This window comes from Phocoena phocoena, chromosome 2 (assembly GCF_963924675.1).
Source record: "Phocoena phocoena chromosome 2, mPhoPho1.1, whole genome shotgun sequence".
NCBI classification, from domain to species: domain Eukaryota; kingdom Metazoa; phylum Chordata; class Mammalia; order Artiodactyla; family Phocoenidae; genus Phocoena; species Phocoena phocoena.
Genome location: NC_089220.1, coordinates 169,118,668 through 169,171,961, shown reverse-complemented (window position 1 = coordinate 169,171,961; position 53,294 = coordinate 169,118,668). Strand labels below are relative to the sequence as shown.

Genomic DNA, 53,294 nt, shown 5'->3' with positions numbered 1-53,294 from the left:
TATTTTCATATCTTTCTCCTTAAGTGGATCACAGGCCTCTTAGGCAGAGGGACAGAATCTTTCTTACTTGACTTTTTAATCCCAATGCTTAGCATATATTCTGGCCATGATAGGAGAGCAAAGATGCTGAATGGACTTGCAGGTTAATTAATGTGAAATTAAGTTGGATTATTCCCTCATAGAATTCATTTCTATCATCAAATTCCTAGCTTCTAAGAGGACCAGCATGCTTGGATACACCATTCATTTTGCACCTGGAGCTAAATGGCTTCACCTTTTGGGGGTCTGTCCTCTCACTCACAAAACGAGGCAGTTGGATGGGACACTCCCCCAGGTCCCTCAGGTTTTAAAGTCTGTGTCAGGAGTGAACCATTTCAGTGAAGCCCCACTCTTAGCCCCTCACAAACAGCCCCTTTTGCACCTGATTAAGTTTCTCAGGCAGAATGATTAGTGTCCCCTTAAATGTGTGCGGCTGCCCCTATTCTTGGGGGCAACTCTCACCTCTTCCCCTCCCCCAGCGGAGAACAGGCAGAAGCTGCAGGCGGATGAGCTATGGAGAGAACATTACGAGGAACAAAGGAACGAGTTTGAGAACTTCGTGGAAGAGCAAAACGATGGTAAGAGCTCGTCAGCCAGTGGCTTTGGGGAAGTGGAGTTTGCAGGAGAACCATGTGATTTGCCTGTACTTATCCCTAAATTTTAACTAGAGGAGGGAGGTAAGAGGAGATCTACTTTCAATTCATATCTATGGGAGTCTCGGAAAAACAGGGAGAAAGTCACAAAAGTGGCTACAGAACTTGAGAAGAAATGGAAGAGGACAGAACACCACTGGCTTGGAGACTGTGAGGCTGGGGGAGTTTTTGGTTGATTGTATTTTCTCCTCCTACTTGTGTGTGTTCTGACTTAGCACCCGTGCTCCTGGCTTACTTCCCGTTAGAGCTGAGTTGGGAGGATTTCAAACTCACTTTCAAGGGCCTTGGATTTCCATCAGTGTCATGGCTTTAGGAACTGCCCATCCTGGAAAACCTAGGCCTTCTTACCTAGTTATTATCATCAGCATCGGGTGACCAGTGGAAGCAAACCAGGACAAGTGAACTCAGAAGGCTCTGGTCACGGGGCCCTGCTCTGTACCCTCCCCACCTCCAGCGTCAACATCTACAGCCCACGGGGCGGCTCCCCTCACCCAGAGCAAGTTTTTATGGGGTTTGCGTGTTCCCTCACCCAGGCCCCCCTCCCCCCCCCAGCGCCTTGTTTGCAAAGCCTTGACCTTTGCCTCTGTGTCTCTCACCAGACAGTCAGCACACCTCATCCCCACCCTCTGGCCTTGGGAGACAGGGCTCCAGCCTCCTCCCAGGAATGCTGGTTTCAACCAGGCCTCTGGGTGTGGGGGAGGGTGGAGGGGGAGGGAGGCTCTGCCTTTGAATCCCAGCCTCCCATGGGGGATGGGATTTGACTTGGTGTCTATTAAGTGCCCTCAAGGGTCACCTATAGCAAAAAATCCATAGAACAAGGTAATAGGGATCAGACCAGGCAGGCCAATGTGTGTTTTTATTCCTTTTCCGGTCTCTTCCAAAACTTCAAGATTTAAATGCCTCCAAGTAAGTTCCTGGATGCAGGTGAGCTTGGACGTCAGACCCCAGTTAAGGTGACCTTTGTTAGAGAAAGTCTGCAATTTCAGTTCCCAAGTTGTCAACCCCTCGCTTGCCTGCTCTGGTGGATTTGGGAGGTAATATGCCCTTAGGGCACCTCTTAGTGGAAAGGACACCATCACCAGGTATCAGGGGGCTGCAGGCCATGCCCATGGCCTTGCGCGTGGCACCTGGCTGAGCCCTGCAGACAGGTGTTGGGCAGGATCCCAGCAAATCAAACATCCTGGGGGAAGCTCAGACTGTAGTAATTCAGAGGCAAATACTCCCGTTAAAGATTTGTTTACCTTGGTGGACAGCTTGGGGAGAAGCATTTAGAAAATGAGAATGTGGTCTCTCAAATTCCTTCAGTGGTTTTTTTTTTTAACTCACAGTATTTTTTTTTTTCCCCCCCGCGGTACGCGGACCTCTCACTGTTGTGGCCTCTCCCGTTGCGGAGCACAGGCTCCGGACGCGCAGGCTCAGCGGCCATGGCTCACGGGCCCAGCCGCTCCGCGGCATGTGGGATCCTCCCGGACCAGGGCACGAACCCGTGTCCCCTGCATCAGCAGGCGGACTCTCAACCACTGCGCCACCAGGGAAGCCCCTAACTCATAGTATTAATAGCAGCATTTTATTTTGTGCATTTTTAAATGTTTCAGGTCCAAACCCCTAGCATCTGGATGAAAACCATTCCCTGTTTTCCCTCCCACGATGGATTAGGATGAGGGGTTAGGCACCTGAGGGATGCCAGGTCCTCCACCAAAGCCAGAGGAGACTAAGGTCAGGGGCCTCAGGCCTTGCCCATAGAGGAAGAGGCTGCAGGGCAGAACACAGGCCTTCGGGGACTGTAGTGACAGCAGCCGTTGTCACTGGTTGAGCACTTGCCCTGCCAGACACTTTACTGAACCACATAATCCTTACGACCAGCATCTCAGGTCTTACAATTTCCACTTTACAGTTTTAAAAACTCAGGCTTAGAAAGGATACATGAATAACCAAGGTGACATAGGTAGTGAAGGATTTAAATGAAGGCGAGTTTGCCAGCAAAGCCCATGTTTTGGTACCGAAGGAAGACCAAATGCGTAGAGGTCTTGGAGAGGTTCTTCAATCCAAGGACTGGCCCACGAGGATGGAGGGAGGGAGGGAGGGAGGGGGTAATGCAGAGCAGCTCAGCGGGGGTCGCCCCCCCTCACGAGCTTGATGAAAGAAGGAGAGGCAAAGAGGTGCAGGGGGCCCAGCCCGGCCGAGGGTAAACGCTGACAAAGGTGAAACTCACTTCAGCTTCCCCCCTTCCCTTGCCTCTGCCCCGGAACAGACCATGCACAGAGGCCAGGTTGCCGGAAGCCTCCACCGTGAGCAGCGCTCAGAGCCCTTCTCTGAGGCGCCCACATTCCCTGTCGGTCAGGACCCCGGGTTCGGTTAGCTCTCTTGATTGACAACGTCACCCATTCTCAGAATACTGGAGAGCAGCGGATGATCGCTCTCTCCCCGAGGTACTTGCTGCATAAAAGCGAATGCTGAGAGATACCACGGGTGATGGGAAGGACTCGGGTTTCCAGTGGAGGAATTTTAGGCAGGTGGTCTGAAGGGAGATTTCTGGACACCACTGACCTTGCTGAGGGCCTGAGAACCCCACCTTAGTCAAAGGCCCCTCTACCAACCCACCCAGGACACTGGCCCTTGTCTGGGGAAGTGGGAGGGGGGTGGTTAGAGTCTCACTCGGCTCTGTCATGGCTCCAGCTTGTAACTCTACTCAAAACCACCAACTTCAAGGCAAAAATAGCTGAGTTCTGCCTCCAAAAGCTCCGGATAAACAGTGTTGGACTCCCACTTCTAAGGCCTACGTGGTAGCAGCCCAGGTCTGCTTCCACCTTCAAAACCAGAAGCCTGGGTCAGGCCATCCCAGGCTGGCTGCACGACGCCTGGCCACAAGTGGTCCCTACACGAAGGCTACAGTGTCCAGGCCTTGGGTCTTTACCAGCGAGACCTTCCCTTTGTCTAAATGAAATGGTCTAAGAAGAGTTCAGCATGATCTGGGAAGAAAAAAATCAACTTTTATGTCAGAATCATGCTCTCAAGATTGGCCAAGGGTAGCTGCTCTACGTGGCCTGAGAAAGGTCTGAATGGCCCAAGGCTAACAGCCTGGGCTGACTCTGAGCTCCAGGTTTCCTCTAAGAACCAAGTCCCTAAGAGGATTCTCAGCACCCAGGGTAGCGCCGACCCCAAGCTCACATAGAAGGAAACATACCCAGCAGACATGGCTCCTGCACACCCCGTGATCACAAGGGCCCTTCCTGTTGCAGGCACGTGGCTCTCACAGGTGCTGAGGACCATGGGGACACCCACTTTCTCCACATCCTGAAGCCACCAGGCTGTCCTGTTTGCCCAATGCCATAGAGGATGCGTGTCACTAGCACCAAGGCAGGGTCACAGGCTTTTTGGTGAAGCCCACATTGGAGAAAACAGGCAAGGAAGACATTGTGAGTTTTGAATCCTTGCTATTACCTTCTATTAACTTTCTATCCTCTCAACGTTTTCTCCAAATACTCAAAAAAAAAATTGTGGTAAAATATCTAGAACACAAAACTTGCAACCTTACCTATTTTTAAGTGTACAATTCAGCGGCATTTAGTACATCCACAACCATCACCATTATTTATTTCCAAACCCCTTTAATCACCTCAAACTAACTTTGTATCCATTATGCATTAACTCCCCTCTCCCCACAGCCCTGGAAACCTCTAATATATTCTCTATTCGTACGAATTTGCCTATACTACATATTTCATAGAAGAGAAATCACATAATATTTGTCCTTTTGTGTCTGGTGTATTTCACTTGGCATGTTTCAAGGCTCATTCATGTTATAGCACATATCAGAATTTCATTCCTTTTTATGGCTGAATAATACATACAGACATATCTATACGTTCCTGTCTGTCTGTCTATCTATCTATCTATCATCTCACATTTTATGGATTCATCTATTCTTGTTTTAAGAACGGCTGGGTTAATGGTAATTCTGTTTAACTTTCTAAGGGTGCTTTTTAAACACCAACAGCCTTGGGATATCTGCTCGCGCTTTAACGCCACAATGAGTGTACCTAACAGTGAGTGACAGGCAGTCCTGAATTGGCAACAGGAGCCTAATTTTATAGCTTCACAAAGGCGTTATTCAGAAACATATCTTATCAAAGACAGAAAAATCAGGACTTTCTTACTCATTAAAAACTCCCTTCTGCTCTTTTTAGCCTTTACTATGAAACATTTCAAACACATGGAAAAGTATATAGTGTAACAAACTCTCATATAACCATCACCCAGAATCAGGGATTATCAAGATCTTCCTGCACTTGCTTCACCCACCCCTTTCCCCAGTTAGCTTTAAAAACATAACTTTATTTTTAAAGCTAAGAAACAGTAAGAAGGAACCCCTTGCTCATAATCCCATCACTCGGAATTGACAGTCATTTCCATGAGTTTTTCAACAGTATGGTTTGCAGTCTATTTTTCTGCTGCTGTGATTTTGGATCCTGTCTTACTTGGTGTGTCTTTGGGCCAGTTTCTGCACGCAGCTCTTCGCCCTTCGCTGGCTGTACAGGGAAGGAACACTGAACTGAAGGCAGGGCCCTGGTCTCCGCTCTCTTGGCAATCAGCTCTGTGACGCTCACCTATCTGGGCCCGATCTGTATTAAAACGAGGCCTTTAGATTCGGCATCCTCTCAGGCCCTTCCAGCTGGGATTCTGTCTGTCATCCATGCATGCAGGCACAGTGGTTCATGTCACGTGTCACAGGCGGCTGGAGGGGGGGGCTTTGGGTGGACTCGGTGGCTGCCCCCAGATCAGAGCCCTCCATCCTCACACGACGACTTCATCTCTCGTCCCCAGAACAGGAAGAGAGAAGCCGGGAGGCCATCGAGCAGTGGCGCCAGTGGCACAGTGACGGCCTGTACCCACCCTATCTCTACAACCGCCACCATATCTGACCTCAGCCCGATGCACCCAGAAGATGGCACTTGACAAACCCGCCCACCCTCGGTATTCAGGCACCTCTTTTGCATACAAACAGGCCCCTTCCCAGGGCCTCAGCCTGGGGCCTTCTGTTCTCGTGGATGGAAACGCCCTGGCTTGCGCTTCTGGGCAGGTGAATTTCTGAGGTGAGCCAAGGCCTGTGGGGCATCACCCGTATGGTGGTTTCCCACTGCTGCGCCATGGTTCCCACAGTGAGACTCCTGGCCCATAGAACAATGAAAGAATCACAGTAGAGAGAAAAGACCACGTGTCTGCTTATAGTTTATGAATAAAAACGCTGAGTCAACACTCTGTACCATCTTCTTGAATCTCACACTGAGCCGCACCAGCTTGTCCCTCCCAGGTGACACTGGGCCTCTCCCGACTAGGGTGTCGGGAAGCTTGGACTCAGGAGCACTGCTCACTATTTCCGCAGCCTGTCTCAGCAGTCACATGACTGGAAGGGACCTGCTAATGCAACTCTTTGGGAAAAACCATTCTCCAAAGCCCAGGTGCTTCTCATGTCTCTGAAAAAAGTCTTAAGGTTCAATGGTGGTTTCTTAATGGCATCACTCAGAGGCCAGGGTAAGAGCAAGGCCAGCTGTAACCAAAACTAGACAGCAGATAAGGTTTAGTTTTAGTATCACCTCCTTTTTCCTCATAGTATTTATTTGCTAGAGCTGCCATAGCCAAGTGCCAGAACTGGGAGGCTTAAAACAATGAACATTTATTCTCTCACAGTTCTGGAGGTTAGGAGTCTGAAATCAAGGTGTGGGCAGGGCCACACGCCCTCCTAAGGCTCCAGGTGAGGGTCCTCCCTTGCCTCTTCCAGCTTCCGGGGGCTCAGCTGTTCCCTGGCTTGTGGCAGCGTCACTCCAGTCTCTGTCGTCACTGTCACTCGGCCTTTTCTCCCCATGTCTCCACACACTCTCCCCTCTGTGTTTCTGTGTCTCTTCTTATAAGGACAACAGTCATTGAGTTAAGGGCCCACCCTACCAGCCTCACTAACTTGATTATATCTGCAAAGACCCTATTTCTAAAGAAGGTCAACACTCACAGGTCTCAGGGGTTAGACTTCCACATATCTCTGGGGAAACAATTCCGCCCATAGCAGTGCTCTTTCTTCCGTCCGAAGGGCTTGCCTTCCTGCCCCAGACTCTGCACGAGGCTACTTCCAGCCTTGCTCCCAACTGCCTTCAGGAATTCCACACTAAGAACGCAGAAAACTCACGAACAGCCTAAGTGGGCACCCCTGTGGGGTCGGCTCTCGAAGACAAAGCGGACTGTGGGTGAAGAATGAGCACCCACTCCTGGCCACCTCCCTGCCCCGCTCCTGGGCCTTGACTTGGGTCCCAGGCTGGCTGGTCCAGCCTGCTTTGGAGGCTGGGTTTCCAGAACAGTAAAGGGCAACTTTGTTTCGAGGAAAAGCTGCTCAACTGTAGTAAAATCCCCCACCAGAGGTGGAACAATTAACTAGATCTGGACACTGCAATGAATGCAAAGTCATTTTTTAAAAGACTGGGATAAAATCTTTAAAAACATTTAGTGATCAAGCAATTATGCACATTCCAAGCCACCTCATGTAGAGCCAGCACTTTATCTGAAACCAGGTTGTCAGTGAACCCCCCACCTACACAATCTACGTTTTCCCACTGGCCACCACCCCCCCCCCCCCCCCCGCCTTTGGGCCTGTCTTCAACAGACAGGCTCTTCAGGAAGCCCGCTGCCCCCCACGGCTCCCACTACAAGTACCAGGAGCTTCAACTTAGGAGGTGATAGCAGTGAAAGAAACTGGCATGAAATAAAAACTCTGCAGGTGCCTCAATATTTCATTACTGTTTTTTCTTATTACCTGATGAGACTGAAATTATTTGGGAGGAATGAGTATTCCAAAGTTTCGGGGCGTAAAGCTGAACAGACCAAAAGGGAGCTCTGCTATTTGTCCTCCATCTCTGCGATCTCTGGTCTACACTGGAGAAATCAGTCAGCTTGAGGGGAACATAGGTCAGAGATGGTCCTCTCTGAACTACAGGGCAGGAGCCTCACACACGCATCCCACCCGCTTCCTACCGCACCCTTGAAAAGAGCAGGACAGGGAGCCTTAGCAAACGGGCCAGACAGACCCCCTGGTCCAGGGTCTGTGCTCTCGGGGGCGGGGCCCTCATGGTACCTGGCCACACACACAGATGAGAAATTCTTGCTACAGGCATGTAGGAACCACAGTGCCTCTGCTTAGCTCAGTTACTCGGGGAAGCGAGAGACAGGGTTGTCATGGGGCAGGTGCAAGTTCTGCTGACTGCTAGCTCAGGTCCTGAGTCAGGGCTGCCAGATGCTGGGCCAGCGATCCAAGTGGGCCTGTGCTCTACCCGCATGAAATGCCCTCTTGATTGACCAGGAGCCAGATGCCAAGCCAGAAGATCCAGCCCCTGACCCTTTAGGTTGGTAACCCCAACTGACGAGGGTGTGCGTGTGTTTTCACACACCCAGATGTACAACAGAGAAAAGGCAAAGCACTGCTCTCTCACCTCAGCCAGGAAACAAAGGAGCCACAGTCTGGCTCATATGGTGACAATCACACACCCAACGCCTTCTGACCGGAGGGCCAGGAACCAGGTGCTCGGCAGCCGATGGAGTCTGACTCAAGGCCATACTCTGCAGCCACCTGGCTCAAAAAGCCTGCTGCTTACACAGGAGGGAACGCCGGGGCCATACAGATGTCAAATACCAAGAATGGTCTCGGTGAGTGGCCAGTTTAAAAGAAAAGCAGCGGGCTTCCCTGGTGGCGCAGCGGTTGAGAGTCCGCCTGCCGATGCAGGGGACACGGGTTTGTGCCCCGGTCCGGGAGGATCCCACATGCCGCGGAGCGGCTGGGCCCGTGAGCCGTGGCCGCTGAGCCTGCGCGCCCGGAGCCTGTGCTCCGCAACGGGAGAGGCCATAGCACTGAGAGGCCCGCGTATCGCAAAAAAAAAAAAAAAGAAAAGAAAAGCAGCCTTTCCTTGTTTGTTCAAGAGCCAGACTTGGCATGTCAGCTCTAGATAAAGAATTCTGGCAGAAGGAAGGATTCTATTACCTTGTTCTACCCCATCCTTAACAAGGGCCCCATTATACCTCAGGGTTTTAGAATTCCTTCTCTCAGAACCAATTGCAGCCATTTCCTGGGTAGGGAGAAGGATGCCAAAGGAAACATGACCGGAATCGGGGTAGCTGAATTTCATAGGAATTAGTAACGGAGGATCTATATTTTCAGATAGGCTTTGTCAAAAGGGTGGCCTTTGGGACATTCTTCTAACTCTTCTCTGTTCTTTCCTTACCATCCCCAAGTCCTTTAGGGGTTCCAGGTAAGTGGTTGAAAACAAATTTCGTCAAACGATGAATTGGTGAAAACTCATTATTTTTTTCCACTAATTCTGTATGTTGTCATTTTATTTTTTTCTTCACCTTCTCCTTCTTCTTTTATTTTTTTTGAGAGTGTGTGTGCTCCAGGGGAGATTTTGTAACTTATTATCACGTGCCTTTGTTTACTTAGATTTCTGGAAGGAGGTGGTAATTTTCCTAAGACCCAAAATGATTTTAAATTTTTTAAAGAAAAGTGTCATATGCTTTTTAAAAATATTTAGTTGGGAAAATTCATTTCTAATTCCTTTTCAACCATTACGTTCTAATTCTTTGGCAAGTTTTTCATAATTTAAAAGTTCTTAAGGGATTTGTCCAAAAGCAAATTGGTTAAGTATGGATATTCTAGTTCACAATTTTAACTGGTATACTCTGTGATCTTACAGTGTACTACCACTGTAAAAGAACTTTTGTCCACTTTCCACGTTATTTTGATTTTTTTAATTAAAAATATTGTGCATAGGTAATGTATACACATGATTTAAATTTTTCACAGGACAAAAAAGAATTCAATATCCTTTCCCTGTCTCCCAAAGAAAACCATCATCCCCAAGTCTTGAGCATCCTTCAAGTGACCTGTGCACATCTAAGTATCCAGCTATACTTCTTTTCCACTTTTATTCTTAAACTTTAAAATTCATTTTTGACCAGTGATGCCTACTTTACATATTAAACTAATTTTCTACCACTGAAAATCTGTATAGTAATTTATAGCTAAGCAGTTTTCATAAAGCCTTTTAAAGAAAAAGCTTCCTATGGGAATGGCAACATTTGAGGGGACATGACTGAAAAGAACACTGATTTAATACATAAAGCGAAAAGTGAAAAATATTTTTCTAGATAATTTCTCATTAATTTAGACCCTGTAATAATGAGTTTCAAATAACACACTAGTGAGCCTGAACCATTTAGTGTGTAGGCTCCCAAATTAAAAACTTTCTAAATAAAATGACAACGTCATTAATATGAGGCAGTGAGGTCCGGGAGCCTTCGAGTATGATTTTATTAGCTCATGTTTGGTTTGTTTATCATGTACCCAGCACAGAATTGTAGTAGCAAGGTGCAAGCTATTTTCTATTTTGTAAGCGGATTTAGATGATAAAAAACCCAAAAATACCGTTAGATTGGTCCCTTGAAATCACTGCTGAAAAAGAGAGAATAGTACATTCCTTTAGTAAGTCACTGAAGACAGCTTTTCTTGAACCTTTAACTCAAAGTGCACGAATGACACACAACTGGACACTACTTTTGTTTGGGCAAGATTAATAATTATGTAATAAAGTCAGCATCACCACCTGAAAATGTACTTAGCTCAGGACTTGAATCCACTTCCTCCTCTCAAGGTTGAGCCCACTAATGGTCAATTGATAACATCACTCCAGGGAATATAAGAGAAGACAAACAGAAAAACCACACCATTATTTAGAGATCTCATCCAACCTTACTCAAAATACTTCCTTGACACTTAATGGTGAAGGAAAATGCTTTCCTCCTCAGACTGGGAACAAGAAAAAAAAGTCATACAGGAAATGAAATGTTAAAACTTCTCAGGCAACAAGATCCCATATGAAAATCCTAAGGAATGTATAAAAAAGCTGCTATACTAGTAGGTAAGTTTGGCATGGTCCCAGAACACAAGGCCAATAGACAAATATGCACTGTATTTCTGTATACTAGCATGTATGCAGAATAATAATTGGAAATTAAAATGGAAAAAAATACCGTTTATGACACCATCAAAACTATTTAAAAATAAAGACAAAATACATATACAATCTGTACACTGAAACCACTAAACATTGCTGAGAAAATTAAAGAAGACCCAAATAAATGGAGAGGCATATTCATAGATACAAAATCTTAATATTAAAGACTAAACACAATCCTAATAAAAATTTCAGCAGGGTTTTTGGGGTAGAAATTGATAAGCTGATTCAGAAATTTACACTGAAACGCAAAGGATCTAGAATTGCCAAAACAAATTTTAAAAAGAACAAAGCCGGAGAACTAACACTACCTGATTCCAAGACTTATTATATAGCTTCGGTAATTAAGACAATGGTACCGGCATAAGGAATGACATCCAGATTAATTTAACAGTACTAAGTCCAGAAGTAGACCCCCAAAATGTATGGTCAACTGATTTTTGACAAAGAAGTGAAAATAATCCAATGAGGAAATTATAATCTTTTCACTGAGTGGTGCTGTAACAACTAAATGTCCATTTGGAAAACAAGGATCCACAACCCTTACCTCACAGCTTATACAGAAATTAACCTGAAATGGATCATAGACCTAATAGTAAAAGCTAAAACGATATTAAAAAATTCTAGAAGAAAATCTTTGTGATCTTAAGGCAGGTAAAGATTTCTTAGCTAGAATACAAAACACATGAACCATAAAGTGATAAAATGGGCTCCACCAAAATGACAAAAATGCTCTTTGAAAGACACTTAAAAAAATGAAAAGGCAAGCCACAAATTGGGAGAAAATATTCACCATATATATATCCACAAAAAGCACTTGTATCCAGAACACAGAAAGAATTCTTACAACTCAACCCAGTAAATAAGTAAACAGATATGTCACCAAAAGAGATATACAAATGGCCAATTGCACAGGAAAAGATGTCATGAGGGAAATGCAAATTAAAACCACAATGAGATACCACCACACACCCATCAGGAATGGCTAAAACTGAGAAGACTGACAACACCGAGTACTGTTGAGGGTGTGGAGCAAATGGAACTCTGGTGCATCATCAGTGGGCATGTAAAAGGCCACTTCGGAAAACAGTTCAGCAGTTTTTTTTTGTTGGTTTGTTTTGCGGTACACGGGCCTCTCACTGTTGTGGCCTCTCCCGCCGTGGAGCACAGGCTCTGGACGCGCAGGCTCAGCAGCCACGGCTCACGGGCCCAGCCGCTCCGCGGCATGTGGGATCTTCCCAGACCGGGGCACGAACTCATGTCCCCTGCATTGGCAGGCGGACTCTCAACCACTGTGCCACCAGGGAAGCCCCAGCAGTTTCTTATAAAGCTAAACATACTTACCAGGAATCCCACTCCTAGATATTTACCTAAGAGAAACAAAAACATATCCATAGAAAGACTTATACCTGAATATTGCTAATGGCTTTATTCGTAACAGCCCCAAACTGGAAACAAGCCAACCCAAATGTCCATCTACAGGTGAATAAACAGTGACATATCCATACAGTTGAAATACTCAACAATAAAAAATGAACTATGGACACAGGCAATAACATGGATTTATTTCAAAATATGCAGAGTGAAATATAAGAGTACATTCTGTATGATTCCATTTATATGAAACTCTAGGAAAGACAGATCTAAACAGATTGTAAACAGATCAGTGATGGATGGGACCAGGGCATGTGGCCTGACTGGGAAGTGGCAGAGGCAACTTTTTGGGGTGGTGGGAATGTTCTCTATCTTGCTTGTGGTGGTGGTCATGTGGATGTATAAATTCATCAAAATTTACCAAACTGTACACTTAAGATGTGTGCCTTTTGCTGTGTGAAATGTAGCCCTTAATAAAGTTGACTTAAAAAAATACCAATAGAGAGGTCTCTGCTCAAGCAACATTACCACAGACTTGATTGCAATCCTGGTTTCTTCCCATAGTTTCAAATCACGTAATTTTCTAATCTGCAAAATGGGGACACTCCCGATCTGGCCCTGTTTTGGGAAATATTACACAGTTGCTCCTCATTATTTGTGGATTCCATGTTTTTCCAAATTCACCTAATTGCTACAATTTATAAAAGCAATAAATGTGGTGTTTTTGTGGTCACTTACGGACATGCACATGTGCAGACCAACAAGAAATCTAAGTTGTTCTCAGCTGAGGTAGAACAACAATTTTGCTGGTTTCAGCTCTGATGCTGTAAAAAGATGTCCTTTTCATGCCACGTTCATCACATTTTTGTGCTTCTTTGGTGTACTTTTGCTGCTGAAAATGGCCCACAGGCATAGTGCTTAAGTGTTCCTGAGGGCAAGAAGGCTGGGATGCACCCTCTGGAGAAAAAGTGTGTGATGAGATCAGCTTTGTTCCATTAGGAGATACACTGCTGTCGGCTGTGAGTTCCATGTTAATGAATCGACGATACATATTAAATAAGGTGTTTTTAAACAGAAACACACATAATACAAGGTTATGTATTGATCCGGTGAAGAAGACGTGACCAGAGGCTCAAGGGAACCTAAGCCTGTATTTCCTCTAGGAGCAGTGATTGGGTATCTGCTAGTTCAGCTGGTGACTTTATGAGACATAATTACTGTGAATAACAAAAATCTACTCTCTCTATATTTCGAGTTCTTTCTTCCTTTCTTTGGTGAAATGGCTTTGAGTTTTCACCACCGCGATTACTGATGTCCTGCTTTTCTCCAGAATGCAGGTCAGTCTTACTGGATACATGGTCTGACTGTGCAGGACATGGCAGGTCTCTCCCCCATTTTGATCTGGAGAGTTCAGCTGTGTGGCTATGCTGTCTTTCTTTAATTTTCTAAAATTCCACAGCTTTTTCACAAACTGCTGCTGACTTATGCCAACTGATTTCTTCCACCTTTTGTGTCTCTCTGTTATTTTCTTTAGATATATCACCGTTTCTTTCTTCAATATTGGTAAATACATAATCTCATTTTGGGGGTCAGTCATCCTTCTTTTGAGTGGTGCTGTTTGGAAATCTCTCCTCGTGGCACCTGAGATGTCTGTTTTACCTGTAAGAGCAGAGGCTCTGATGGGCTGCTAGCAGTGACAACTCAGGCAAACAGACTTACTCTCCTGATTTTAAAAAATTAATGTTGTCAGACACTTAATCTCTTATAAACATCAAGCTTTACTTCTATCATCAACTTTTACACAAGAACCCAATCGTTCAATCACTGCCTGTCAACTTAGCTATATATCAACTTGAAATGTTTTTAGAAGTTGAAAACTGGAAAAATTTTAAAAGTGGAAACTTTAAATGTTTTAAGTTCCCTTTGGGGACAATTCCACACCAATCATTCAGAAGCTTCTTATTTGCTATTCTGGATCACTGTTACCTACATTAGTTCAGTTTTCCTTTTGTTGTTTGGAAAGGGAAAGTATGGTTTAACAAAACTCAAGAAAAAGATGATTTTCTTTAAAAAGCCACTTAATTCCTCTAAACAGAAAAAAGCATAGGGAATTCCCTGGTGGCCTACTGGTTAGGATTCTGGGCTTTCCGTGCCGTGGCCCAGTTTCGATGGCTGGTCGGGGAACTGAGATCCTGCAAGCCCTGTGGCACGGCCAAATAAATAAATAAATAAATTAAATAAACCAAAAAAGAAAATAAAGGAAAAAGGCATAGAGGAAAAAAATCTGTTGTAAAGATCAGAACATTGTGATCAACCACGACGGACATGGCCAGCTTTTGTGTACTAACTTAGACCACCGTGCGCTTACTCTCTTCTGATGGCCCGTGATTATACAATAATCTCTACGTTGTCAAAGACAGCATAAGAAAAAAACACACATTTTGGATTTATATGAAAGCATTTAATACACATTGATAAAGAAGGTGGCAGGATTAAAGACTTGCCTCACGATGAATCACGTTTTCAATGCAAACAAGTGCGTGGCCCCTCCAGCCCACCCATCCCTTCCCATCCCTGAATATTCTCTCTCTCTCTCTCTCACACACACACACACACACACACACACACACACACACACAAAGGCAACCCAGCGGAAGCCCCGCAACACCTAGAGTAACTGAGAAGTAACTCAATTATATTTTTAATTATTTAAAATGTAAAAATCAAATTTAAAAACAGAGGGCATCTAGGTTCAGCTCACCCATTAACCTTTATAAAGAATGTTACTACATGACTTATACACAATATACAAGTGAATCCGGACTCTGACAACACCCTTGGTTCAAACGAGAACAAGTTGCTTACATAGGAAGGGGCTCCTCAAAGAGCAACCTGGCATTGTGTCCGGGCAGCTGCTCAGTAGTGACCTACTTCAGATCCATAGCTCTCTTTTAGGTTTATGGGACAAACACATCTACTCAAGATGAGCCATCAAAAATATCAGAATTTCAAGTACTTTTGGTTCTTTTTGAAACTTAAACATTTTCTCTGTTAAAAATTAAAGAAAACAACCACACACACATCTCCTGGAAAATGAAATACTCCTAAAGATATAGCTATAAGGATGTGACCTTAGGGGGAACGCAAGCATCAGACACAGCACCTTCTATGCACAGAGCGCAGACTTCGATGAAATCTAAGGCATGTGAAATTTATTTCTGGCTCTCGGAAACCTAAAGCAACCATCTCTCACAACCACCTTATGTCCCTACTATAATACCATCTTGGGGGAAACCTAAATTATTCCTAGCTAGAGTTTAAATCCCAATATAATAATCCTATCAATTGACCCAATCTTTAAGTGGCATTCACTTGGGTCAAACTGTATTTGGAAAATCAGGTCGTCCAGGCAGAGGACTCTCCTAAATGGAATTTTCTGGTAGTAACCTGCGTGAGGTTTGACCTATACTTCTATTTTTTTGTTTGTTTGTTTGAACAATTCAGAAAACATTAAGTTTCTTGTATTCACAGTTTGTAAAATCCCTCCACCCACCCAACATTCACTGAGCACCAGTAGGTCAGCACTATGTTTGGCACCTGGAAATTGAACCACACTCAAATATACAAGCTAGCAGGTGATATGGATAAACAAACCCATTACAATAAGTTCCCTGCCAGAGCGACATTCAAAATACAGCAACAATCTGGAGGAAGGAGCGCCGACTGCTCCCAGGGACACTGGGCAGGCGTCACAGAGAAAGCACGCTCTAGCTGCTTATCTTGTTTTCTTCCTTTTCATCATGACATCTTACAACATAAGTGACAATACAGAGATGAGCAGTAGTCTCCATGTCCCCATGACCCGGCTTTAACAGTTAGTAACTCAGCCACTTGTGGTTCACCGAAAGCCCCGTTGCTGCCTTCCATCCCTTTATTTTGCTTTGAAAGTCAATCCTCGACATTTTTATCATTTCACCCATAAATACTGAGCTGTGTTTGAGGAATGACCTGGAAAGGATCTTCCATGAGTAACATTCATCTCCCCATCTATTCTTCTGCCGGTCACTCTAACAGAGTCATATACCCTGATTCCTGACGGTGACTCCCAAGCCTGGGCTGGTTCAGGGCAAAGACCCAAGACATTATGGGTGCCTCTGAGTCGGCTGAAGGACAAGACGGAGCTGACCCAGTGAAACCCCATCGTGCCTTATCTGGAATGCTGACCGCATTCTTCTGGCCCTTGGTCCTCATAAAATTGCTATTTCTTCAGAAGCATATTGAGCACCTAATGTTTGTACCAAATGGTGGCTACAGTCCACATTCCCAAGTGCCCTTAGCAACCTCTGGGGGAACCTCAGACCGTATGGGTCTTGCCCTGTGGGCCAAGCTGCCCCAGAGTTGCTTCCTGCCACGGCCTTGATCTCCCTTGGGTGGGAAGCCTGGTGCAGCTGAACGTCTGGGCTGTCTGTCTCCCACCTCTTCAGAGTTTCCCCTCAACATCCATGCAGTTAGTTACCTAGCCCGGAACGCTACCCTGGACTCCCTCTCCGGCACAATCTGTCTGTTCCTTTAAGGCCATCCACCACTGTCCACCTCCATCATCACCCTTCCGTTCAGGCTGCCGTTCCTTTCCCTCAGGTGCTGCGATCTGCCAGCATCGTTCTGTCTTTAGCACCCCTGCTCCCGCCTCATTCTCCACGCAGCAGCTGAGTGGTATGAGAGAGCCCCCTGCTGAAATCCCTCTCGTGGGTCCCAGCACACACAGGACCAAGACCCATGTCCTCACCACAGCCAAGGAGGCACTGCAAAGTTCAAGGTCTGCCACCGCCTCCTTCTCCAGCCTCACCTGCGACACCGCCTCCCGACCCGCAACCAAACTCTCCTTTCAGGGCCTGCTTTCTCGGGTCTCTGTGCTTTTACCTGGGAAGCGTAACAAAAGCCGCACCTACCGAGCCCTTGCGCATACGCGCTATCTCACATGAGTCCGCGCCACCAAGACATCATCGCCTTCGTTTTGCAGACAGGGAAAGTGAGGACGGGCACCTCGGCTGAGGTCACAGAACTAGTGAGCGGAAGGGCTGAGACTCGGGCGTAACCACGAGACCCAGGCTGCCCCTCACCTTGCAACATGCAGCAATCCCCGACCTATAATTCTTTACGTGTATGATAAAGCATATCTGCAAATCCCAAACTCCAGAGGATTCTCCTTGTGGACTGTTTCTGTTCTCCAATTGGGCTTCATGGCTTCTCAAATTTTATGTTTGTTTTGGTGAGAGGTTTCACATTCTTTAAGCCATATTTAAATAACGCAACATTTTAAAATGATGAGAGTTTAGGCATTTCCATTACAGAGCTCCACGATAGCGTAACAGCACAGAGACCACATAGATATGAACTGAAATGCCAAGTGGGTCAGTGACTTGATTTCCAAGAACAAAAGAGAGGTAACAGTGGAATCAACAGAAGGAACCCAGCTTTTAATATCAATACAGCAAGACTCTAACAAGGGCGACGGTCATAATTTTCTAGATGGCAAAACGTTATATTATTTTTAGACTTCGAGTGCTCAAAGACACATTTCAAGATCATTTAGTCCAACCTTCCTCATTTTACATGTGAGGGAACTGGAGCCCAGAAGTTAGGCAGGCTACCTGAGCTAAATTCATTCTTCTGTCTCTGGGTGTCCATATAAACACCAGAGCCTTATTGTGATCAAGAAGCAACACTGCATTCTCTACAGCCCAAGAGAGAGAAACACAACTCTCTATCTACCTTCCAGTTTGGGGCATAAAAACTGTGAATTCTGCCATCAGTACTGAGAACAGGGAAGACAATGACACCTTGAGTTTCCACTTAAAGGTCAATGTTAAATTTGATGTTAAACCAACACAACCGAGGAAGGAGGCAAAGCTGTAGGCTTAGCAAGTATTCATCCTGTCAATCAGGAACACGGGCAATTCAGAGCCAATACTCTTGCTTTTCCAGAACCACAAGAAGCAATGTAGGCTGTGGGTACCTGTTCGAAGTCGGGGCTATTTAAGGCTATTCAGGAATTTGGCGTGTTCTTCTCCTCTTGGTAACAGGGTTTCTCCTCCTATCTTTGGACCTGTCTTTTCCTAGAAAAATAAAAATAGTTTAATAAGAAATGGGTCAATATTATTTGCATGGGTCACTAAAACCCACCACCTTGCAGATGACATACCTTTAACATTCCATCCCGTTCCCACTTGAAGAGGCCACAATTACTGAAACAGAAAAGATGGGATTGACTCAGCAGTGAGGTTATGGGCCCACAGACGTGAAGATAACAGTGCTCCCTGCACTTGGGGGAAGATCTCCCCCATTTAAGCAGAAGCTGATCAAGGTGACATTCATATTCCAGGCTATGCTCTATTGCTACTGAAAATACTCCAGTGATTTGAGAAATGGTCTTCAACTCTGCAGTAAGCTAGATACTTCAGAGAAGGAATTTCAAATGGTAGTATAACAGGGCTACACATGCTATAGGTGGTGAGTGCGAGCTTGGTTTCTAGTGCCGGTCACTGGGAAGATCCTTGGATCGAGGAAGCCAGCCTACAGCTACGTGCAGCCTATGGCTTGCCCCTTTTTCTCCTGTTCTGGAACTAAAAGGCTGTGATAAGAAAGGATTACTCTTCCTTCTGGTTTGAACAATCCTCCCCACCTCCCCCTTTTTCAGTAGTAAGAACAGGGAAGACAGTGCTATCTTGATTTTCCACTCAAAGGTCAATGTTAAATTTGGTGTGAAACCAACACAACAGGAAGGAAATCTTTTCATAACCCAGAGATTTTTCACTCTCTTCACTCAAAGGGCCTGGAGACTCTCATTCTCACTTTTTAACATGGTAGGTGAATCCAACTCTGAGGAGGCATTGGGATGCTATGGGGAAAGCTCACTGTCTATGAAGTTTACTCTGGAGAAGAGAGAGAGAAACAGAAAAGAAATATAGTGAAGCCGTGGGACTATGTCTCCCAGCAGCTTTGGATCTGAGAGGGTCCGGGCTGTAGGGGTCACCCCACCAGCCTCAACCTTCCTCCCCATCTGGCTTAGACTCCACTCCCGCCCTGAGCATCAGCTGCCCGAGGACTTAGCCCCGAACCTCTCCACCACCTTCCCCAGCTAGAGACCAGCTGAATGTCTACTGAGAGACTTTCGTGGCCTACGACCAGACCAGTGACGATATTACGCACAGCTTACTGTCGGGTTGGCAATTATAACACAAGGGCCAGATCCACCTGCCACAGTTTCCGTGAGGTTTTGCTGAACACAGCCAAGCCTCCTTGTTTGAGCATCACCTATGGCTGCCACAAGAGCGGTGAAACAAACCACAGTGCCTGCCTAATATATTTACTATCTGCCTTTCACAGAAACAGTTTGCCCATTTCTGCTCGAGATCAAGAATTGACAAGAGAGAGACCAGAGAAAGCAGGTGTTAACAAAAATAACAGTGCCACCTGGAGGCTGAAAGGCGTCGTGTTCTTCCATTTGAGTTGTACTTACTGCTTATCCTCAATGAACACATTTCTCTGATAATCAAATGCTTTACACAAGCTCTTGCTGTTACAATATTTTGCAGAGAAGTCAAATATCAATATACAAATAGCTACTTAGAACAATTCTAACCTAGATTGTAAAAAGATGCACAAACCAGCTCCTGACAAGGTGATGAACCAGCCCCCACCCTCATCCTAAATCAGCTTTGGAGAAACTGGAAATGAGAGTGGAGTTAGGGGTCCAGGAAATAAACAACAACCAAAACGAAATGAGCAAACAAAAAGGTAGTGAGAATATCCTGGTGAAGAGGTGATAGTGAGATTGCCTCAAATTCCAAAGAATCAACATCATACAAATTATGTCCTTCAAGAATAACACAATAAAGTTAGAAATTAATAACAAAAAAGATAAAATCAATCCCATATATATTACTAACTCTTGGGTCAAAAAGGAAATCATCCAAGACATTAAGAAATAATTTTAACTAAGCACCAAACTTTGCAGGTGACTGCTAAAGCAGAACTACTTAGAGGGAAATAGGAGCTTTAAACTGATTTATGAGGGGACTTCCCTGGTGGCACAGTGGTTAAGAATCCACCTGCCAATGCAGAGGACAAGGGTTCGAGCCCTGGTCTGGGAAGATCCCACATGCCGCGGAGCAACTAAGCCCGTGTGCCACAACTACTGAAGCCCGCGCACCTTGAGCCTGTGCTCCGCAACAAGAGAAGCCACCGCAGTGAGAAGCCTGCGCACCTCAACGAAGAGTAGTCCCCACTCACCGCAACTAGAGAAAGCCCACGCACAGCAACAAAGACCCAACATGGCCATAAATAAATAAAACGCTGTTGGAAAAATGGTGCCAATAGACTTGCTCAACTCAGGGTTGCCACAAACCTTCAATTCATTAAAAAAAAAAATTGATTTATGAGGCAACAAGAAAGTTACATACTAATAAGTTGAGTTTAAGCTTTTAACTGAAGAACGTACACAAAACGGTACAAAGCAAACCCAAAGAACAATAAGTACATAAAGATAAGGGTGGAAATCAGGAAAACAGAAAGAAAATCAATAAATGTTTAGAAAACTACAAGATCGTGTTCTGGAAAGGTTAACAGAATGCAGAGACTTCTATCAAGGTTGACTCTGAAAAACAGAAGAACAAAAACAACAGGACAAAATATAGTAAATACCTATTAATAAAATATAGCAAGTAACAGACTGAAAAAAGTACATTAGGGACAACTAAATGTTAATAAGTTTGAAAATCTAAATGAAATGGATTCCTATAAAAATATAAAAAGCTGAAATTGGTAGAAAAGAGACCATGAAATTGAAATGGTAATCAAAGCCACCCCTTTCCTCCAAGAACAGGGCCTAAATAATTTTATAGCTGAGATTTACTAAACTTTTAAGAAATAATTGCTAGTTGATAGGTTATTTCAGGAAGCTGCCCAATTCGTTTTATAAGGCTCACATAGTCTTGGTTTGAAAACAAGATAGGTCTATATAAGAAAAGGAAAAAAAAGGTCTAATTCACTTATGAATAGATATAAAAATCACATATGAAATATTAGCTAAGTGATTATAACAGTGTGCTGAAATAAAAAAGTCATCAAGATAAGTCGTGCTTATCCAAGGAATAAAAAAGGAAAGTTCAACTTCAGAAAAACTTAACAATGTAATGTACCACATTGATAAATCAAAGGAAAATAAGAAAAGATATCTAACAACACTCATATGTGAGTGAAGAAGGGGACAGAGAAATGCATACATTAGGAGAGCACGGAACGCGCCAAGGACAATGTTCTACAAACTGCACCCCGAACTTCACAGGTATCCCTCAGGCTGTTCTACATGAAGCATGCCCCCTGAGTAGTCAAACACAGCAGCTCTGCCTCTGTATCCAAAATTCCCCGCCCAAAGTAAAAGCAAAAGCCCCTTAAAACACACATACTCACATATTATAAAAATTTAAACAAATAACTCTTTACAGCAGAGAAAAAAAATTCCCTATCCAAGCCCCCCACAAACACACGTATTTCACCAACCCACCATACGCAGGCTCCATTTATTTATTCAACAAACATTTCTGATAACCTACTATGCACTGGGCCCTATATTTAGTATTGGGGATACAGCTGTGAAAGGGGCAGGGTCCCTGCCCTCCAGGAGCATTTGGGGATACCCAGGAGCCGTAAGGTGGCACAGAGCAAGGGTGACCCTCCCGGGGTCAAGGACTGTCCACAGTTCCAAGGGAACAGCATCACATGGGAACTAGAAAAAGGTTCAGGAAGCCTGGATGAGACCAAGAACCCCAGCAATTCTCAAACCTGCAGTGCTTTTGGGGGAGCCTGCCGAGGGAGACAGTTCTGTTTCCACAGGGACACTTGAAAAACCTCTTCACACTGTCGTGCCAGTGGTAGTTGTGCTGCTCGCCGACGCAGGTCTCCAGAGGCCTGAAGTGGGTGTAAGCGCACTGCACAGAACAGCAGAAAGGGACGTGTCAGGTCAAGAGCTCCGAAGGAGAAATGAGCCAGCCGCCACAAGGGCAGCCTGTCCTGAGAACTTCTGTTCTTTCGTCGCCACCAGGCAGGTGCCGGCGGAGCTACTATCTTCTGGCTGCAGTGATCATGTGATTTCTTGACTTTCCCCCTACTGATACCACTTCTTCTCACGTTTGCCCCAATGTCAGGTGTAAAATACACAATAATCTTCTGTGACATCAAGACAATAGCTAGGGCGAAGGAAGAAAAGGATTGGAAATCTCTAAGTAGCTTTGATTGGTCTGCCCTGTATTCACTGTAGTCCCTGATTGTAAGGCAACAGATTACACCCATGGGGCCTATTCAGGAAGGATGATGAGCTGCTCTTTCATTTTCTCTTAGAAGGCCACTGAAAAGGATTATAAACTTATTACTACTCCTATTTCATACACAGCAAAACCAAGACAGATATTAAGTAATTTACGTTTAATTTTGATCCTTCAAAGGACTGAAAAGAACAAGAAATGATGGGTGAAGGTTGAAACAGAGCCAGACAGTGTGCAACGTAATTTCGGGTAATCACACTGAGTCCAGATAAATAACTTTTGGCCTTGGCAGCCTCAAAGAGGGTAGAGGAGAGTGGTATGCCAATTGGGGCAGGCAAAAGAATCCCCCCAAGATGTGCATACCCTATTCCCTGGAACTTACAAGCATGTTATGTTACATGGCAAAGGGGAATTCAGGTTACACATGCAATTACAGTTGCTAATCAGTTGATTTGTGACGAGAGGACCCCACCTCCCATTGCTGGTTTCGATGATGGAGGAAGGAGCCACGATCCAAGGGATGCAGGTGAGCTCTAGAAGCCGGGAAAGGCAAGGACATGGACTGTCCCCTAGAGCCTCCAGAAAGGAACGCACCCTATTGACATCTGGATTTTACCCCAGCAAGACCCACTTCTGACATGCAAAACTGTGAGATAATAAATTTGTGTTGTTCTAAACCACCCAGTTGGTGGTCATTTGTTACAGCAGCAACAGGAAATGAATACACCAGCTTTGTCCTAATACAGCCACGCTGTCAGAGGAAAAGCTGTCCTACGAAGTAAAAGCTTTACTGATTCTCCACAGTCTGAACTTTCCCAAGGAAGCTCCACCTTTTGGCCCACCCCCTAAATGTAAAGGAGAATCTAAGGTTTTAAAAAGAATAAAGACAGATAAAATTGCACTGGGTAAACTAAACCTCTTTCTCCTCTTACATGTGTTCACGAAGCGGATTAGCCATGCAGACATATTTCAAAGAAATGGTAATGGAAGGAGTAGTATTCAGCAATAACTTTTTTTTTTGGCCATTTTTGATTAATGTTGAGGAGTAGAGGATTTTGAATTTTCTAATAGACTCAGGGTAAAAATTCCTCAAACAGAGACAATAATACAATTCACACTCTGCCCCGAGATTCAATCTAGTAGGTTAGGACCTGAGCAGAAGCGAACAACAGTAGTTGATCATGACATCTGATGCCAAATCAAGTTGTTCAACCAAGGCCCCAGGGTCTTAGAAACTATGGACTGACGGCATGCTAAAACTTGAGGAGGAGAGATAAGAATACTCAGTCCAGTGGTCAGACAGGAAGAGGCTCTTCCACAGAACCAGGAGCTGTGGCCAAATGAGGAACATCTCAATACAAAGGCTCTACCATCAGAGCTCAGTGGATGGGTCACGGGAAGCCCGGTGCTGGGCTATCGGACGCCATTTGGTTTGCAGCCTAATTAAATGGCCCAGGCAGGACTCTGGTCATAAGACGTGGGCCCACACCCCACAGACTCTCCACATCCTGCTGAGTCACAGCAACCCCAGACAGGTCGTGGGGAGAACTGTCTCCCGCACTCACCGTCCTGCACGTCACGACTCGACATTTCACTTCCCGGGTGTTTCTCATCTTTTCTTCTATTTGTTCTTTTTTCACCAGGGGCTCAAAATAGTGTTCCTGCAGCTCAGCCTCGGCCTGGAATGACAAGACATCCAGAAGACCTTGTACCAAATCTGATATAGACTCAGGCAGCTGCTTAATAGTAATCAAATCTGAACTGAACAGACAAGCTAACTGTATGGGGACACGGATCAATGAACCGCAACCCCAGACGGTGGGCAGAAACAAGCCCCTTAATGGGCCAAAAGAGGGTATGTAAGCATTTGGTGATGTGTGAGACACTAAATACAAATTTAAACTACTGATGTGATTAACAGCATCATCAGATCAAGTGCGCACCAGAAGGGAACTGTTTCCACTGTTCCAATATAGATTCAGCTATGGGAGAGGTGCTGGATGCTTCCCCAGTGATGACGCCCAATCTATTCGATACTATTCTCCAGACCAAGCACTTGGCAGGAACACTCCCTGCTTGTCTGGAACACAGGTAGGAGGTGTGAGGGCAGAGAGATATTCAGGGCAGGATGTGGTCACAGCACGAGTCAGTGCAGCTGCACCAGGCAAAAGGTGCAAGGTCTTTGGTGGCCACAAGAACCAAGGAACTCAGCTCTACAGTCTTTTGGGGTCTGCTTGAGCACCTCTCCTGACTGAGTTTCAAGTCCAGTAGAAAGTTATATCATTGTCTCGTTAGCCCTTTGTTAATCAAAAGAAAGGCAGATCATTTGGCATATAGGCACTAAGTGGGGGACATTTTGAAAATTTGTGGGAGTACTTTTTTTGTTATCCCAGTGACCATAACCTTTGCTACGGGCGGGGACCACGGACACTACACCTTCTGCAATGCATGGAACAGTCCCTTACACATCAAAGGATTGTTCTCAATGTTCTACAGGGCATCCATGTGGATGAAAAACCCGATTATAACCCTCAAACCTAAAAGCATTATATACAACACCACAATACTTGTGCATGGTTTTCACATACACTGACTGTTCCAAAAGTCCTGTGGATGTGGAGAGACAACTGTGCTTTGATGTCTTCAAAAGTTTAAAAATATAAACCACATTGTCAAAGAAATAGGCCCACGGTATTCAAGTTTCTAAGAAAACACATCTACTGAGTATTCACGGCTAGCTGCCTGATTATAAATCCACTCATATATACTTACAAATCCAAGCCTCTATTTTATTACTTCTTCAAGGGTAGCTGTGCCCATGTATTTTACATAATGAAATACACATTTTTATTATAAACATTTTCCTTTTTTCCTCTTTATATTACAGCTAGGATATTATATTGGTATTTTTGAAATTACTAGCTAGGTAATTTACATTATCCACAAATTTAATTTCAGGATAATAAGAGAACAATACAAAACACTTGTTATTAAAAAGGGGCATTGTGAGTGTTGAGTTGAGAACTACTGATTTAGAGCATTTGCAGGGTCCATATAAAAATGTATGAATGGAAAAATCCCTTCCCATACTGCAAGGCAGAAAATAGTAGATAGTGGAGAGCCATTAAAACATAACTTCACAGCCATAACTACAGGTAAACATTTTAAAGAGTTAATTAATCATTTAAAATTGAAGTAGAGTTGACTTAACAATTTTATATTAGTTTTAGGTGTACAACACATTAATTTGACATTTTTATAGAATATACTTCAAAGTTATAAAATATTGACTGAAACATTTTATAATACTGAAGTCAATTTAAATAATGTTGAATGATATTCTCCAATGCAACAAAGGCAAAGCTAAAATCTATTAGCAATATTCCTGTTCTTCAAAACAAAATCAAACAAACTGACATACAACTAACATCTCGGCTAAGGAAACAGGAAGAGATTCTTAACAATACTAGCCCGAGTCTGAGGACATCTCTGTCACCTTTGACCTTCTGGGCTCTTTTTTACCTCTTTTAGGATACCCGTGTGCCTTGATTTTGCTTTTAGAATTTTCTGAAAATCCTCAGATTCCAGGTAGGCAAGCTGTTCTCTCCTTTTTTTCCTGGCAGGCTCCAATTCATCCTCAGCTAGAGCAGAAAGAAAAAGAGTGAACAGAGGAACCTCAGAGGGCCAGTGGGCCTCGCCAACTCAGCTGCGTCTCCCCCTACAAACAAGACCCTTCAAACTGCATTTACCCCCACTTGGTATGAGCAAAGGATGGCTCTTAGAGAACTGAGTTGAGAAGTACAAACTAGAATATGCAGGAGGGGATGGCAGACTTGACCACTAAATTAGAATCGTTTTCACCTTAAAATAAGAGCCAATTATGAAAATAGGTAACAACAACAAAATTCCTATTTACAAACTCATGTTAAAAGGACACTGCCAGCTTCAGAGTTTTAAAAATAAAAATAGGGCAATTTAAAACAAAGGAATTCTACTTCTTTCAAAACAAATCTTTCTACTAATATGTATGTGCAAAGATCCAATGAGTAATCTCAAGTTTTCAAATTGTGCATAATTTCATTTTAATTTAACGTGACTATAAAAAGCAATCAGTTCCAACTGCAGAAATTCTACTTAGGTACTCTCCATAGAGGTAAATGGAAATAAAATAATGTCTTTTGATGTCAGGGAGGCTGGTTATGTTTTGGACCATTTCCTTTATAAGCAGTGTCTCTTTCCTACTACTAAGTTTCCCATTCGCAGTACCTTGAGGAGAAAATGTGTTGTTCTTTTCTACACGTTCCTTCACTGCCAGGACATCCTGGGGTTCCTTTAGCTTCTTAATGCTGTTTGGGTCTGTTTTTGTAAGAATCTGGCCTTTTACCCTTAATTTGGTTATAGCAGCCAACTAAAAAAAAAGGAAAGAAAGGGAGAAAAAATCTAAAAGATGAGATAGGCATCTGTAGCTCTGTATCCCTTTCCAGTGATTAACCAGTGAATTCTGGCTGTTCTCAAACATACTTTAGCAAAATATATCTTCATTTGACTTAGCATTATTAACACAATTATTAAAATTTTAAAGAATGGAAGACAGGTCTCTAAGTTAGTAAAACAAATCTCAGCTTATTTAAATATCAATAGTTAAACTTCAGCTAGTCCTTCAGCTAGTGTGTAGGCTTTTAGACCCACAGAGGAACCACATAAACATTTTGGAAGTTTGTTTCAGAATAGACAGATTAGGAAAGGATTCCAGCCCTGCCACTTACTAGTTTATAACCTGACTTAATTTTTCAGCTTCAGTTTCTACATTTACGAAATGGGGATGACAGCACTAACCTACCTTTTAGGGTTGTGGTTTTAAGGATAAAATGAGACAATGCAAGCCAAGCATGTACTTGTACATAGTAAATAGCATGTATGCACATATCACAGACACACAGTAACATACGTGCATAATTGCTATTACTATTACTGTAGGTATGGCTTTGGCTTGCAGCTAGCCTTTGCCCTTCATGTGGTTCTAGCTGCTAACTAGAATAAAGAGAAGACGCTCAAGTCGGGGGCTCAGGGTGACTCAGGAAGAGGAGAGACAGAGCTTGCTGAGGTGGTGGGGTTCTGACCACCCCCAATTCCCACTTCAATCAGAGCAGCTTAGCTTTTATCTGTCTACAGACTGAGCTTCTGTGTAAGATTTCTTTTAAAGAAGGATTCTTTAAACCACTATTTGACAATTCAATTGCCTCAACAATTCCAAGAATGTTTCCCCCTAATACTAGGATCTCCAGCTGTAAAACAGTATCTTCTTCTAGGTTATCTCCTGCAGCCCAACAAGAACTAGTATGGAGACAGTAGCTAGTTCTCTTGGATTAAATTAATGGCATTATGTTGATACCCATTATCATTTAAAATTCCTTTGACTCTAGTTATCATGATCAATAAATAGGTATGAGGGGACTGTCTTTCCTGGTCACAGGTATATAAAGTTTGAAATACCAGCTGTGTGTCACAGAATACAAATTCAAGTGGTGAAGAAAAGAGATGCCAGTTACCTTTTTGGCTTCTGCTAACATATTCAGTTTTGGTCTTGGTGGTGGTGACTCATCAAAAAATAGGACATCATCTCCTTCTGAGATGTCCCTTCCAAGCTTTGGCATCTGTATGGCTGGGGTTCCTTTCAGCTTGGGGAACTCAGCCCCCGTTGGTGGAGACCAAGAAGGGGGCTGCCGAGAAGAGGATGGCACAGCTGGGCTCTCAACTTCACTCGCACTTTGGAGGAATCTTTTAAGAAATAGGCAGTCACAAACTATGCACACGAGCACAAAACATGCAGACTGGGAGACCGCAGGCAGGCCACCAGCTGATAAGCAGTCGTCAGTAAAATAATTTTCCCTTCTTGGTTATTAATTCAGATTAGTGCACAGTAAAAACAATACTAGCCTCACTAACTCTTAAGCTAACTGGTTTTTCATTGAATAAGTGCTAATTGCTTCACCAGTGTAGAACTGATTACTATTTTTATCAACTAGCTTTCCAGTGGGTGCAGACTATGGAGCACCTCCAGCCCTGAAGGCGAGCTGTGGACTGTATTCCTAGCCCTCCGGTTAGCTGAGATCCTTCAGGAACTCAGCGAATCTCTCTGTATTTTGTTTCCTCTACTGGGAAGAGATAACACATTTGTTACATTCGGAAGTCCTAACAGAAAGGTGCTATAATTCACACAGTGATTATTTTATATATGGCTTTAAGGACTATTGAAAAACAACAAAGGTCAGAAATCATCTAGGCCAAACCTCTCATTGTAGGGATAAAGAAATTGAGGCCCAAGAGCCGACTGCTCATAAGTGAGAGGCTCGGGACTAGTAGTACCAGGTAATCCTGGGCCAGTCTTCTCTCCCCTACCACATCCCCACTCCTGTAGGCTCCAGGCTGAGTTTGCAAATTGCCTAGCAGATCCTGCCCAAAGGTATGTTTTGTTTGGCCAGCAAAATTCTGAAAAACTTCAGACTAATGCCTTTAAACTGACGGGTGCTTTCTACTCCCTACAAGGTTCACAACTCCATATACATTTTTATGTCCATATATATACATTTACGTCATCTGTAGGCCCCTGATGAATACCTCTATAGATATCCCACCAGCACCTCAAACTAACCTGCCTGAGGCCAAATTCAAAGCATTTCCTCTTGACTCGTAATAGGTGTCCTCTTCCACGGAACTAGGTACCCTACAGGAGCCTAGATCTGGGACAGCATAATGGTTCAACACTGGAGTAGAACAGGTAGGTGTGAGTTCAAACTTGGCTCCACCACTTACTAACTCTCTGGTCTTCAGTTACATTAGCCATAAAACAAGGATAATAACACCTTGCAGATTGTGGTAAGGACCGATTAGATGTGTGTACAGTGTAAAGCATGGTGGCTCAGCGCATGCTGGGTGACTGTAAACAGTAGCTCTTACTACCATTGCATAACTTGAGTTCAAGAGTCTTTGATTTGTTTACCTTCCACACCCATTTCCACTTGATTTTGCCTCTGAAATGACTCTCCATTCTCAGTGCCTCATTTTTATCACTGACCTGAACAAATGCAGAATCTACGCATTGGCCCAGCCTGTAATTAAAAACCTAACTGTGGCAAAACTGAGAAATGGGCACCAAACAGCTCAACACCTACTTTCCCTTTGCACAAAACTGTCTTTATATGTTACTCCTTTCTTGTTTCCACAGTGATATTAATTACTGCAGCCTGTACCACCAGGTCTCAGGATTTACTAGCATAAGTCAGAAATACATAACTTTAAAAATGCTTTATAATTTTAAAGGTTATGTTAAAATTAATTTTTTAAAAACTTCCAAAGTTAAAAAGGTAGCCAGCCACCCCAAATCCAAAGTCACACTTTTGAAATCTATTAAGACATCCTCAGAATTCCTGAGATGAGCTACCTAAACAGGGAACATTAAATCTGTGACTCCTACCGTTTCTGTATTTCTTCTGATTTCTTTTTCCGCAACTCTAACATACGCTGCTTCTGTTGCTTCAAGAGGGCTGATGCCGAGATAGACTGGAAAGCAGGTTTCGGGCTCCCCATGATCCCTGAAACACAAGGCACAGGCTGAGGGGGTTCTGAGAGGCTGTGGGGACCCACGTGCAGACACTAGAGCAGGTACAGGCTGACTCTACCTGATGACTTGACTTTGGCTAAATGATGTTTCAAGTTTCTGGCTCCAGATGTAGGCAAGTCCATCAGTTCCTTGAATTCCTCAGAGCAAGACAATCTCTTCTGGGGTACTCCTGGAATATACAAATACCAGCATTAGAGGATTCAAAATTCAGAGTATTTTATGTCATGTGACTTACCCCTTTTTAAACTCTGCTTTCATAACTTTAGTTATTTGTAAATGAAGTAGATGGAATATCAAGAGAAAAGAGAATCTTTCACCTCTAACCTCAGACCAGTAGGACTGCAAGGGTAAGACAAATGTATCTTATTTTTGAAAAATGATTAGAATATTAATACCTGCAGGGTCATTTCATACACTATTCCTGGAATATGCACTATGCATGAGGATCCATGCTAGACCTGGACCACTGTTATGAACAGAGCCCCAAGGACAGGGTGGAGGTGGCATTCTCCAACCTAGACCTGTTTTAATGAAAGATAACCGACGAGTTTGACTAGGAACCTGATACTACTGATTCTAGTGCTGGACACTAAGAGTTAGACCCAGATACATCAAGACATTTTATTTTATTTTATTTTATTATTTTTTTTTTTGGCTGCATTGGGTCTTCGTTGCACACTGGCTTTCTCTAGTTGCAGTGAGCGGGGGCTAATCTTCGTCGCGGTGTGCAGGCTTCTCATTGCAGTAGCTTCTCTTGTTGTGGAGCACGGGCTCTAGGTGTGCGGGCTTCAGTAGTTGTGGTGCACGGGATCTAGAGCGCGGCTCAGTAGTTGTGGCACACGGGCTTAGTTGCTCCGCAGCACATGGGATCTTCCTGGACCAGGGAACGAACCTGTGTCCCTTGCATTGGCAGGCAGATTCTTAACCACTGCACCACCAGGGAAGTCCCCATCAAGACATTTTAAAAAGCTAAGACACAGCTAAGATTAATATGCTGTTTTTTCTTAAGATGCTGCCAACCAAGCTTGGTTCGTTCTGCTGAGGCCACATCACTCACCAAGTATAACTTAGTGTTAGGATCTAACCAGTTTCAATCCTGAAGACTACATGTTTAAACCTGAGAAAGAAAAATAGTATCTAGAAACAAAGTTACCGAGTTTTTGTTGAGTTTCCTGAAGGATCAAGTCTGTGCCCTTAACCACCAGATTAGTCAGAGTGGTTTGAATCTTCTTTTTAGGTGCGACAGCAGCTGCACTGAAATGACAAGAGTCACCCCCTCAAAAAAGGAAAATCACTGAACTTCAATGCTCTGTGAGGTAAAGGAGGCACAGAAGTAGTCATTTATTACAAACTGTCAACGTTTCTCAAATCACCATGTAAGTAGACTTTCTTAATACCATGACCCTACAGCATAACTGGTGTGTGCATTATGTCACAGATATAAAACAACAGGCGACCTACAAATTTGATTGAAGGCCGTTCCGGAAGAGCAAGTTGGCAAGAGAAATAAAAAATATGCCAACACTTTGATCAAGTAGACTAGGACTTACCAAGTAGTCTAGGATTTACCTAAGACCTATGCAAAAATTTAGGATATTAACGGAAGCTTTGTTTGTATTGTTAAAAGTTGGAAATGCTATAAATGTTTACCCATGGAGACTTATTTAAATTATCACAGAGCCATGTAAAAGAACACCATGTAGCCACTAAAAATAATGCCATAAGTGAATGTTCCACAAAGTAAAACTCATTATTTTATGTGGGAAAAAAGAACGTTGGCAAAGTATAGGTATATTATGATCTCATTTTATACTATTAAAACGTTATACATTTGAGAAAAAAGGACCCCCTAGAACCACATATACCAAAACAGTTATCTAGGTGGTGGGATTATAGATGGTTTTTACTGTCTCCTTTTGGCTAAACTGTACATACATTTTTTAAAAATAACATATGTGTATTGCTTTTTGCAATTTGGTAAAATACAGAAATTATTTTAAATCTTAAAAATGTGCTTGATATCACAAAATATACAGGAAGTGAGAGTCCTCTAGCCCAATTTCTGTTGGATCGAGGACAAAATCTGTTTTGTTCTTGGACCAAGTGTAGCTCCCTTGAGCCAGGTCCCCACCTGCCGCATCCTCAGATGTACTTTCTAGAGAACAGGGACGAGGCCATCCATCATCTACTCAGGGACTCCAGGGAGAGAATGAGATCCCCAGAGGGGAGGCCACGCATGCCAGCCTGAGCAGCGCCCCCTCCCCCGTGAGGCTTCTCTGCATATTCATTCACTAAATTAAATGTGGGTTCCACGAGGTCGGCAACCTCACACTAATAGTCTTCAGGGAAATGATTTCAAGTATGTCGACACTATGATTAACACTTTTAACGGCCCATCAGCCCTGACAAAGCAGCACTATTCACATTAGAAGCCAAAGAGGAAGTGTGGGTTCCCTGTTAAAGACCACCATGACCTGACTTAGTTTCCCCACTTTCTGAGTGTTTTCCTCTCTTCCCGGGAACGAAAGAGGTCCTCAGCCATCTTGTTCCAGGCAGCATGCTATGAAAGATAAAACCTGTACAAGTCTTCCAGCACCGGGACAGAAATGTACAACCACACTTTTTACTCTTAAAAGAAGACAAGCAAGACCGCTGACCCCAAAGAAGCCCTGAGAATGTCTCACATTGAGGCTGCATACGAGGCCGAAGAAACTCCTCCGTAGTAAAAACCATCCTGACACAGCCTTTCTTTCAGGCTGATGCCTTTGCGGGCAAACTTCTTTGGAATTCGGCCGCCGGAGAAGGTGGACTGCAGGTCTGCTCGCTTGGCACTGAGCCTCTTGTACTGGGCCTGGATGTGATACTGACAGTATTCACAGTCGTTCTGTAAAAAGGAAGAACGGCTGCATCAGCGTTAGGGAGACAGGCCGGGGACAACATTAAGAGACACAGCTCCTTTCTCCCAGTCTCACAGAGAGCTGTTCTGCAGGCAGGGGCCTCCCTGCTGACCTCCGAGACCATTCTCAACGCACAGCTAAGCAGCAACCTAGATCTTCTCTTCCTAGGTAAGGGTGGGGGCGTGGGGATGAATTGGGAGACTGGGATTGACATATACACACTACTACGTATAAAATACATACCTATAAGAACCTGCTGTAGAGCACAGGGAACTCTACTTAATACTCTGTAAGGGCCTATATGGGAAAAGAATCTAAAAACAGTGGATATATGTATTGATATATGTATAACTGACTCACTTTGCTGTACACCCGAAACCAACACAACACTTTAAATCAACTCTACGCCAATAAAAATTAAAAACAAAAAGCGGGGTTGGTGAGAGAAGTTCTTCCCCTAAACTCCTCTGAACACACTACTTGGGTGAAAGAAAAAGTGGCATCATTCACTGCCTTTGCCCTCTTTCTACAATGGAAGTAAAATCAGCTTCTAGGATGAACCTTGAAAAGGTTATGCTAGGGACTTCCCTGGTGGCACAGTGGTTAAGAATCCATCTGCCAGTGCAGGGGACATGGATTCGAGCCCTGGTCCGGGAAGATCCCACATGCCGCGGAGCAACTAAGCCTGTGTGCCTCAACTACTGAGCCTGCGCTCTAGAGCCCAAGAGCCACAAATACTGAGCCCGCATGCTGCAACTACTGAAGCCACGCACCTAGAGCCCGTGCTCCACAACAAGAGAAGCCACCGCAATGAGAAGCCCGTGCACCACAACGAAGAGTAGCCCCCGCTCGCTGCACCTAGAGAAAGCCCACAGGCAGCAACAAAGACCCAACGCAGCCAAAAATAAAATAAATAAATTTATTTAAAAAAAAGAAAAGAAAAGAAAAGGTTATGCTAAGCGAAAGAAGTCAGACACAAAGGTCCCATGTTGTATGATTCCTTTTATGGCATATATCTAGAGACAGAAAGCAGATTACAGGTCACCAGGGAAGTGATTACTTAATAGGTAGGGTGTGTTTTGATGGGGTGATGAAAAGGTCTGGAAGTTAGAAGAAGCTGGTGGTTGCACAACAAGGCGAACACACTAAATATTACTGACGTGTACATTTTTAAATCGTCAATTATACATAATGTGAATTTTACCTCAATAAAAGTTAAAAAATAAAACAAAATCAGTTTCTAGTGAGGTTATCTGTTTCTCTGGTTGACTCTTGGACGAATGCTACCCTTTCAGTGAAAGGAACAAAGAGAAACTCCGAAGTATTACCCTATTGGGTGAACCTCAGAAATGGTGGCAGTGGCGTTTTAAGTGATTTGTCAAGTACTCCCCCTGAGACCTCTTTTTCCAACTATCTCCCTCCTTCCCATGTCCTGCTCACTAGTTCATCTGTTAGACAAGAATGAGGGAAATAAAAAGAGATGAAACCAAAATCTGTCATTTAATCCTTTCAAAGAGCTCTAAGAAGTACCACTTAGATGGATAGTATCCACTGGGATGGCTGCAATCAAAGACAGACAATAACAAGTGCTGGCCGGGATGTGGAGGAACTAGAACACTTACATACTGCTGGGGAGAATGTAAAAGTCACTTTGGAAACCAGTTTGATGGTTCCTCAAAAGCCTAAACATAGAGTTACCATAAGACCCAGCAATTCCATCCTAGGCTTATATATACCCGAGGGAACTGAAAATGGACATCCACACAAAAACCTGTACATGAATGTTTACAGCAGCATTGCCCGTAACAGTCAAATGCGAAACAACCCAAACATCCATCAACCAATGAATGGATAAAAAGAGTGTGGTCATCAATGAAATATTATTCAACCATAAAAAGGAATGAAGCGCTAATAAATGGCTTTGTAGCGTGGATATAGCACAGATGAATCTTAAAAGCATTATGCTAAGTGAAAGAAGCCAGACACAAAAGGCACATATTATACAATTCCATTGTATATGTCCAGAATAGGCAAATCTATAGAGACAGAAAGTAGGTTAGTGGTTGCCAGGACTTGGGGAGAGAGAAGAGTGGGGAATGACTGCTAATGGATATGGGTTTTTTGGAAGGGTACTGAAAATGTTCTGAAATTACATAGTGGTGATGGTTGCACAATTCTCTGAATATATTAAAAGCTACTAAATTGTGCACTTTAGAATTGTGAATTGTCTGGTATGTGAATTCTATCTCAATAAAGCTTTTATTTTTTTTTTAAAAAGAAAGCTCTAAGAAAAGGTATAATAGAGTTAAGTATTGACTAAAATAAGGTTTCAGTATATTTCATCATTAGCATTTAATCTCCAGCACTAGAAAGAATTGAGGGCAAATTAAAATTCTATCTTTCTTATACCTCCTAGTCAGCTAGCAATAAAAGATCACTTTCCTAAGAGGTTAAATCTTTCCCCCACCCTCAGCTTTGTAAACCGGCCATTATTAACCACACATTCAATTTTCTCACTTTGATGCTTCCTGTTATGTAGGAAACTCAGTTCCAAACAGGTCATTACAGGTAAAGTACCTATAATTTATTCCTATTAGTTTCTGTCTTTAGCAAAAACCACCCCAACAAAGCTGAAACCTACCAAATTCACAGTCTGTGTACACGGTTCTCCATTCTTCTTCTTTGCTTTACAGGTTCCCAGGTCAAGAGCTTCCCCCATAATTAAGATCTTTTGAGGATGATCAATAGATAAGCACACCTGTAGAAAAAAGGGGGAGCTGGAGTTAAAAGCAGACAAAGGTATGGCCTTTCAACAGCAAGAATGGATATAACAATAGTTGGTGCGAGTTAAGAAGGTTTTTATCAGTGCACTGGAATTTGAAGCCAGTGCTCCATAAGACAGCTGTAGAAATGGGACGTGTAGAAGACACATTTAGTTCTCCACCCACTATCTATTTTCTCCCGTGTCTTTGCTATCAGAATCCAAACGCTCAGCCTTAGATGATGGATCCAGTTCCCAGTTTTCCCAGCATTCTTTGTAGCTAGTGGTGGTCATGTGACTCCACTCAGCAGGAGTCAGCAGGGAAGGTAGCTGGGAAAGCTTCTGCTTTCCTTTAAAAGCAGAGCAAGGAGCCTGGCTCACTTCCTGCCTTGAATGGAAATATGATGGCTAGAGCTTCACGGCCATCTTGTGACTAAGAGGAAAAGGCTGAGAGACTCATGGACACCAGCCCTGACATCACCACACTGCCTATGTCTGGATTTTTTATTATATAAGAAAAATAAACCCCAGGGTTTACTATGAAAAAGAAACTGTAGTGAAGTTCTTCTGTTATTTGTAGCCAAACACCTTCTTAAACAATAAATGAAGACTTGCTGCCCTTCTCTGTGAAAGCAAGGAATGAAATAACTTAGTCTCTCACTCCTTGTGATATAATAATCTGTCTACAACAGAAGCAGTAGCTTCTTGCTGGCTTGAGTGGAGAAACTGTTGCTATTCATACTGTATCTAAGTTTGCAATTTACTAGAGAATCAGTAGGTAGTACCCAAACTCTAACGATGCTTGAGAAGATGAAAATTCACTTTAAAAATGAAAATTCACAAGCTGCAGCTATGATTGTACTAACAAATGGAACACAGTTCCCTCAACTACAAACCCTTGGCTTCTCAATGCCATCATGGAAATTCATGGGAGATCTAAGGGAACCTGAGCCCAAGAGTTGAAAGAATTACAGGAACCTTGGAACGAACTTGAAAAGATATAATGAAAGAAGTTGTTAGGAAATACTCTAGAGTAGTCTGAAATTCAGAATATTGGTGGGTGAGGGGTAGATGAATAAACAAAAAACCAGTTTAATGGAGACAAAAGAATATAAAAGCTTGACTTATTACCTGGAGGTAGACCAATATAAATGTTTGTGATAGAACTCAGCTAAGTTATAAAGACCAAAAAAAGAAAAAAACATGGAAACAGAGCCTTACCTCCTCTGAACCATCCTTGGGCTTCATGGGGTTCGCGTTGAGCAGCCCTACAACGGTACCCTGTTCAGTCTTCCAGAGTTCTTTGTGAACCTCTCCAAACAGGAACAGTGACACGTACCGCGTCAGGTCACGAAGATCATTCAGTCGCCAGATGCTAAATGTTTTCCCCTGGAGCAAACATTTATCTTATTTTTAATAAATTTTGAACAACAGGTTACAATGTCTCCATTTACTGTTCGAGTGTTCTCCTGTGGAAAAATATCTAAGTATAACCCACCCTGAATATGTAATCATCAGAATGTCTGTTAATTATAAATTAATCCTTTCTCTAGGTTTTGGTATGACTCTTCTCATTTTAGAAATGAAGGTGAAGAAAGGCAAGCCAATAGCAAACTTGTTACTAGCAGATACAAACTATGATATATAAAATATTTAAACAACAAGGACTACTACTGTATAGCACAGGGGACTATATTCAATATCCTGTAATAAACCATAATGGAAAAGAATATGAAAAAGAATATATATATGTATAACTGGATCACTTTGCTGTATACCAAAAACTAACACAACATTGTAAATCAACTATACTTCAATAAAAAAAAGAACTTACTGATATAAATTTAGTAAATATTATTTATCACTGATTATGTTATTAATATTAATAAGGAGGTTTCAGCTTAATGTTTCTAAATCTTTCCTTAGCTTAGAAGAAAAAAGCATCATTTAAAGAAAACTAGTTGTATTTAACTGTAAAATTTTGGAAATACTATGACATATCAAGAAGTGTAACTCAAAATGCTGCCCACTTATAATATGAATGTCTTCCATGTTTACAGATTTTTTTTTTTAAACAAAATAATTCACACAACATTGAATCAAGCTATTTCAGAGGCAGCCCAGAGTGGGTATGGTTACACGTTGAGGTGAGCTATCGCCTAGACTCAAGTATTCTAATTATTCTCCCAAGGATTTGTACAGAGGAGTTCAGATAAATTTCACACCTATTATTTCCATGTCATTATAGCCAGTAGTGATGCAATTAGGAACTTAACCAAATGAAAACCAGACTTGTTCACATTTAGCGAGATAGAACAGGGCTAGAGCAGGATTCAGAATCTGAAACTCAAGCCCTCGTGTCAGAGCTCATAAAAAAATCTAAGGTTGGCCAAGATCTAAACTGAAGAGTGAATTAGTTTTGAGCAAGATTATTTGCAGTATTTTAGAGAGAGCCTTTGAATCAAAAGCCAGTTCCTTCATTTTACAGGTAAGGAAATGGAGGTCCTCAAAGAAAGATTCAGGGCCACCCTAAGGCCACAACTCCTGCTAAGTGGAGAACGAGGCTTAGCATCCAGATTTTCTGACTTGTCAGGCCATAAAATAATTTTCCTGTTATGCCTCAGTCAACTGTTATTTTAAAACTTGCTACATCTTTTGTAATATCCATCAAATTCAATATACCATACTGTACCTGCACAAGCCAGCAATTTCAGGACTGTTGCAATTGACATCTTACACCTAGTAAAGCTTCCAAAGGATCTGTGAACTCAGCCTCTCTGAGGACCTGCTTTCCTTGCACAAAAGGGATTGCAGTGCCATAGGGGCATCTACACACATCAACAAACAATGACAAGTGACGTAAGAAAGAATGACATGGACAGTAAAAAGCCCAAGAAGCCTGTACAACCAGATGTTCTTTAAGTAGGGCCCTCCTTACACATCTCCCCCTCGGGTACCAACCCAACGATGGTGTGGCAACTTGGGAACTTATTAGCAATGACTTCCAAATGAAATACTGATGGGCTCTGGGTAACAAATCGAGAACATATGAGTCCCCACTGTCAATCTGTGATGAAACAGCTGAGAAATCAATAAAATGGCTTACGCTGTTAGAACTCTGTGGAGTGATTTTCTTCAATATGACCCCAAATGTCACCCAGTCTATTTCTTCCAGCTTCTCACTTGCCATCTTTTCCTTGAGCTGAGATAGTCTGATCAGTCTTCGGCCAGTCATTTTCTTGTTCATTTCTGTGGAGGATACTCGAGGCTTCCTGGGTCAAGAAACCAGCGATTGGTAGATTATTATTCTAAGAAGAGATTATCTGGCGCTGTAGCAAGTTGGTTAGCACAGATGTAATTGGCAGAGATCTCTAAAGCACATGTTTTCAGGGAGGTGTAGTTACGTAGTAATGGACAAGGCACGTATTTTTACAGCAGATAAAAATGAGATAATTTTGGGACTTCCCTGGCGGTCCAGTGGTTAAGACTCTGTGCTTCCACTGCAGGGGGTACGGGTTTGATCTCTGGTCAGGGAACTAAGATTCCCACATGGCGCACAGTGCGGCAAAAAAAAAGAGAGAGAGAGAGATAATTTTAAAAGCTAGGTTTGTTCTTCCTTGGATCTAGAACTGGGACCTCTGTAGAAAATAAAGATCACAAATTCTTTAAGTTCTTATGAATTCTAATATAAAGTTAAAATATCCTTTTAAAAATAATCTCTTGACTTTAATACAAAATCATGAATTGCTTAAGTAAATAAGATATTTCAATTCCATCAATTCTGTAAGAATTTCAGAAGTTCTACTATTTCTAATTAGTTTTCTTTAAGCCAACCTTTTCACATAATAAATAAAAGCTTTGAACCTAGCTTCAATTAATATATTCTTTTTCTTAATGAGTGGCTAAAAACTCATGAATTTGCAAATTGTTTTTCTCTAGTAGAATATTAACATCTGTTCCATGTTTGATCATATTACATATTCAAGGACAAGAGAAAACAGGAAAAAACATGCTTTCTGACTCTTTCAGAAGGCTTCTAGAATAGAAAGCCCAAGAGCTACCTCTGAACAATGAAGAATATTCAGGAGAGAAACACTGGCATAGGTGAAGAAATCCTTTCTTTGCCTTATTTCTGTAAGTTAATAGGTTACTATCAGGCAGTGATCCTTCTGAGTATTTCTAGGTTCTGTGGTTCAGGTAGAACAATTATAGAGACTCAATTCTGCAATCCGCTAAATTTATAGGCCCCTCAGAAGCTTTGGCTGAGTGTTTCAACTTCATCTACTTCCATACAGTTCAAACGTTCAGCACGCTCACATCAGCAACGTCTTTCATTATCTGTAGGGAGTTTCAACTGGGAAAGGCAGTATCATCTCAGGAGGGCCACGTTTACCTTGAAAAAGAACCCTGAGGCCCCTCAGTGAGCTTTTACTGTATTCCGTCCCTCCGACACTGTCTCAAATGTAATTAAGATACTGATCTTCCCCCCAATTTTGGAGAGTACAGAGTCTTTACAATAAACTTCTACTGCATGTTAGCAGTCACTTGTTCTCCCCCTGCTTAATAATAAACTATTTAAGAGCTTAGCAGTTTTATTTTTGATTGACAGCTCAGGTCTTCTAGAGGGGCTGCACCTGGCTACTCAGATAGACAGTACTAAAGGCAATCGGGTTTCAGAGTTAAGGGTTACTGCTCTGCCCTGGGCTTCAAGAGCAGTAATAATGGAGATGCAAGGCAGTAGTGATGCAGAGCACAGAAGATTTAAAAGTCCAGGCTTTTCCCTGAACTGATCCTGGGATTTATTCCTATTTTAACTGAATATCTTAATTTCTCCAAGGAACAGATACACAGAATATAAATTGGCCTTAAAAGTTATCAGGAAGAAAAAGAGCACAGCTATTTCTCTTAACGTCAACTGTAAGAAGATACTACTATCCTGGTTAAACTGTATATACCTTTAGGTGTTTAAAAAATAGTCTCTATCACTGTTTCCATCAGTTTCTGATTAAATACAGTACTTATTATTTACTGATCTCTTTTTATGAACATATATCTTTTATTCTTTACACAAGCAAGAGAAAGTTTTCCTCATTCATATGTAAATATATGAGTCAAACCCAGTGCTGATGGCCTAGTATGGTCAAGTTCAAGAGCTGTAGGTCTTGTGCGGATCTCCGGTACAAACACACTATTTCTGGAAGGCCAGGTCCCTAGGAAGGAGGAAGAGGCATCTAGTGGGGCCTATGAGCAGAGTGAGAGGCCCGTTACAGTTACTGACCTGAGCCTCAGGCCGGAGAAGGTTTCCACGGAGACTGTCTGAGTTGTTTCCCCAGAGCTCCTGGGGGTCCCTGCACTCTGATCCCTCGTCATCCCACCAGGCTTGTTCCCAGGAGTTGTTCGGAGTGGTTGGGAGGGTGCACTTGTCATCCTGAAAGATGAGCTTTGGGGCTCTAAAAAATGAACATAAAAATTAAAAAGAAAACCATGCTGATAACTAAACATTAAATGGAATTGTTTCTTTTTTTAATCAACATATGCAATAACCAAATCTTGAGAGAACAAAGCAAGCCCACAGGACCATTTCTGTGCTACCCCCAGATCTCCGCAGTGTGGTCCAAAGAGCTTGCTGCGCATGAAAATGTTTTATAGCGCCGCTGTCCAGCGTGGCGGCCACCAGCCACAGGTGGACACTGCCCACTTGAAACTGACTGGTGTAGCTAAGGAAATGATGCCTAATTTAATCTACTTAGCCACATGTAGCCAGTGGCTGCTGCAGCAGTGCTGCTCTAAAACACTGTTCCTCTGGGCAAAGCCATTTACTGAGTATTCACCATATACAGAGCACTGCAGAAGATTCCACAAGGGAGGTAGAGACCTCCTAACAGAAATCAGTAATCAGTAGAGATATATGCACAGGGTCAAATTCTACCTGAAAAACATCCAAAGTTAGCTCCCCTTTGTTTTCTTATCTCTTGTTTCGTTTCATTTCAATCCCATTTTACTTGGGGGGGGGGGCGTAATTAGGGGGCCCAGGGTATTCTGACATGGTTACTTTTCATATTTTAGAAGCATTGGATAATGCTCCTGAGGGTCAGAAAGCTTGGGTACTCTCCTTAATAAAATCTCTCTCTCTCTTAAGTAAGATTGTTGTTTACCTTCAAAGCGACTTTGGATCACTTCTCGCAAGCCAGGGGCCAGGACAACCCTAGAACTTTAGAATCTCCAGAAACCATGCCCTTGACCCATCCCTTCAAAACCCAACTTTGGACATTGCCTAATAAAACAGCTTAGTAATATACCAAAGGTCCTAAGGGGATAAACACTATTAATAAGTGGATACATGGAATATATAATTTGTTGTCAAATAAATACGAACACTAGGAGCCTACAGCTATTCTGTCCTATTGAGCCATATGTATCATATTGTAATGAAAAGGGCCTCTCTGAACATGTGATCAATAAAATGTTGCTTACTCTAAACTATGTTATCTCCAGACCATTTTGTCTTAGACCTTCCAAAGAATAATCACTTTGGGCAAAAAGGCAGTACGACAAAACCAATACATAGAGCTTATAAATCCTTTTCATTTTATTTTGTGTGTATATGTGTACGTGCTGAAATAGGATTTTGAGTACCATTCTATGCTCCTGGCAAAGAAGCCTTTTCTAAAGAATGGATCTTCTGGTTTAAAACAACCTGGCTTCAAATAAAACTTGATCATTTTATAAGGGGATCAGTCTCACAGTCTGAAGATTAAATCTCTAGACTGCTAGCATAAGAACTCAACCCAGTGGTTATACTTGACTATAATTCAAGTCAACTATAGGACTATAAGAGCTAAAAAAATATTGAATCCACTAAGCATTTGGTTAAATATCTATTCTCTACCTAAGGATTTTCTAAGCACTTTGAGATGTAGAGAAAGATTAGGAAGTATAGTATATGGTTTCCATTCCCAGGAAACTTACTTTTCTCCATGGGCAGGTAAGATACACCAAAACACACACACACATACACACATACATGACGTTGCCAAAATATATTGCAAACAGAACCCAAGCAGTGAGAAACCAGGGAGGCCTCAAGTACTACACCTGCAGGTGAAACTTTTGGTGTCCGAGCCACTCGCTTGGGTTTTGGTAGAGTAGGGACGTCAAGCTCTGCAGAAAAGCGCGACGACTCCTGAATTCTCTGAACTTTCTTCTCCTTAAGAGGGGGACGTGGAGACTTATCTACTCGATTAAAAGTAAAAGAAATTAGTAAAGAAAATTCAGAAAGGGGCTCAAAAACCGTTTTACCAGGAGTTGGATGCAGAAGTGATGTTATAATTTCTTCGTAAGAGAAATGCATACTATCCTTAGAATTAGTCTGATTACCTGGGGTTTTATGCAGACGGGCTGGACTTGCAGGCGGTTTAATTGTAGCTAGTTTCAGCTGTTCTTGTAAGGACTTCATTTGCTCTTGCAACTTCCTTAATTCATCTAGGGAAGAAAAATATATTGATTTAAGAACCAGACCAGAGGAAATATTATACATGATGAAAGTACTGAAATGATTTTTGATGTCCACCCATCACCTCCACAACCTTGAGACCCACAATAGAATCACATACCGAAAACTCACAATTAACTTTTGCACTTCGAAGGGGTCCCCTCAGAGAAAGAAACATGATTATTTCCAGTAATCAAATCTCTAATACCAAAGCTGGTTATGAATTTGTACTACTGACAGATAATCACAGATATATGTCCATGGTTGACAGGTTCTTAAGAGTCAAGAAATGATTATATTTATTTCGTAAATCAAGTACCATAATTAATATAATAAATGCTGGCTCCTGTATTAGAAGAAATAGCCCATTGATAGAGCAGAATTTTACTGTAATTTAAAAATATATAAGAAAGACGCCAGGAATAAGGAAATGGCAGTCCTCAATGTGAGTGTTCAGAAATGGTCTTCTGCTGAAGTAGAACGTGTAGCTGCTTTGTAGTCTTGTCCCTGGCTCCCTTTGCTAAATCCTGAAGTATTATTTTTCTGTAATGATCGTGAGAAATGTTAGAGCCATTCTGCAAAGGATCAGTCACACCTGGCTGACCCTGATATAAGGGGGCCTCTGTACCCTCCGATGCTGGCTTTAAATGCTCGCTCCACTAACTCGTACAATGTTCTTGGCAAAGTCATTTATCTCTACCCCTGACTCGGCAGCTATTTTGAGGAAAGCTGTCAGATGGGCAGTCTTCATCAGGGCTACTGTAAAGGAATTAGAGAAAGCAAGTGGTAGGGCACCTTGCAATTCCTGATTAGTTTTCCCTTGACTGGGGGCAGGAACAGGGAGGACCCTGTTGTTCGTTGATTGCGATGTAGGAGCTTCTTCCTCATCTGCTAAGTCATCCATGTCTCCAAAGAGAGCATCCAAATTCTCCTTTTGGTCTTCAGCCTTTTCCACTTCACCCTCATCAGCCTCCTCTGTGTAAGATTCACCATCACCGTCAGCATCAAAGAGCTCATCGAATGCATCAGGTTCACCATCTTGCTGGGTCAAGGGCTGACTCTCTTCTGAATTACAGTCCAAGGCTGACTCATTCTCCTCCAGCAGTGCGGTCAGCAGAGACAAATCATCCTCCTCCCCTATGGGAAAAAGAAGAAAAAGCAAAGAAAGAAAGCCTACCTGTGAAAAACAGCCTTTGACAAGCAGAGTTAAAACATTCAACATTCATAAGGCAGTTAAAATGACTCGGCAGATTCACCATTTTGCCTGGTATAATAAGTATTGTTCTTGTTTCTACCTCTGCTCTCCCCAAGTGCTTCTTGGAGGGCACTGGGCTAAGAAAGCAGGAGCCAGTATCTGCTTAGTGACCACCGTGGGCAGCCACTGGGCTAGATCTGTTTACCTGTGCTACTTCAGCTAATCAGACACTTCCTGCATACGAAATTCAACCCACAAGGGAATAACTGAAAAACACGCTAAGTATACATTTAGGTTCTAGATGGATATATGCCCTCCATTTTTAACCGTCTGAGCAATTTTAAAAAACTATAGAAAGTTACAAAGCATTATATTAAATGTATTCATATCCTGTCACCCAGAATTAGCCATCATTAACATTTTATCATGTTTGCTTTTAGCTTTTACATTAAATGGTTGGGGGAAAAAAAAGTTTAAGAGGTTTATCACATCAAATCTTGTCCCAACTCCTTACCACTGGCTGGCTCCAGGCCCCATTGCAATCACTGTCATAATTTTGCTATATCGCTCGAGGCCATTCTTCATACTTTTAACATAAACATGTAAGTATTCATTAACATAGTATTCGTTAACATAGTATGCTTTAAAAATATTTATATAGATTATTTCATACTGTACGTGTTACTCCTATCCTGGTTTCATTCAACATTGCATGTAAGATTCATCCAAATCAAAATATAGTTGTAGTTTATTTCTTTCAACTGCTGTATAGTATTCCACAGTAAGACTGTGTCATGTGTTACTCACCCATTTTCCAACAAACGGGCTAGTTCCAATTTTTTCCCACTACAAACTAGGCTGCAAGCATGTACCCACCTTCCTGTACATTTGTGAGTTTCTCTCTACTACCTCACCAACATCTGGTACATCATCTAAGATGTTCTGCTAATCTGATGAATGGTTTTAAAAGGTAGCTTGCTGCTTTGATTGGCATTTCCAGGATTACTGGTGAGGTAGGGAACTGCTTACGTTTACTGGCCAGTTGGATTTCTTCTTTCTTGATTTATCTGTTTATTTTGTTTGCTCATTTTTTCCCCTATTTGGGCATGATTCCTTTATAAAATCAGAGGCATTTAAAGCAAAAACATTAAGAATATGTGATGCACCCCCTCTCTCGAAAGACAGGGGCTGAAACCTAGAGAGGTTAAGGGTCAGTTCAGGATCACATGGTGAAACAGGTCAGCACAGGAGCCTGGGTTAGGGTGGAGATCTCTAGATCAGTAAACCAATATCCTTTCCACTGCTCTATGCTCCCTTACCAGAAGGAAATGAGCCAATAGCCAAACTCAAGGCCTAGAATCTGACGAAAGAGTCTAAAGCTTGAAGTCAGGGGTTGCCTAACCATTAGTCTGAACTGCTCAGTCAACAAAGACTCCAAGACTGCAGGGTGCGGCAAGAGAGAAGAGCCCATGAGACTCCCTAGGCGCCAGCTGAGATCACCACACCCCCAAACGGAGCCAAGAGGCCCTCCTCTCTCTCCCGTTCCAAGCTGCTGTAAAGAGCACACCCTGGAAGAGGCTTGGGCCCACACCACTGGGAACCACAGGTGAAAAAGGTTGCCTAGTGGCTCCACACTCTGGGCCTTGAACCCATCTTTTCATGAGAACCAGGGCTGATCCCGTGATGCCTTGCATCCCAGTTTACCTCGGTCACCACCCCAAATCATCTGTCTTCTCCATGTTATACTGACCCCATCTTCCACCATCCTTCCTCCCAAACTCCTGGGATCTGCTCTCTGGACCCAACAGAATCTACTACCAACCCATTTCCTATATCTTCAGTTGCTCTTACAACAAAAATCTGGCTGCCCTGTGACCCTCTTGAGTGGAAGTTCTTTAATCATCCACACTGCAAATGCTGGAACAGTGTCCAGCACGCACTAAGCATGCAATAGATATCTGGAGATCAACTCCAGGGTTCTGACGTCTTCTTTGCTTATCCCTGTTCACTCTGGAACCTCTTAACTTTTTTTTTTTTTTTGCAGTACGCGGGCCTCTCACTGTTGCAGCCTCTCCCGTTGCGGAGCACAGGCTCCGACGCGCAGGCTCAGCGGCCGTGGCTCACGGGCCCAGCCGCTCCGCGGCATGTGGGATTTTCCTGGACCGGGGCACAAACCCGTGTCCCCTGCATCGGCAGGTGGACTCTCAACCACTGCGCCACCAGGGAAGCCCCCTCTTAACTTTCTTCAAGCCACAGTTCATGACAGAAGATTTTTTTCATCAAGATCCCCTCCTGGTTGCTGTCACCGACTGATTTCCCTTTGGATGCCTCCCTCTTCCCCTCCATCTCTACTGCTGTCACCATTCTCAGTCACTACAACCTGCACAAGGATGATCCAGCCAATGCCTCCGTCTCTCGGTTTCCTGACCTCACCTTCAATGGTCCTGTCCTCCCCTCATCTTAGCCACTTACTCCCAAGGTCATTCCGTGTCATCACAGCAAAGGTACAGCCTACTTCTGAGATCCTGACTTCAAGCATCCCACTCCGATCCCCACATCCTATCCTTCCGCCAACTCACTCTAGTGCTCCCATCGCCATCTCCTGCACTATATTAAGATGTTCAAATCAAAACTACACTGTGCTATCACCTCACACCGGTCAGAATGGCCATCATCAAAAAATCTACAAACAATAAATGCTGGAGAGGGTGTGGAGAAAAGGGAACCCTCTTGCACTGTTGGTGGGAATGTAAATTGATACAGCCACTATGGAGAACAGTATGGAGGTTCCTTAAAAAACTAAAAAGAGAACTACCATATGAACTAGCAATCCTACCTCTGGGCATATACCCTGAGAAAACCATAATTCAAAAAGAGTCATGTACCACAATGTTCACTGCAGCTCTATTTACAATAGCCAGGACATGGAAACAACCTAAATGTCCATTAACAGAGGAATGGATAAAGAAGATGTGGTACATATGTATATTCAATACAATGGAATATTACTCAGCAATAAAAAAGAACAAAATAATGCCATTTGCAGCAACATGGATGGACCTAGAGATTGTCATACCGAGTGAAGTAAATCAGACACAGAAAGACAAATATCATATGATATCACTTATATGTGGAATCTAAAAAACAAGGGTACAAATGAACTTATTTACAAAACAGAAGTAGAGTCACAGATGGAAAAAACAAACTTACGGTTGCCAGGGATAATGGGGGTGGGTGGAGGGATAAATTGGGAGATTGGGACTGACGTATACATGTTGCTATATATAAAATAGATAACTAATAAGAACTTGCTGTATAGCCCAGGGAACTCTACTCAATATTCTGTAATGGCCTATATGGGAAAAGAATCTTAAGAAAAAAAAATAAAAAGAGTGAATATATGTATAACTGATTCACTTTGCAGTACACCTGAAACTAAACAACATTATAAATCAACTATTCTCCAATAAAAGTTAAAAAAAAAAAAAAAAGATGTCCAAATCCATCGACCCTCCTACAGTGTTTTTACCACCCTCATACCCCATCTCCTCACTTTGGATCCATGTTCTATCATTATAATCACTGCCTTCTAAAGCTTCTTAACTCCCCTGCTTGTCTCTCTTGCCCTCATGGTTCTTAACCCTAATGAAATCTGAGAGGCCACCACGTCCCTGCCTGCACTCCAGCTGGTGAACTTTCCTGAACAAAGACCCACCACCATGACTGGTTTAACTTTAAATATACTCCCACCAATAACAAACGGGCAGTCAATACTGCTTAAAAATCCTCACACTTCCTGATACACTTGCTTCCCTGTTCTCTAACTCCTTCACACGTTTCTCCTTAAACCTCTGATGCCCTCTCCTCCCACTTTAATCTTGGCTGACTGATCTTGTTTCGTATTTTATAGGAAAAAACATAGAAGCAATCAGACTTCATCATCTTTCACTACCAAACCTGAACCTGTATTCTCTGCTTTTCCTCCAGCGACGACAGATGAAGTGTCGGGTCCTATTTCTGGCCCATTTCTCCCTTTAGACACTGGTTCCCACTACTTTCAGCTTCTCCAGGACTTCGGGTGACAATCACCAGCTCTCTCCCACATCACCGGTTCTTCCCTGTCTCCTGGCGCATTCCTCTCAGCAACCAAGCTCGTTCCAGCGCCTCCCATCTTACCAACTACCTGATATTTCCCTACTTGTTTTATTATCTTGCTCTCTCTACTAGCAAGTAAACATGGATGTTGTTCAACAGCACCCAGCACCAGGAAACTTTTTGATTTCATCTGTACTGGACCAAATTGTGAAGCCATGCCAACCAAATGAGACTTTTTTTAGATACAGTGATTTCTGAGAGAACATGGACCCATTCACCGCTTCTTCTCATGACCACCTCACAGCAAAAAGTTACACTTTGTATTACATCAATGGCTCTGTAGGTAATTTGGTGATTTTAAGAAATAGGAAACTATCATTATACCAATGGTACAATCAATCTTACATATTATCACAGTGCGATGAATTTCAACGTTTGGTTTTAATTTTTTTAAAAGGCAAAGTGTAACAAACTTGGGCTTTAAAATTACCAGCCAGAGTATACCTGAAACTAACACAACACTGTACCTCAACTATACCCCAATAAAAATTTTGAAAAATAATAAACAAAATTACACAACCAGAAAAATAATGCATTTTACTTGTTAGGGTCTCTTCACAGCCAGCACAATCATTTCTGTGCTGCCCTCAGGCTAAGCTCCGCTAATTAGAGCGACAACACTTTGCTAGGTAAATATTTTGCACACATCCCTGCAAGATGAACAAAATTTAAAAGCACTATAAGAATTTAAGTCAGAGCTAGACTAAAACCATTTCAACAGATTTCAATATCAAATGTAAACTCCGACGTGGGCTGCCTGGGTTCAAATCCCTGCCTCTGACAGTTTCACTTGTGACAAGTCACTCAGACATCTGTCTTCCTGTCTATAAAATAGTTGCTGTGAGGGTAAAATCAGTTAATACAGTCATCTCTGGTATCCACAGGGCATGTGTTCCAGGATCCCGCATGGATACCAAAATCCATAGATGCTCAAGTCCCTTATATAAAATAGCGCAGTATTTGCATATAAGCTATGAACATCCTCCCGTACACTTTAAATCACCTCTAGGTGATTTATAATACCTAATACAATGAAAATGCTATGTAAATACTTGCCGGCTCTCAGCAAATTCAGGTTTTGTTTTTTGGAACTCTCTGGATTTTTTTTCTCGAATATTTTCTATGTGCAGTTGGTTGAATCCGCAGATGTGGAAGGCCAACTGTATACGTAAGATCTTCAAGCAGTGCTTGGCATATTGTAAGTACATGTCAACTACCGTTAATATGAAAGACAATCAGTGCTGTCAGGAACAGAAATCTCACCTGATTAAAACAAATAACATTCACTGACTGAAGTGAGATTTCTTTCGAAACAGACAGTGCTTGAGGGGAGGGCAGCGATTTTCACTATTTTATAAGTGGAATAAGTAACAACAAGCCCATGAACACAAGAGTGATTTTCCATGAAACAAAGAGGAACTGAGAAAATGGCTAGGACTCACCATCCATGCTGGCAAGAGAACAGTGGAGATGGAGAGCTGCGAGGCAGGGTCACGTGCCCAGGAGACAGCAGGAGATGCAGGACCTTGGCTGCGTGAAATGAACATAAGAAAAGACACCCTTGAGTCTTCTCTCTCACATCGCACGCGTATCCAGCAAACCCAGAAGCCTACAAATTGTAGGGGCTCGAGCTCAGAATTCATGCAGACTCTGGCTATTTCTCACCCCACCGCCAACACCATCTCCCTCCTAGTATGGAAGCAGTTCCTTTTCTTGTCTCCAAGCTATGGTTACAGAAACTCGGTTGAGGTATAGTTTGTTTGATATTAGGTTACACAGATGAGACAAATTGTGAACAGGTATTATGAAGTCTGGTCTAAATAGTAGGGCTATTATCTGTTTTATTTCTTGTAACACATCTGAGGTCTACATTGTCCATAAGAGCCTATTGTGTGGTTCTACTTAGTTGCAGCCTTAGTCACATCAAGATTTCGATTCAGTACTAGTTAGCAAAGCTCAGAGGAATAGTTGGCATAGCCAATTAGGATAAAGTCATATAATTCTGTGCACTTTCCTTTTTTCATTTAAAATGGTTTTTAGAACTGCAAGAAGAAAATATAAATTTTTCTAGGCTACTGCTTAACTTACATGGGCCCTATAATATATATGACCTTGGTAAGTCCGATGTCAAGTATTAATTATGGTGCTTTCTTTTCACTTATTCAACAAACATTTCTAAGGACCCATCATGCAGGTTCTATGGACCCTGCACTGTGTTGTCTACTGGGGAATCTGCGGGATTGTAAGCTTCCTGAGAGCTAGGTAGGAGCAAACTATTCTTGTTTATTTGTATAACCAATCCTGTTTTCCCCCGAAAAAACCCACGCACCCTTCCTCACCCTCACACCTAGGACCATCCGACAAGTGCTAGGGGTTCTATCTCCAGTATATTGCTCAAATCTTTTACTTCTCCCCAATTTCACTGCCAAAAAGCCTAGTCCAAGCCACCATCAATCTTTTGCCTGGACTACCGTGTTAGCTTCCTGTATTGGTCTCCCTGTCTCTGTAATTTATCCTCTGTACAAAAGCTACAGTAATCTTTTCTTTCCTTAGTAGTCTTTTAGGAACGTTAAGTCAGATGGCAGCATTCCCTTGATAAAATTTCTTTAATGGTTTTTCCATTGCCCTTAGAACAAAATTTACAAAAGTTCCTGCGAGGCAATGGCTACTCTCTCTCCCGCCTACTTCCACCTCCTCAGTTTCTTCTAAAACCACTCCGCCCCCCTCCCCCCCACGGAGGATGCTCCAGCCAGACTAGCCTGCTTTCAACTTCTTGGACACACAAGTGCTTTGGGGCCTCAGGTTCTTTGAAAAGCTCTCCCCTAGTTCCTTCTCATCCCTCAGTCTCTGCTTCACTCTCCATTTTTCTAAGCCTTTCCAGACCACCCTATCTGACCAGGCCCCTGGAACCCTCTCACCTCCTCCTTTTCACGACTTTATTACACATTCCACTATGGTGTACCTGTCTGTTACCTGTTAGCCACTTTTAAGTGTAAACTTCACGAAGGCTGAAGTGATGGGTGACGCATTCAGTAACTATTAGCAAATCATCGATTTGAACAAATGAATGAATGAATAAGACACAGTACAGACGGCACGCGTTTAGCAAGCGTCTTAAAAGGTTACCTTTAAAAAGAAGAAACTGGACCCTTAAATAGCCTGGACGGCAGAACACCTGGCACCTCTCGGTATATTTCGGAACTGCCCGCAATCCCCCAGCCCCGGAACCTCCGCCGCTCAGCACTCAGCGCCCACCCCCGCGCCCGGCCCCGCGCTCGGCCCAGGTAGCCCCCGCGCTCGCCCAATTCCAGTCTCGCCCACCTGAGCGCCCCCGGACTCCGCGCCTCCCGCCCTCGGAGCTCGCTAAACTCTCCCACAGACGCGCGCGGGCAGTCCCTCACGCTGCTCCTCAACAGTCGCAGACCCGCACCTTAACCCGCTCCGCACTCCTTCCCTTTCTACAGCCAGACCGCCAAAATTCCAACTCGACTCCGCCCCCACGCCTCTGACGTCAGACGCACGCTGGCTCGGGGCTGCACTGATTGGCTACTTCAGAGGCCTTGGCGGAAAAGACCGCGGGGGGGGCGGGAAGGTGAGCCTTGCGTAGAGCAATCTGATTGGCTCACGTGACCGGCGCCCTCTTTGTTGGGGGCAAGGGAACTTCCGGTCGGTGCAGCCCTGGCTTCCTCCGGTAAGTGTTCTAGCGTCCCCACAGGCGCCGGGAAGTAGAACTGTCCCTGTACGGTATGTTCATAGGAGGTCAGAAGTTAGTTCCTGACACTTTCCGGCACTGACCGTGTCATCCAGTTCTGAGTCTCGTTTTCTCTTACGCTTGACGCAGAGAAGCCTGCACATTGAGGCTCAAACCGCGGAACCCACTGCAGACCTTCCCCCTGCCCTCACAGATTGCCTGTGTCTGGGTTGACTGTATAGAGGTCTGAACAGGCTGGTTGATAATTTCGCTCGGTTGGTTATTTTACAACCTCGTGTTCAGTTGAGATAATGGGACTGAAAAACAAACCAAAAATCTGGTCCACTTTTACCTCTCTCTGACCGTCGTCACCGTCTGTAAAATGAGAAGGAAAGACTAGATGAGATTCTTAGACCCAGTAGAAACCACTGTTTGCGGAGGAGTTCGTGGTCCGTAGACTTTAATTGCGTCAGAGTTGGGAATAACTGTTTTCTGCTTCTTCCCACCAAAATGTCAGCATCGGGAGACAAGGGGACCGTGTCTTTTTCATCTTCCTAGCTCTTCCTCTGTCTTTTCTCTTGCTGTTGGTGCCTGGCACACAATAAATGTTTACAGAGAGAAAAAATCGAATAGAGTATTTGCTCCTGAACAAGGCACTTAGCTTTGGCGGGGGCGGGGCGGGGGGTCAATTTCTTCATCCGTAAAGTGCTCATAATAGCGATAACTAGAGGATTTCAGGAAGGATCAAATGAGAATTTCCAGTACCTTTTCACACACTGGTTATCAGCCATAATCACTTAGTGCCTCAGGTGTACATGTTTGGACAAAGACAAGGTCCATATTGTAGGCATTTAGTCTAGTTTGGGAGATGTGATCTATGCATAAAAGACAAATAATGTAAGGTGACTACCAGGGAGCACCAGTCTTGCTGATGAGGAGGTAAAAGGTAGAAAGATGAGGTGGAAACATTTTAAAATGTAGGTAAAACAAATAGGGTGGCAGGTGATGAATATTCTGTAAGCGGTAAAGAGACCCTGTTTGAGCAGGT

At 43.1% G+C, this 53,294-nt stretch overlaps 2 protein-coding genes across 2 annotated transcripts in view; one reads left to right on the top strand and one right to left on the bottom strand.

Annotated features, from left to right (window-relative positions):
- UCMA (upper zone of growth plate and cartilage matrix associated) overlaps positions 1-5,614 on the top strand; it is a 9,043-nt gene extending 3,429 nt beyond the window's left edge. The window contains exons 4-5 of the mRNA XM_065872799.1: positions 519-617; positions 5,517-5,614. Of these exons, the coding sequence (XP_065728871.1) occupies positions 519-617; positions 5,517-5,614 (197 nt within the window). The remainder of the gene's footprint in view (positions 1-518; positions 618-5,516) is intronic.
- Positions 5,615-18,144: 12,530 nt separating this feature from the next.
- On the bottom strand, positions 18,145-52,037 carry MCM10 (minichromosome maintenance 10 replication initiation factor). The gene is made up of 20 exons (XM_065871980.1): positions 52,003-52,037; positions 49,998-50,085; positions 44,001-44,342; positions 43,091-43,195; positions 42,809-42,946; positions 40,992-41,163; positions 38,820-38,985; positions 36,935-37,102; positions 35,594-35,710; positions 32,740-32,939; positions 31,209-31,309; positions 30,114-30,224; positions 29,909-30,026; positions 27,984-28,212; positions 26,701-26,842; positions 25,957-26,075; positions 24,000-24,113; positions 21,956-22,101; positions 18,315-18,357; positions 18,145-18,228 (listed from the first exon to the last, which is right to left on the bottom strand). Exons 2-20 carry the CDS (start codon positions 50,002-50,004, stop codon positions 18,145-18,147), a joined length of 2,622 nt encoding a protein of 873 aa, XP_065728052.1. The 5' UTR covers positions 50,005-50,085; positions 52,003-52,037.
- Between the last annotated feature and the right edge of the window lie 1,257 nt (positions 52,038-53,294).

Excerpts from the sequence above, each read along its gene's own strand:
- MCM10 (XM_065871980.1), bottom strand. Across the intron at positions 22,102-23,999 it reads GAGTCGTGACGTGCAGGACG|TGCGCTTACACCCACTTCAG; the intron begins GTGAGTGCGGGA and ends TGTTCTGTGCAG. Across the intron at positions 18,229-18,314 it reads AACGGGATGGAATGTTAAAG|GAAAAGACAGGTCCAAAGAT; the intron begins GTATGTCATCTG and ends TTATTTTTCTAG.